Below are 60948 nucleotides of genomic sequence, written 5' to 3'. Positions count from 1 at the left end.
CTGGTGGGACGCTGGGGTGGGGCGCACTTCAGCCATCAACCCTAGGACGTGCGACCAGCGGTTTGTAGGCCCTGGGACTCCATCCCATCCTCGGTTCCCCCACCTCCGCTCTCTGGCTGGCTCTCAGCCATCACTTACTTGCAGTTGGAGATCTTCCCAGATTCTCATGACTCTCGGCTTCACCTCCCTATAATCCACGGGCAGCCGAAGCGTCTGCAACTCCACCTGCGCGTCACTGCCCAGACCCAGCTTGGAGAGCTCCTGGAGAAAGAAGCAGGCAGACTCACCTTGCTGGATGGAGGCGTCCCTGCAAAGCTAACACTTGGGGTTGACCATCCCACCCCCGGCGGGCCTTCTGAGGGCTCGAACCCTGCCTTTGAGGAGCTCACACGGTGGCGAGTGGCCTGCAGGACACCCACAGTCCCTGCCCCTCGAGGCCCAGGGAAGCTGCTCCAGGGGCACGTCTGACCCGGCCTGTGGATTAGAACATAGGTCACGGACAGGGGACTTCTGAGGGACAGACGGGGTGAGCCAGGCAAAGAAGCCGGGACAGTCATGCCTGCCAGGAGCCGTCGCTGCAGAGGCATCAGGTGGTGGTGGGGAGGGGCGGGCACGGGAGCCTGAGGCCTCGGGGCCAGGACTGGGTGTGTAAGCTTCCCGGACTCTGGTCTCAGCATTGACAGCCGGGAGCATCCCCGGGTGTGTCGACATGCAACCCGCCACCACCACATGTGGCAGGGAGCACCAGCACGTCGGGAGAGGGTGGGGACAGCAGCTAGAAAAGTCTGCAAAAGTCAGACTGAGTGCTTAGCGAGAGGTTGGGTTTCCTCCTCAAGGCAGAGGGACCAGTCGAAGGGTGCGCACGAGGTGCTACGGAGGCAGAGCTGTGTCCTCTGGCGGAGGAGGCGGCGGAGGCGGGCTGGGGCAGAGTCCTGGTGTTGATTTGGGACCTGCCGAGTTTCAAGTACCCAAGGGAGCTGGTCCCTTGGTTCTACGTGTCTGGGGCTCGGAGAGGCTTCTGGGAGATGCCGGCGGGCAGGGCGGCCAAAGCCATGGGTTTAGGGGAGATCCAGAAAGGGAACACCCAAGGTCAGGGAGCATCCTCCTTCGAGGGCAAGAGGAAGGGCAGGCAGGTTGGAAGGAGAAAAAGCAGGAGAGTGAGATCTCAGGGTGTGCGTTTCACTGTTGGGAAGCATTAAATCAGGAATGTCCCGAAAATTCCCCCCTCCCCCAGGAGGCCAAGTCCTTCCCCTGGGCCAGGAGCTGTGTGCGTCACAGGTTGGGGTCAGCACGTCCGTCCTTCCTGACTCCCTTTCCTGGTGTTTCAGGATGTCCAGGAGCATGTGTCCTTGGATGGATAGGGTAGCCGGGGCTGTCGGGCCTGCCTAAGGTTTTCAGGCGGCAGACGGCAGGGCCCTGCCCTGGGCTCCGGAGCACCTGCGTGGGCCTGGCCTGGCCAGATGCGGGTCTGCTGGCACTGCTGTCATCGATGGGGGTGCTCTCTGCCGACCGGGGTGTCTCTGGTCTGTCCTCAGCCAGCTCAGCCTTCCAGCGGGCCTCTGCTCCACCCTCCAGGCTCCGCTCCACAGCCCAGCTCCCTCGACCAGCTCACGCTCTGCTCTCTGCCAAAGGTAAGGCCAATCCCTCGTCCCCACCGGGGTCCTGGAGGGCGTGCTCTGTTGCTCGACCCTGTGGGTGGGAGGCGAGAAGGAGGTAGGCATGCCCGGCAGCGGACTGGGGGCAATGGCGGAAGCAGGCTGAGCGTCCTGGTGGGCATCCCATGGGCCAGACTGACCCAGGGGCTTCCAGGTCTGTGGCGCCACCTTGGCCCCTGTGCTCAGGGGAGTGAGTGGGGCTGGCCACCGAGGCAGCCCAGGCCCCAGCCCGCCTGCGCTGTCTCAGTTCAGGGGGCGAGGGCCGGAGGTGCTGCTCTGGGGTCCCCTCGTGCTTTGCCGTGGGGATGAGGAGCCCATGTCCCAGACCAGGGCTGCTTCTCGGAGCCCAGCTGCCGGCCCGTGCAGTGCCCGTTTCTCCTGCCCTGCGGAGTTCTCACGGGGCCTGGCTCCGAGCAAAGGCTGTGGAAGAAGCCCAAACCAAGCTCGGTTGCCTGGGAGTCTGCTTGCAGGACTGTGCCCTGAGGTGCTACTGCAGCTCCGTTGTCCATGGAAACAGCCCTGGGTTAGGCTCAGCAAGCCTGCAAAGAAAGCCACGCCTGGGGGCTGCAGGCGGCACCCGAGCCCAGCAGGCCCACCTTGTCCCCACACCCAGCCAGCCCAACAGCAATTGCCCGGTGCCTCGCACTCACGTGAAAGTGCAGCTCTGGAGTCGCCAGCTGCAGACTGCTGCTGCTTGTCCTCGTTCTGCTCCCGAGCCCCCGCAGCTGCCGAGCACGGCGGACCCTCCACAGCCTGTTCACGGCTCGCAGCAAGCGGCTGCTCTTCTGGGAAGAGACCACGTGTCGCCTCAAGTCACTTGAGGTCACTTTTTGTCACCAGATAAGTAAAGAAAAACTTTTAGCCAAGAAAAATCCTTGGATATCAGAACTGCAGATAAGGGATTGTGGGCCAGTATAAACTTGAACTTGCCCATGTACTGCCTTGGTATTATTGTCGAGTATCTTCCTGGTGTGTTTCCTGTTCCTGATTAGACTGTCACCCTCTTCCTCTTCCTCTTCCCTTCCACTGTCGTCCCGACAAGGGAAAGCCTGCAGCTGGGTAGGTCTGCCCCGGTACCAGCGACAGGGACAGTCAGCTCTCCCTGGGAGGCGCTGCCCACGGCTGCCCATGCGGTGGGGCTGGAAGTCCCAAGGCCAGCTGGTTGCCCTGGGGCCCTTGCAGCAGGGGGAGGAGCTAACAGGCGTCCCTCACGGAGGACACAGACCAGTCAGGGCAGTAATCGCACCTCCACGGGCAGTGGGCCTCGCCCAGGCCCTGGCCAGGCTGCTCAGGTGGCCCCGGGAAGTCTGTGGCCATCCCGAGGCCGCCAGGACGTGTGGTCACCTGGACGGTGGAGTGTGGGGGTGCTACGGACTGGAACATGTCCCCCAGCATAATTCAAATGTAGAAGTCCTCCCCCTCAGTGTGACAGTGTTTGGAGGTGAGGGCTTTGGGAGTGATTAGGTTTCGACAAGCTTGTGGAGGGGGGACCCCACGAAAGGATTAGTGCCCTTAATATAAGAAGGGAGGGAGGGCAGACCCTTCTCTCTCGGACCTGTGAGGACACAGCCACAAGGTGGCCATCTGGCTGCAGCCAGGTCCCAGCGGTAGTGACAGGGAGAGGCCGGGGTTTGAGGCCCGGCTCTGCTGCCTTTCCCGGAGTGCCTTTGGGCAGGCCGTTTGACCTTGGCTCACCTCAGCCTGCTCACCTGTAAAACCGGGGTAACTCAAGAGTCCGAGGGTTTTCCCCAAATATGAAATGCGATGATTCACAAAATGTGCCCAGGACACTGCCTGGCACAGAATTGGGGCTTTGTCTGGGGGACCGAAGCTTATAATTAGCCCAAGTTAATTTGAGAAAGTCAAGTACGGGATTTATGGAGAGTGACATTTATTAGATTTGGATGAGTCGGGGCCTGTCAGAAGAAGCGAGCAGAACATTCTGCACAAGCAGACAGCAGGCCGCTGGCTGCCACCCCCCTTTCTGCTGAGAAAGGCTGGGGGTTGTAGCAGAGAGAGTGTAGCTTCTGTGCAGACCTGGGGAGCGCCAGGGGCCTGCGCCTTTGGGACAGGCATGCCTTCCCAGCTGGAACTGCAGAGCGTTCTGGGCTCGGTGTAGGCGTGCTCACCAAAGCGGCATCCAGGGCACTGCTGTAGCCAGAGGGGTGACTGAGTGGCAAGCTGAGTGCCCAGCAGGGTCCATAGCCCCTCAGGGGTGCCTGCAGCCCACTGGTGCTGGGTCCTGGGGAAGCAGGGGCAGGGAGAAGGCAGGTCTTTCTGCCTGTCTCCCCCACGTCTTCTGCTTCCAGGTCACCCCAAATGTGGTCGCCAGGACCACATGGCAGCTTAGCAAAGGGAATTGGAGGAAGGAAAAGAAGACACCAGTTGCTTATGGGATTTTTTTTAAATCCCCCAGGCCGGTGGCACCAACTGGCGTTGCAAAAACAGTTGCTGTTTTTCTAAAATCTTCTTCTTTCCCTTATTGAGTGAGCATTCGGGGCCAGCACTGGGAAACAGGAGTGCGTGTCTTCCTTCAGGCCTTCCAGAGAAAGTCCTGAAGCTCCTGCAGCGTGGCCCTCTGCTCAGGGCTTGGCGGGTCCCGGAGGGTCCCTTCGGTGGAGTGGACAGTGACGAGCAATAGAAAGTGGTGACAGGAGGCCCCACTGGAAGGGCCGCACTGGGCCTGGGCTGTGAGAGGCGAAGCGTGACCGTGTGTGTGTGGGTTTGCAGCTCGGCAGGGCTGCACCCGGGGGTGGTGACCTGCGCTCGGAGGGGTGGTGGGAGCCTGCCGAGGGATGGGGAGAGCGAGGCTCGGGGATGTGTGTGAAGATCTCCCTCCTCCCCTCCCTCCCTGCCCCTGTCTTCCTCCTTTCCCTGCTTCCTTTCTGCATCCCCTGTTCCCTTGCTTGTCCATCAGCCATCAGCTGTGGATGCAGGGCCTCCCGCCTGCTATGAGCGCTGGGCTCTGGCCGAGGGTCTCCAGGGAGTGACGACAGACGAGGGTGTGATCACGGGCTACTCCGGGTCTGCTGGATGGAAGGGACCTGGGAGCCACCAGGTGGTGGCTGCGCCCAACCCGGTCCTGAAAATCAGTGACCCCACGATTCCAAGTCTTCCCTCTGGGGCAGTGGCCTCCAAATATTTTGGATTGATTGAGTGTCCCTATTAACAAAAGGCTTTAGCACGCACATACACGTTCACTATGATGAGCCGACATCTTCACGTCTCGAGGCGCGATAGACATTTCGAGTCGATTGTGTCGTCAATATGTGGGTGTTAGTCTGTATTTTCCATGGGTTCCTCAAGTCCAGCCTTCTTTCGGCCAGCTTATCAGACTGTCATTGTTTTTATATGAAACCGTGGCTGGTACCACACTCATGGGAGGGGGGAGAGGTGGCGCTCAGCCGTCCACTCAGGTCTGCGTTAGTTACTCTTGTTGTGCTCTCTCCGTGGGTCTGCGACCCCACCCGTGACCACGCCTCGGTCATGATTCGGGGTCAGCATAATGAACACTGGGTAACTGCACCCCTAAAACCCTTCAACCGGCTGGACTACTCTGCGACAAATTAAACGTGGATCAGAGATGGAGGGCCTGTCGGTCCCCACGGTGTCCCTTGCCTCCAGGGGGATGCTTTCCTTCCTCCCTCAGGACACCGTGGCCACGGGCATGCAAAGCAAGGCCCACGTGGGTCCCGCTGCCAACACTGGTCCATGATGTTTCTTTCTCATCTGTAAGGACTGAATGCAGAACGTCACAGGCGTCCTATGGGCGCCATGATGAAGCCAGGAGGTAAAAGGTGGCGGTGAGGACATGGGGAAGTGGCAGCTCATACGTAGCCCAGCTCCACCACCTGAGACTCACGTCTGTAAACAGCGTAGGGAAGTTTCCCAGTCGGGCAGATGCAATACATTATTACTGACGTCATTTTCAGTCCCTGAAAGGCCACCAGTCAGGAGACTTAATGGGGCGGGGGTAACAGCACCTCTGCACTCCTTTCAGTGAGCTTCGCCTTGATTTCGGAGAGCCGGCTTCACAGGCTGTATAGTAACAACGTGATGCTATTCCTGGCTGCTGGGAGCGGAATCGGCGTGGCCCTTCTGAAGGGTGGCACTAGTAGCTCATGGTGGCTCATTTCCAGGATGGCCCCAGCTACAGACTGAAGGATTGAGTCCCCCTGAATCCACGTGTCGAAGCCCTGTCCCCGGTGTGACAGCGTTTAGAGGCGGGGCCTTCGGGAGGTACTTGGGTTTACACGAGGCTCTGAGGGTGGGGCCCCCGTGACGGTTTGGTGCCCTGAAAGGGCAGGACAAGACCAGAGCACTCTCGTGCTGGAGCCTGTTCCCCTCTCTCTTTGTCTCTGCGTCTGCGTGTACCAGCAAAAGGCCATGTGAGGTCAGACGCAGGAAAACCTACGGCGGGGGCACCCTGGCCTCAGAATTCCAGCCTGCAGCTGTGAGAAAGCCGTCGGCAGTTTAGGCCCGCAGTCTGTGGGGCTCTGTTGTGCAGCCCACCTGAATGAAGGCAGCCTTCCGTGATGTGTGCGTGTGCATGCGTGAGGGCGTGCGTGCCTTCTGGTATCCACGCCCTGCTGTAATCGACTCCCACGCAAGGAGCCCCAGCTGGCTTGTGACTCCTGGTAACCCACAGAGTTCAGCCAGCCCAGGCCGCCCTGCTGGGGAGCCCTCAGGGAACCTCACCTGGGAGGGACGGGCGGCCTGCTGTCCCAGCTCGCCCGGGGCAGGCCCCCCTGAGCCCCGCCCAGCCTCCAGCATACTCCAGCCACTTGATAAACCCAAGCGAGACCAGCAGCAGGACTGCCCAGCTGAGCCCTGCTGACCCACAGAGCCAGGAGAGAGAATAAAATAGGGACTGACACCACTAAGTCCTGGAGGGGCTGGGTTTGCGACAGGATGTGCTTGACACAGCCTGGCACCTGGGTTCTTTCAGGGGTGAATCCCCACCATGTTATCCGTGTTTCTCTGTGGCCTTTGGAGGTCCGGTGTCATTGTTCCTTGGTAATTGGACACAAGAACAGTTCATGTTGTCGAACTGGTAAAAGTAAGGTGGAATTGTTTCTTTTTCTTTTTCTTTTTTTTTAAATATATGGACCACCCTTCCCCACTGCCTGCAAAGCACACTCTGAGGAAAGGCTAAACCCACAGCAAGGCACCTAGCTCGGGCTGCCGTCTCTGTCTGTCAGGCTCAGCGAATAACCACTCACCATGAGGTTCACGGGGGCCTGCTTTTTCCGGTGCCCGAAAGCCTGCCAGACCCAGAGGTCCAGGGCGTCGGGATCTAGAAGGCATCTTCTCAGGTGACAGCACGAGAGTCGGAGCAGCGGCGGCGGGTGGCAGCTCCCGGAGAGACGCCGTCAGCCTAGGATGCTCGTGGTCCGCACTGGCATTCCCTCTGCAAATCGGACCAGACAGAGTGCGCATGCGCCCCAGGGGCGGGCTGAGGCCAGACTGAGGGGTCTCTCTGCCTCTCCGGTGGCTGGGCCGAGCGCGGGGAGCCGGTCGGAAGAGGGCGTGGTCTCTTCCCGGAAAACACTGTGTCTACGGGGAACACTGGATTAGGTGGCGTCTCCGAAGGCCATTTTATTTGACAGAGTCCACGCAGCAGCCTCCGAGGCCAGTCAGAGGAGGAAGACGAAGATGTGGTCAACGCCGGTCTCAGCCTCCTTACCGTGCACGGGCAGCCATGCCCGCGCTGCGTCTCCCGCAAAGGTCGTCAGGGCCCCGCGAGGCCAGGTAAAAGGGCGACAAGAGGTCCATCCTCAGTGACTTCGGTGGGAGCAGCGTGGGGGTGGGGTCAGGGCTGGAAGTCAGGCGGTGGTAAGTGAATTCAATAAGAAAGACGAATCCTTTAGTTTTATTTTCCAGTCTGGCTAGAGGTTTGTCAATTTTATTGATTTGCCCAAAGAACCAGCTCCTGGGGTTTTTTTTGCTTTTCCTTATTATGTTTCTGTTCTCTCTGTTTTCTGGTTGGCTCGTCTTCCTTGTTTCCTTCTGCTTAGTTAGGTTCCGTTTGCTTCTCTTTTTCTAGTTTCTGAAGGTGGCCGCTGAGGTCAGGGCGGCAGACCCGCCTTCTCCTCCCGCGTTGCTGCTGGGCGCGCCGGGTGCCCTCCCTGCTGCGTCGGCAGAGCGCCCCCGGCCCTTGCGCGCGGTGCTTCCGCCGCCTCCACTCATTTCAGATACTGCCCCGTGTCGCCTTTGGTTTCTTCTTTGATCCGTGGCCTCTGTCGATCTGTATTGTTTAGTTCCCAAGTATCTGGAGGTTACCCAGGCATCCTTCTGGTGCTGATTCCTGATCGTAAGGCCATGGCGGCCAGAGCACACCCTTGTATGGCGGGGACCCTTTTGACTTTACCCACAGTTGGTATAACCCCGGGCAGGGTCTCTCTCTCGGGAAACGCTCTGCAGGCACTTCCGGGAGGCCGTGTCCTGCCGACGTCGGGCGGGGTGTTCCAGCGGGTTGTTCCCGCGGTGTCAGCCAGGTCAAGTTGGTGGACAGGTGGTCCGTCTCCTGCATTCTCGCTGGTTTGCTGTGTGTGTGTCCCACCCAGCACTGAGAGGGGCGTGTGGGCGTCTCTGCCTGGGCGTGCGGGTTTGGCCCTCCCCCTTGCAGCCTCAGTCTGGCCTTCACGCATTTAGGGAGCACCTTTATTAGGGTCATCAGTGTTTAGGGCGTTACATCTTCTTAATTTGTAGGTCTTGCTTAATTGGCTGCTTAATCTGTGGTTGCTAAAGGACTTTTTGTCTCTAAATCGTGAGCTCTTAGAACCTAGTTGCCAAGGCGGGCAAAGGACAGGAATTGTCTTACAAGTGGGCAAAAGAGACGGCGACCCCAGCAGGAGGTTACTTGTGGACCACTACCCCAAATGTATCTCGTGTTCCCTGACCGACTCCCCGTCTCCGGGGGGACCCTGTGCCTGACATGTCCCCGCCATAGACCCTTCAGCCTCATTAGTCTCTGTCTGCGTATCTTTGAAAACGCCTGCGAGAGGAAACCTTCGTCAGCCACCTCCTGCCCGGGGAGGAGGTGCAGCGTGTCGGCACTCGGGCCCCGGGGGTGCGACCCACAGCCGGGAGAGTCAGGAGCACCCCAGAGAGGCTGGTGAGGGGTGCGGCATAATTATCCGTGATTAGAGCTGTCAGCCCGCAGGCCCCCGAGGGCCCCACGGATTCTGAAATCCCAGGTGTGGCATCCCTAATGCAGCGCTGACATTCTGTGAAGACGGGAGACGTGCTTCCCTTGCCTGCTCCCTCGTCTCCCCCAAAGCTCTGTTCACCCTCTGCAGGAAAAGGAGATGAGGCTTGTCTTCCGAACCTTGGTCCAGACTTTGCATTCCACCGCCCTGAGCAACCTGCGTGATTTCCGGGGTCACGTTTGTCTGGGTGCTTCTCTCTGCTGTTAGACTGTGTGTTACGTTTTCATTTTACAGCTGCACAGGTACAGCCCTGGTGCCCTTCAGGTTCCTGGCTGGACACTGCAAAGCCAGGTAAACAGGCTGGAGGGTTGCCCCCTGCCGATGGCGTGTGCAATCCAGGAAGGACAGGGTGGGTGTCCTCGAGTCGCAGCCCTGAGACTGCACCCCTGTTGTCACCGTGTGAGCCGTCAGACCGAAGGAACGGGGTGCGCGAGGTCTCGGAAAAGGATATCTGGCCGCGGAACCCTGTGTCCCCAAAGCCCGTTAGAGTAGTGTCCAGGGAAGCGGTTGGCGCTGAGTGGGTCACCCTAGCACGGGAGGTCCTTGCAGACCTCAGGGAGGTGTTGGGGGTCTCATTTCCTCCTCACGCTGCTTATCATGATCTCAGGCCTTCCTGGTTAATCAAGGAAATAAAACAAACCGTGCTGTGGGCTAGGTGGTAAACGTGCCTGTGATACGACGTATGTGTGTCTGTACTCACCTACATTGCGAAAGGTTTCATCCTGGGATTCGGTGGGAGGACAGAGGCCCTCCTAGGAAAGAAAAGCAAAGAAAAATCCAAGAAACGGCTCCCCGGCGTCGTCTGCGGGAGCCATCCTTCTCCTCAAAGCGCCGTTCAGCTCGGTGCTTCTCCGCCTCTTCGGACCTGCCCTGCTTTGTTCTTCACGATGGCAACTTGTAAAGCAAATGTAACAAAAGTGTGAGGCCATCTCCTCTTCGGAGTCGAGGGAAAGCACCCTGCAAATCAGGTTGGTCAGATCTGGCGGGAGCCTGACCGCTCGGCCTCCCGGGCTGGGTTTATTCCTGGGTAAGGTCTAGCCCGACTGACCCGTGGCGTGTTTCACCAAGTCCTCGTTTATCCGCCGCCTTTCCGGGCTCGGGCTGGTCTACAGGAGTGGGGGACATAATTGCTTTGGAAGCATAAGGCGTGGTCCTGGCTCCAGACTTAACGTGTCCAGCAACCAGAAGAGCTCCTGGGAGCCCTGGCCTGGCCTTTCTGGAACACTATGTACGGCTCGGCAGTGAACCTGGCGTCCTCTGAGCTGCTTCTGGCTGAAAAAAGCTCCGAAATCTATCTCAGGACTTGTGACTTCCCTTCCCGCCTCTGTGTGGACAGGCTAGAAAATTAGCAAGACGGTGGCGGCGTATGTGAGGTTCCAAGTGGTTTTGCTGCATTGTTACCTGGACTGGGACATGCTGAGAGGACAGTCAGCACCCCACCTGTGACTTAATCCCATGGAGGTGACATATTGCTATTCAGAGGAATGTGAGGCGGTTGCTTTAAGGGAAGAAGTGATTCAAGTTAGTGATGAGACCCAACCCCCCCAGCCCCCCTCATGGACTCTCCCGGGGGACTCTCCCGGGACGCGCTTTCTCCCGATTGGCTGCTTGCTTGCAAATAAAGGTGTTTGTTAAAATAACCAGTTATTTAGTGCTTTCCTTGTGCCAGGCACGAAGCTTCAAAAAGCTGCTCTTAGAGATTGACGCACTTGCTTGCTTTACATATGTATCCCCTCACTCCTCAGAACCGGCCTGTAGCATCGGTACCACCATCCCCCCAGTTTCATGAGTGAGGAGACTGAGGCCCCACAGCCCAGAAGGGTGGGGGCCGTGGGGACCCAGTTCTTAGGGCGGGCTCAGCCTTTCCCACGAGTGTCCCTTTAGCCTTGTTTTTTTACCACTTGGCCCAGAGGGCCACCTGGGGACAGGCGAGTAACAGCCCAGGGACCAGGGCCAGCCCTTTTTCCCTCCCTTGAGGGTCTGGCTACCACGGGGCCAGTATGCTGGGTTTCTCAGAGCTGCGGAAGGGAGTGGCTGGGCCCTGTGATCTGGCTCTGGGCCTGGTGTTGACCTTCACTGCTTCCCGGCTGGAACTCATGAGGTGCTGCCGGAAGGGCCCTAAACCGGAAACCAAAGAGATTCTGGTTTGCTCTGGCCAGGTCCGGAGTAGGGAGGCAGATGGGGTGTATCTACTCCTGGGCTGCTCCCTGCACCTTAGTGGGAACCTCTTGAGGCTCCTGGAGCCATTGTGGGCCCCTGGAATGCCACGTGTCCCCTTCCTTGGAGGTCTGAGACCTCGCTAATCTGGGAGCATTCTCAGAGTTCTCTTATGTGAGGCTCTGTGGTGGAGCCAAGGGCTGACCCCCCCCACCCCCCGAGCAGGGGGGCCTGGGAAAGGGTGCGAAAGTGTCCAGTTAAAACGTAGGCCTTGCAGAGAGCCCAGAGATGCCCCACACAGACGTGCCCAGGCGCTTGCCACAAGGGGTGTGGAAGCAAGCCAGTGGTAGGTGGACAGTTTCCCCAACGAACCGGCCTGGGACGGTTGGACACCCGTAGGCAGAAAAGTGAACCTCTCAACGTAAGTCTCGTACCGTGTACAAAAGTTAACTCAGAGTGGATGATAGACTGAAATGTAAAAAACTATAAAACTTTTAGGGGCAAAGAGGGAGAAAATCTAGTGCTGGGCATAGAGCTCTTCAATGTGACACCCAAACCACGATCCATAAAAGTAAAATCTGGTAGAGCCAGACCTGATCAAAATTAAAAACTTTGGCTCTGTGAAAGAACCTTCTGAGAGGGTGGAAAGACAAGCTTAAAAAACAAAACAAAACAACAAGAAAAAAAACCCCACAAAACCAAGAAAAGACAAGCTACAGATTGGGATAAAATAGTTGTAAATCACATCTCTGACAAAGGCATTGTATGTCGACTCTAGGAAGAGCTCTCAAAACTCAGTACTAAAAAAGCACCCCAATGAGAAAATGGACAAAATACATGAAGAGACATGTCGCTGAAGAGGATACACAGATGGCAAATAAACACACAAAAAGAAACTCAGCATCACCAGCCATCAGGGAAATGGAAATTCAAACCACAGGGAGATATTACTACACTTCCAGTACAGTGGCTAAAATAGAAATACAGATAATACCAAGTGTTGACAAGGATGAGGAGAAACTGGGACACACACATATTCCTGGGGTGTGGGGGATGTAAAATGGTCCTGCCACTCTGGGAAATAGTTTGACAGTTTCTTATAACACTGAAATGGACTTCCTACCCCTCACTTACACTCCCGGACCTTTATCCAGAGAAATGAAACTTATTTTCACGCAGAAGCTGACCACAAATGTGCACAGCAACTTTATTTGTAACAGCCCAAAGCAGGAAGCTACGCAAACGTCCTTCAGTAGGTGAACAGTGCAACAGACTCTGGTTCATCCAGATGGTGGACCGCCACTCAGCAGAGGAGAGAAAGGAAAACGGTGGAGACAGCACAAACGTTCATCGGCTGATGGATGGATGCACAACACGTGGTATCATCCGTACACTGGAATGTTATCGGTCAGTGAAAGGGCGTGAATGAAGTACAGACACAAGTCCCACCAGGAGCGAGCCTTGCAAACGTGAAGCCGAGTCACGGAAGGACCGCCCGGCGGGTGATCCCGCCCACAGGAGGTGTCCCGAATGGGCGATCCGCGAAGGCAGAAAGGAGATGAGTGCTCCGTGGAGCTGGAGGGAGGGGGAGGGAGAGACAGAGAGGGGTGGGGGACCCATTCATGTAAATGCCTCTGACTCTGCAATGATGTCAAAATGAAAATCTGAACGTGGTGTGCTTCAGTCCAGTTCATACGCACACACGTCTTGTTAAAAATTCAGAACCTGATTGTGTGGTTTGGGGTGACCCTGGAGATTCTGCATTCCTCAGAAGCTCCCCCCCGCCCCCGAGCCAGGTGGAACTGAGGCTGCTGGCCCCCCGGACCACACTTGGAGTAGGGAGGTGTGGAAGGACTAGGGTCAGAATACTTTAAAGAGGGTGGGGTGGTTGGGAGAACTCCTGGGGGGGGGCGGGTAGCGGGTGAGCCAGGACTTCATGGGGGTTCAGGGGCAGCCCCTGGGGGCGGGGCTCATTCCGGGAGGCGGCAGAGCCCAAGCTGCTGGACGCGGCTGGTGGACGGAAGGTCTTGTTCCTTGAACTGGGAACAGTCCTCTACACTGTGTACTATTTCATCACTTAATTGCAGCGAACACTTCGAATAAATCAAGTAGAACTTTGTAGAAATAAGCAGAATTCTGTAGAATTCTGCCTCGGGGAGGACAGCGGGCCCCCTCCTGGGACTCGTGGAGGGAAGGTTTCCTGCTGACCCCGGGAAGAGGTCACATCTTGTGACTCGTTTCCACCACAGCCGCACCGTGACGCGGCCCCTCTGGAGCCCGGGCCACGGCCCGGTGGACAGCAGGGAGGGTCAGCTCAGAGGGGCGGGGGGCCGGGCTTTGCCATTTCACTTCAGCCCCAGCAGCTGGGTGACCTTGAGCACGTTCCCTGGTTTCGGAGCCTGGGTTCACTCGTCCGTAGAGGGGGCACGATGACCGTCGTCCAGCAGGGTTGTCGTGAGGGTGCAGTGAATGAGAGCAGGGTCAAGCAGTGGCCTTTGGTGTCGAGCCCCTTACCTCCTTGGGTGGCTGGGCATGTGGACTGGGTGGGGCCGTGCGTGGGAAGTGTGGCCAGTTCTAGAGCATGGTAGGTGCTTAGCAAATGCCGAGTCCTCCTTCAATGTGGCCCCATTTGGGTTAGGACGGGCTCTGGCCAGGCCCTTGCTCTGCCCTGATTCCCTCTGATCGCCTGGTGCCACCATTTGTCAGAGCCATGCCACCCCGGGCACGAGCCCCTTGATCACAGGCACCGTGTCCTCACCCTTCTGTGATGAGTTCTGTCTGCACCCCAGGCCTCCGCGTGGCCCCCAGAGTGACTAGTCCAGAGGCACCTGTGTCAGTTGGGGTTCTCTGGGGTAACAGTAGGTGTCTGTCCTTTTTGGATAGACGCCTGTTTAGAAAGAGACTGGTGACAAAGAGGGGCTCCTGGGATTTGGAGGCCGAGGCATCCTGCCGGTTGCAGGCTGGAGACCCAGGAAAGGCAGGTGGGGCCGTCCCAGTCTGAGCTGGAAGGCCTCAGCACTGGGGGCCCCAGGGGGCCAGTCCTCGTCCAGGGGCAGGAGAGGACCGGTGTCCGGTTCATCAGTCGGACAGGGAGAGGGTTCAGCCTTCCCCGGCCTTGGTGCTCTGTGCAGGCCCGCGGTCAGTTAGATGGTGTCCCACATTGGGGAATGCCGTCCCGCCACTGAGCTCACCCACTCAGACGCGAGCCTCTTCCTGAAACACCCAGCCCCCCAACATACACTCCCAGAAAACATTGATTGAGCCACCCATCCTGGTGTCCCTCCCCACCCCCGCCACTACCCGCGCAGTGAGGTCGGCACGTGAAACTAGCCCCCACGAGGCCTAAGGGGCTGCGTGGCTGGACGGAGGGACCAGGCCCCTGGGGTCTCCAATGTCACCTCTTCTTCAGAGGGGCCCCTGCTCAGAGCCCCGGGGAGGGGGTGCTGCCTGGCCCCTGGGCCTGTGACAGGTGGGAGGCCCTCTCCCGCCCAGCGTCATCTGGAGCACACCTGCGGTTCTTTGAGGGCCAGCTCCCCGAGTCCTGTGCATGTTTCTCGACTTCCCCCGACTTCTGGGGTGGGGCGGATGTGTGATTCAGGGCCAGCCTCAGAAGCCCAGCGCCCTGGACCTCAGGCCCCGTAGGGCAGGAGCCGTTTGGAAAGGACCGGGCCTCCGAGTCCTCCCCCGGAGTGCTGAGCCCCTGATGCGCAGGGCATGCAGGGAATGGAGGCCCTTCGGCAGCTGTCCCTGCACCAGGCGGTGAGCAGTGTCCCCTGGCAGTGACTGAGTTCTGTAGAATACACGCGTCTGTCGCTGCCACTGGGAGCAAAGTTCTAGAACGCGTCGTGATTAAGGACGGACCCCTGAGGAAGCAGGTGCCTCCTGGGACGATGGCGGGAACACTAACAGGACGCAGCAGCGCACACACATGGATGACGCCCTGCTTCAGGGTCCCGCTTGGGTCATTGCGTGTCTGTTTGAAGTCAGGAAAGACGACCGGGCAGATGAGGGCCTGAGGCCCTTGTGCTGCAAGGTCAAGCCTTGTATTTGAACCTTGGCAGGCCCCGGAGGAGGACTTGCGAGAGGGCTGGAGAAACCTTCCCTTGGCCTGGAGACAGGCCCAGCGGAGGGGCGCGGGCTCCCCCAGTGCCCCCTGTGCCTGCTGCTGCCAGCCGGCCAGAACAACGCCTGGATCTTGGGCGGTCTGTCAGAGCCCTTGTTTTCCCGTCACCTGTCCCCATGCCAGTTGTCTCAGCCAGGGTCACACACGGAGCCAATCCAATTACACGGAAAGACCGCCCCTGGCAGCTCCCGGCATGGTTAATGAAGGCGGGCCACCCTCGGGAAGCCAGTGGGTATCGCCAAACCAGGGCTGGTTATGAGGCACTTCAGCGAGCCGCGTCACGTTCCCCAGCCAACGCAAGCTGGCCGGACGGGCCGGGGTCCCTGGGGCGCGTCAGGGTTCATATGTCACTGGTGATGAGCATCCGTTTGCAGGGGTGCAGTTGCCTTCGGAATTCAAGGGTAACTTGGGCCACTCAATCCCCATCCCCAGAATATACCACAGTGACAGCAAGGGAGAGGAAAGGTTTTCAAGAGAACGTTCTTTTTCTCAGGTTCCGAGGAGTCTGACTGTAGTCTGAAGATGTTGAGATAGGTCGGTTTTCACTTCACTGCACACGGAAGGACCTAGGTCTCTCCTACGGTGCCCTCGTCCAGCACAACGCCACAAATTTAAAGTACGCCCAGGGTGTCTAAGTAGACGTAAAGGGCTTCGTAAAGAGAGCAAGCCCCCCCCCGCCCCGGGCCCCAGCTGTGACAATGACTTGGGCTGGCTGGGCTGGACTTGGGGTGTGCTGGTGACAGGCCAGACTGGGTGGCTGCCATTCCTCCCCAGGTGGCCTTTTGGATTCCTCTTTTGGGTGGCTCTCAGGGGTGCCTCTGGGTTCTCTGAGTGGCCCGAAGCTCTCCCTCCAGTCTGGGGGTGGGGGTGTGCGCCTTTGGGGGTGGTCCCTGTACACGGACTGTCCCAGCCTTACGAGGTCCTGTCCTTCCTGGGACCCCAGCTCCTCCTTTCTTGCTGAGAAACTGCACCCCGGTTGCTGCCGCGTGGGCCCACTGAGCCCGGACTCAGCGACATCAGATGTCAGCCTCGGCCTCGCCCCTGATGGGCTGCAGGCCAGTGTCCGAGCTTGGGCCGCGTGGGGGCACTTACATACATGCCACTCAGCAGGTCTTTAGAGTGAAGGACTGGCCAGAAGCAGCGAGGCCTCTCCATCCCTGATCATCTTGACCAGGGCGCAGCTGGGGGAGTGAGCTCCCCCTTCTGGAACTCCTGGCACCGTCACTTGCCCCCGCCCTCCCCCCTTACCTGTTTTCCCCACGAGCAGACTGTTCGTGCCCAGAGCCAGGCAGCCTCGCTTTCCGGGGCCAGGCCAACAGCAGCAGCGAATGGCAGAGCAGGAAGCCAGCCTTAGTGGTCACCGCCACTCGGCTGGGCAGGGGCCCATCAAGGTCAGGCGGCTATGGTGCAGTCTGCACACGCCAGGGGCCCTCCCACGGGGGCACAGGCCCTGGGCTCCTAGGGGGACGGTGCCCAGCCTCATCTAGCCCCCGGGTTCCCGCAGCGCGCTGGGGCTCCTAAAGGCTGAAGACGTGGGTCAGGGGAGGGTGGTAAGCCCATGCGCCTGAAAAGGAGCCAGGACCAGGAGGCTGTGGGTGACAGGTCGGGGGTGGAGCGCCATCTGGGACTTTCTGGCCACTTGGGTCTGGGTGGGTTGGCTGCTCACTCGGATGGGAACATGGGTTCGGCGACTCTCTGGCCTGCTCTGCCCGGAGTGGAGGGGTTTCTGGGATTAGGGTGCGGAAATGTCCTGAGACCGTCCGGTTCCGGGCTCCCCGGGACGGCGGGCAACCCTGTGAGTTGCTTGGGTAGGTTTCCCCTCGTGAGTAACCAGTCTCCCTCCACACCTTCCCCAGAGTCCTTGTGTGTAGTCGTTGTGACTTGGTGAAATTTGGTTGCCCTCGAAACTGATTCTGCAAAATATGTTTGAAAGAAAGGAAGAAAGAAAAAGGAACCAAAACCAAGCTACAGGTGATGCCTTACGGTCGAAAGTGTTGGCTGCACCCCGCCCTCCCCCACTAGGCAGAAGGTCCTGGGGCCAGTCAGCCTGCCTGTGCCCCCGTGGGCCCCCTCTGTGGAGTGGGCGTGGTCCCAGCACCCCCTCTGTGGGTGGGGTTCTCTGGGGTTCCGGGCTCAGACCCCAGCCCCAGGCAGGCTTGTCAGGCTGTGAGCTCCTCACCCACACCCTGCCTGCGGAAAGGGCTTCCTCCGTACTTGGCCAAAGACAAGTGCCACTGACTGTCAGTGCCCCTGCTTCCTCTCAGCACCCCGCCTGCCTCAGGGGCGGTCCTCCTGCCTTTGGTCGTGTCAGACTCCAGGGAAAGGGCTCCCTCTGGGGCTTGCTCCTCTGCCAAAGAAGCAGCCACGGTAGGCACTATCTTGACCTTTCAGAATATACTTTAAAAAAAAGCACCCTTTTTTTAAAAGCTAAAAACACTTTTTGAAAAAGCTGATTAATATGACTTGCAAAATACACCTCTCTCCCTCCCCATCTGGGTGTGGTTGGGGAAGCCACAGAGCGGCTCCGGCACTTTCTCGCTTCCCCAGGTGCACAGAGCCTGTGTGTGAGAGGGTGCGGCCCCGTGGTTCCACCTCCTTAATTGGCCCCCTGGTGAAAAAGTCCCCCCCTCGACACTGGGATCCCTGCCAAGGGCTAGACCCCACCTGAGGCCTTCCTGGGACGCCGAACCACTGGCCGTTCCTTTTAATTGGTCCCTGGCGGAGGTTGCAGGCTTGCTCGCAGAGAACAGGTGGGAAGTGGCGTTCGTCCCCAGTGGCCCTCGCCAGTCCTCCGAGGAGCTGGGGCCACCTTGTTTTGCAGGAGGGTGCAGAGCACTCATTTGCACTTGACCTGATTTTGAGATCGACGTCGTCAATACCGAAATTCCAGTTGGAAAGCATTACCCAGTTTCTCCTGCCCCCTCTGGCATTGTTCGTGGAAGGTATCTCAGCCCCCTTCTAACGAAGGACGGCTCTCCAAGTTCATGCCGCGCACACAGCTCTCTGAGTTCTGTGCCCGCTGTCACAGCTGTAAGCGGGACCAGGCCACTGGGAATGCCCACGTTTGTAAAGTTGGTGGCCTCTCGGGTCAGACCGGATAACAGCACTAACTAGTGAGGTGTGGGTATGGTACGTCGCATTTCCTAACGGTGACTTGCCATGCCCCGGGAAAACAGACTCCTCGGGCGCTGAGACTTCCTGCTTTTACTGACGCTGCTTCCCAGTCGTGAAGCTGCAATTGTTACTTATTTTCTCCAAAGTTTGACTTGGCCCATTCTTACTTAATGCGGACTGGAGTGTGCCCTACTACTGTTTTCAGTTCCCCGTAATTCACTTATTTTCTTAAGTCCTAAAAGTTTCCTCTAATTTTGCAGTTAACAAAACAGAACATGAGAGAGACGATACGTCTTTCCTCAGCTACAGTAACGTGTGCACGACTGTATTCATCCCCACATGGGAAAAGAACACACACACTCTCACCCTCTGCAGTGGAAACAATTCGGAGAAGTGCGGATTCACAGGTCTGACATCTGCGCTTTGGTTTCTTTTTCTGTTGTGAAAGCGAATGGTCTCTAACAATCGCTGATGTCAGACGTGGCCTTTAGGCCGATGAACTACAGTAAGCCTGAGAATGAAAAAGGCAACTAAGCAGAGATGTTTTATTGAGCAACAAGCACAGTAATCTTCCTTACAAGAGCATCTCCCTCGAGGAAAATACTTGTCATCTCATTTGCCCCAGGGACTCAAAGGGCGAGGTGCAGCCCCCTGCCGTGACCCAGGAAGCAAGCAGCAGCACCCATGTGGTCCCACCAGGGACAGCCGGTGCCGGTGACGTCCCCGGACCTAACATGTTTCATGCTGTGAACCAAACACAAAACTTTGTAGGAATTGTTTGAAATTTCTCACGGGCAAGTTGCGACTTCTGCTGACGCAAGAAAAAGGAGTAAAGGGTCTGTGCATTGTCCCCGACGCAAACAGCCCTCTGGCCACCACACACGTGGTGTGTGGCGCAGGGGTGAGATTTAATGACACTGGACAGGATCCCCTGGGAGGCAGGGAACAGGCGGATCAGCGAGCAGCATGGGCGGTTGCAAACCAATAAATGAAGACGATAATGATCGCACCTCTGCGTGGAACGTTGCTGCTTGCAGGCCTGCCCCTCATCACCATGAAACACAGAACTCAGGCCGCGGTGCCTCTTGTCACAGCGGTGACAGATACTCCAGAGTGTCCCTCCACCAAGGCAGCCTGGCAGACTCACCTCCCTTCCCTCCCCGTGCCCTTTCAGCTTACCCCTCCCACGGTGGCGGCACACGATTCCCCAAGGGCAGGGCGGGAAAATACTCTAGGCTTTCTGGGCCACGTGTTCTCTTGCCACAACTCCACTCTACTGAGCGGTGTGAGAGTCGCCTTGCTGAATATGCATATGAAGGGCGGGGCTTCATTCCAGTCCTTAATTCTGGGTCTTTATGGGCACAGAATTTCGAATTTCGTGTGGCCACTCGTCCCAAAATCTTTTTCTTTTCAATGCTTCTGATTTTTTTCCCCAACTGTTTACAAATGTAAATACTATTCGTAGCTCGCAGGCTGCGCCGATACAGGCTGCGGGCTGCAGGTCGCCAAAGCCTGCACCGGAATACAGTTGTTCCCCTATGGGAAACAGGACCTGGCTCTGTGGCGTTGGGGCTCAGAAGGAGGCACCCCAACATGTGCCTCCGTGGTGCATCAGTTGTTGGGAGCGGAAGCCAGCTGAGGCCCTGCAGGCGCAAGATAAACTCTTGCGCCCTCTCTTATCTACCTGGAAGAGTTTAAATGAGGGGCCTTACCCGCAATCAGAGACTATCTTTTTAGGCTTATCTGAAAGGCAGGGCAAACTTCTGATTCCTGAACATCTGCTTTCCTCACTGTCCTGCAGTGATCCCCAGCTCAGAGTGCCAAACACACCTCATTTTTGCCTTGCTGTGCTTATGCCTCTCTGGCTCTCTCCTGTGGACGGGGTTCCCATGCATGTGTATGTCATGAAATTCGGTCATTTTCTCCTGCTAATCTGCCTCGTGTGTTTGATGTATTAGACCAATGTTGAGGAAAGTTTCTTCCTCCCCTTCAGTGCCAAAGCGACCTTTTGGTACCTAGGAACAAATGTTCAGCTGAATGAATAACAGATTATAATTAAAGTCAAAGCGAGGATTGCAGGATTCTGAATATTCCATCCAAAACCCCATTATTCTGCCTTTTTTCATTAGATTTGCCCAGTGTGAGATTAGAGCATTCTGAAAAAATGTGGTAGGCATTTTTGTTTTCCGAACTGTTGTGGGTGTGATTTTGACTAGTCTGGCGTGAGCTCACTGGGGGCAGAGATCAGTGGACAGATCCCCCCCCCCCCCGCCCCGTGGATGTGTCTGCAGTTGTCCTAGGTAAGATTCGGCGCCAGCCCCCAGGTGAGAGAGGACCCTGGCGCTGTGAGTCCATCTTTTTGGAGACTTAAGACACCCTAGAATCATGTTTTTAATCTTTCTCACAAAGCATAGCTCTCAGATGCTTTTAGCATGTACTTATTTAAAATGTAAAAATTTGAGATTTTCATAACATTCTAAAACAACCATTGAAAACTGTCCTACAACAATTGGTACATTAGAGACCAGGTGACAATGTTGGAATTCTCTTCCACATTCCCTGGGAAACTGGTATAGAAGATTCCAGATTTTAGAAAAAAAACTTTACCTGGGAATTGGGAATAAAAAGCTTGAAAATTGGTATTTAAAAATTTCGGGTGCTTTTCTAGGGTACATCATAAGGTAATATTTTTCCTTGGGGTTTATGGGAGAAAGGTTTGCCTACATTTTTCTCCCGTCTTATATTTTTTCAACGACTTTTTGCTGAGCCTTGTCCTTTTTTTTTTTTTTAAAGGGCCACATCTCCTTGCCGGAGAACTAACAACTGTTGCCATAGGAATTTGGTAACTTACTAAAACCCAGGAGCTTGCTAGCCCTGTTGTCTAAACACTGGATTTCTCTTTCTAATTTCACAACTCCCTGGGGGGTGGCTACGACAGTTGTGTGCTCAGCCTTGAGGAAGTTCCTGCACAGATGCGTGGGGCCAGGTGAGGACGCAGCCCAGGGCGTGAGGCCTCCCGGGGAGAGAGGGAGACCGTATGGAAAGACGCTTCCCAGGATACACGTGTGGGTGATATTGTCCTTGCGTTCTTGAGGAGTCAGGAGCCATTTTAGTGTCAGAAGTGCGTGCTACGTGGCCCAGTGGGCTTGAGGGAAGTCTGGAAATCCAGTAATGTGTTTTCAGGCAGTTTGACAGTGCACTTAGAAAATCGGTGATAATCTACTTTAAATACGATTTGGCTCTCCTGCAGCTGGCTGCATGTGAGACTGGCGTAGACCAAAGCCAGTGGTTTTCTCATGTGTCAGTAACAACCAGCTAGACAATGCAACTGGGGAAGAGAAACAGCCCATTCACGATGGACAGCTAATATCAGAAATATAGGAATAAACTTAGCAAAAGAAATGTTAGATTTATTTATAAGAGGCTAAAAAACCCATACGAGGCTGGGATAAGCCTGGGTGTGCTCATTTGCTTCTGTGGGAAGAGTCAACACTGTAAAGGTGTTCATATGCAAATTAACATTCAAGACAGTATGCTATTTCCGTCAAACCTCAGTATCCTCACCCAGCAGGTTCCAATATTTGATAAGAAGGACCTGTCTCCCCCAACACCCAAGCACCTGATGAAGCCGTGGCAGTTAAAATAGTGTGACCTTGCTGTAGAAGTAGTGAAGCTGTGACACATAGGGGAACTTCATGGAGGACACAGGAAGTCATTCAGAGGAGCATGGCACTTACTGGTGTGGGAACGCCTGGCCAGCGTTAGGCCGATTTCTGACATCGCATACATAAAAAAATTATGCTTGGATTCAAATTCCAGTCTAAAGGTCAGAAAACATTGGGAGCAAGTGTAGAAGAGTTTATTTTCTCATTTGGAGGTGGTGTCAGCCCGCCCAACCAAGGCAGAAACCCCAGAAATCAGGAATGGGAAGAGGAAGGGTTGAAGGAGAAGCAGGGGACTTTTCATTCCATAATTAAAAAAATTTTTTCTCCCTGGAGGAACACCTATTCAGGTACGATGGGAGTACTGTTAAAGCAACACAAAAACGTTTTCAAAAAGTAACAAGGCCTTGGAGAAGCAGGTTTTAAAGAGGAAGTTAAGAACCCTTCCTCTCTCTGGGCCAGGAGCTGAAGGAAGGCCCAGGATGGTGGGGCCTGACCGAGGGGGAGGAGCCAAAACAGACCAGTCCGTGCCTCAGGGCCTTTGCACTTGCTGCCGTCTTTGCTGACCCCCCTCCCCAGGTGCTTAGCATCCCCACTTTCTTCAGGGCGCATGGTGGAGCCTAGTAAGTACATACCGAACGAGGGTGCCGTGAACGGAGGAGTTAGGTGTCCTGAGTGCTGTGGCCCAGGTTGCCCTGTGTCTTCCTCACTGTAGAAAGTGACCCCTCAGACTCCCAGGAGGTAACCCTGGGATGGGAAACAGCTAGCGCTGGGCTGCAGTGAGTGCATGCCGCAGCTGCGTGCAGGGAAGCAGGTCCCGAGCCGCTTGTCAGTGTGGGGGGCTGCCCAAGCCTTCCTCAGGTGGGAGGCTCCCCTCGTACCCCGAAAACCCCCAGCGACTAGTTGCTGGAGTGGAGAGATGAGGCAGGCCAGTGGGGGCCAGGCCCAATCAGGGACAGAGGCCCAGAGGGCTCAGGGTGCCCGAGAGGGGACCAGTCCCCCAAACTTCAGAGCAGCCATCCAAAGAGGGGAGGCACCCCAGGACCGGCCACAGGCCTCGGGGTCCAAGGCCGCAGGCTCTAAAACCCCGCCCTGCTCCCCTCCTCCCCTGGGAGAAGCACCTTGAATGGGGCCAAGGCGTGCTGGAGAAACACGGGCCAGGAGCCGACTTTCACTATTTCAAGCGAGCGAAAGCTGGAAGATGGAACCCCTGAAAGAATTGGTTACCGGCAACAGCGGCAGCGTTACAGTCGTCGGGGGAAACGGCGGCGACTGCGGAGTGGGCGGTGAATGTTCCTGGACGCCCTTTGTCGCGGGCGCCTGGCGCTTCTCAGCTGCGCAAATTTTCGAAAAGGGATAATGCGAACCTCTTGTGTCCGTAGGATCAGAAGGAGGTGGGCGGGGGCGTGCTGAGGGTGTGCCCAGTAAAGGCTGTGGCGAGGGGTGGGGGCACCCACAGTTTCCTATTCCAAAGGATTGAGGGGAATTAAATACTCCTTGGAAGTGGCGAACGCGCTTTGCAAACTGTTTGGGAGCCCGGGGTCGCTAAGGATGAGGCCGGTGTAGTGTCAGCTCCCCCGTCGGGGACAAGAGTGAAGGGGACGGGTGGGAGGGGTCGGGGCAGCCCCGGGGGGTCGGAACCGGCAGCCTCAAGGAGGAGCGGGGCAGCCCCCGGGGACGCAGCCGGCGCGGCCTGCGGGCGGAGGTGGAGCCGCGCAGGTGGAGTCTGCCTGCGGGGCGGCGCGTTGCCACAGGGACCGGAGCAGAACGGAAGCTGGACCGGAGCATGGAGGCTGGGGCAGCCCGCGGAGCCTCAGGTAAGGGGAGCCGCGGGCAGCCCCGCGGAGCTCGCCCGCTGCCGTCGGCCCGGAGGCCCCTCCCCGCGTGTCGGGTTTCAATGGCTGGGCGGCCGGATCGCTCTGGGCTCCGGTGCTGCAAAACAAGACCGTAAACAGCACCGCGGCCAGGGAAACTTTCCCTGAGTTGGCGCCAGAGCTCCGAGATCCGAACACCTGTCGCCTCCAGGGAAAGGTGGGCGGGGGACGCGTGCGGAGCTGGTGGGGCTCTGGCGCTCCCCACTGGGACGAGCGGACCCCGACTCTCCAGCTGCCCCTGGGGCCACCCGGTGTCATGTCAGGGCAGGCTGACCGGGCTTTGGCGACCTCCATGCCTTGGTAGTCTTGTCTGTGACACGGGTCGGCGCAGCTGGGGGTCCCACAGGCGCCCCTCCCGCCCCCTTGGGGGCGGCCAGCTTTGCCCCAGGAAGCGGGGGCCGCGGGGAGTGGACTCTGGGTTTCTGGGCACCACCTGGAGCAGGCTGCCTCCTGGCTGCAGTGGGGCCATGCGCCGCTCTTTCTGGGGGAGATAAAGCATGTGAAACAGCTTGCAGAGGTTTTTCTGAAAGTCCCGCCCAGGAGGGAGTGTTTGCATCGCCATCCTGAAGTGGGGCCGACTGTGCAGCTGTCTGGTCCTTGGTTAGAAACAATGTGGTTTTAATTTAATGAGACCCAAGAGTTAGACACCTAACTCTTGCCCATCTCAGCTATTCTGGGGCCAAACTGGTTTCACGACACGAGTTCTGCGAGAAGTCCTAGAACTACTCAGGACCTTACGTGAGCACTTACTGTCCTTGCTTCTGCGACCTGCGTGTGAGAGCTGTGACGTGGAGCGGTTTTCCCTCGACGGCAAGCGAGTTAAGGCGGGAAGGCGACCACCAGCCACTCGGATGGATTGGTTACACTCCTCATGGGAGTTCTCACCTGTCTGGAGAGTGACAGAGGGTTTTTGCCTCTGCTTTCGGAGGTGACGGTGTTCTTTCCTTTCTGAATTTTTTACATGGTCCTTTCTGAACCGTTGGCCGGCCTGGCTGCGGGTGGCGAGTGCAGTTACCAGTTTGCGCGAGAACTGGGGCGAGAGGAAATCGACTTACTCTTTGATGGAGTTTTCTTTGTGCCCGACATGGAGATTTTGCCCACTTAAGGACTTGGAGGTGGGGGAGGGGGGCTTTGGGAGCACCCCCAATAGTCTTTCAAGGTGTGCCTTGGGGCCACCACACACGCTCTGTCATACGTTTCAATGCTCAGCCCGTCCGCACCTGGGTGGACAGCCCCTCAAGTCGGAGCTCCTCCCACCCACGGCATGGAGCTGTGTGGGGTCCCCCAGGCCCACCCCCTTCCGACAGGAAGAACAACCGTCAACTCCACCTTCTGAAAAGTGTGGTTGGCCTGAGCGCTTCAAGGGTCTTCCTGTCCCGATCTCGGCGTTTGCTGTGGCCTGCTCGGTCGCCGATGGCCCGGATGACACACAGCCGTCACCCCTGAATCGTTTCCACGTGCACCGGGCCCTCATGGACCAGGGTTTCGCGTCGCTGAGCGGTTGCCCGGGCTCTGACAGCCCATTTCCAGAAGCCCAGAAGCGGCTGGAGCCAGCCCTCTGGGCGGGAGAAACCCTTTTCCTTTCACAAGGAAGCCTTACGCTGAGAATCCTGCTTTCAGACAAGGCCGCGTCCAGTTCCCACGTTCCCTAGCACGAAATGTGGGGAGAGGGCCTGTGAGCCCTCTGTGGAGATGTGTTCTCTGTTTACATGAGGCCATTTGACCTTGGTGTGTCTGATTGGTCTGTCCAGTGGGGGGCTGCTACCCCAGGGGGCTTTGGGAGCACCCCTAATAATAATTGGAGGCGTGCCTCAGGACCACACAGGTCCTCTCCCCTCCCCAGCCCTGAGCCTCTGTGTGTGTGTGTGTGTGTGTGTGTGTGCACGCACGCGTGTGTGTGCGCAGTTCCCTTGGTGCTGAAGACCCTAGGCTCCGCCAGGCTGCCTGTCGCTGTCGTGTCAGCTTGGAGTATAGTGGGAAGGGCAACGACAGCTAGACACAGCCTGATCCTGTTACTCCCCTCATCCTTCACCTTGAACTTCCCTCACCTGTAAAACAAGGACGTACGCTGCCTCGTGAGGATAAATGCGACCCTGCGTTCGTCAGAGCTGCCTCCTGGCCCAGCTTGAAGTTCAGAGCAGACACAGAGAAGGCCATTTGTTTGTCCCCGACCCCTTCTGTGTACACATAGAATTTCAGTTTGTTTGTGAGAATTGTCTATTTTATAATCTCCGTCTGGGGAGCCGGTGCGGGGTTCCAATTTAGGGGAGCCAGGGGCTGGGCAGGTTGCGCCGGGGACAAAGCGGAGCTTGTAGACGGGAAAGCTCCAAGCAGGGAGGAGAAGCCAGGACGACTTGGAGCTTGGGGCAGGGGCACGGGGACGGAGGTGGCATCGCTGAAGGAGCGGACTCTGGACTCCGGAGGGGCGGAGGCCCTGCACTCGGGTGGGGATCCTTGCAGCTGGGGGGGTGGGGGAGAGCCGTGCAGCTTGTCCCCTGGGCGATGGCAGGCCAGGAACTGAGGGCCCAGAGAGGGGTTCCGACACCCCGGTTTGAGGGGGCGTGAAGGATGGGAAACCAGAAAGAAGCGAAGCCGTAGGCAGGCCCGCAGGGGCAGACCTGGGCCGGCCCAGGAGGAGGGGCGGGGGTCGGCGTGTCACGCCCCGCAGCTGGGTGGGCGCCGCTGCTCCTTCCCGACAGTACGAGGAGGAGGAGGAGGAGGAGAGGGAGGAGGCCGAGCGTGGAGCCGTGGTGTCAGTGAGGCAGGCAGCGTTTCCCTTGCGCTTCTGAGAGACTGGAAGCCCTTTCGGGGACCTCGCCCTGAGGCGCGCTGGCTGCGTGCCAGGTGTCATGCCGAGGCCTGGGCCGGCGCCCCCTGCGCCGACCCCGTCATGGATAGTAAGTGGGGGTACTGGGGTACTGCTGTTACCCCGTTTTACTGGGGAAGAGGCCGCGGCTCAGAGAAGAAGTAACGTCCCTGAGGTCTCCTCGCTGGTGGGTGGCAGCACTGGGATTCAAACGCGGGGGGGCAGTCTGATTCCCCACAGGGAGGGACCTGGCACGGGGGGTTCGAAGTGCGGCCCTCCCCTCCAGCCCCCCAAAACTGGAGGCTCAGCGGGGAAGTGATGCATGAGCCAGTTCCTCAGAGAAGACAGTGCGTTGACATGAAACTTCAAAGATGTCAAATACTCATCAGCCATGTGGGGTCTCCTCCACTCCAATCTGTGCGGGTGCGCCCCCGCAGAGGAACGCGGGCTTGGCAGGGGTGGGGGCCTCCGTTCCCGGGGGGGGGGACAGGGCCTCCCTGGGGCAACAGGCGGGGCGGGGCTGGCCTCGGGGCTCTTGGCGCGGTCGCTGAGTGCTCTGTGGCCTTCGGAGAGACTCCGCTCCCTCGTCAGGGGGGAAGGGGAAGGACGAGGCCGGCTGCAGAGTCCACGTGACCATGAACTTCTTGCTGGTTATTTCTAACCCCAGACTGCAGCCCCTCATGGGGGTCCCTGGCTACAGGACAGATCACTGGGGGGATCCTTCTGCAGGTTGGGTGCATCAGGATGTGGGGTGATGCGAGTTGCCTGCCACCCCTGGGGTGCCCCTGGTCCACGTTTCCCCCAGACTGTCTTTCCAGGGACCCCACTTTTCCGGGAGGGCTGGGTCCTGAGTGGGCCCTCCTGGTGGCCCCGGGGGGTTTGCGTGCCCCTGTTCTGCAGACGGTGATTCCTTGCCCTGCAATGGCACCCCATGCCACGGATGGGCTCCGGTCTCTCTGACCTGTAGACCCCAGGGGCTGCGTCACGCCTGCGTCAGGCGGGGATCTCTGCCGCCCGAGGCCGGCCAGGCATGGCTGGCTCCCGACCTCCTGCGGGCGGGACCGAGTGAATGACCGGGCGGCCGGGGCTCCGGCCGGGGGTGGGAGGGCAGTGGGCACGGAGGCGTTGTCTTTCTGACCTTTGAAACCCTAGTCTGGTGACCGGCAGCAGCTGGCTCCCTGTTGGTCTGATGACGTTCCTGTTTGTAGCTCGGCCCGGGGACGTTCCAAACAGAGGGTTCTAGAAAACTAGTTGTGTTTTCGGCTGTGTGGTGCGGCTTAGAAACCAATTTCAGGGAGACATCCCGTCCCATTGGCTGGCAGGTGCCCCTCCTGCCCTGTGTCACGAGACGTTAAGGTCAGGGTTCCTGGTGGCGGGGCGGCAGCTGCAGTTCGGTGACTGTCAGCAGCTGGTGAGGGCCTGGGGTCTTAGGATGACGCTTATTCTGCAGTGGTTTGCAGAGGCCCTGCTTTCGTGCGCCCCTCCTCTGCCGCGGGGTTTCGGTTCCAAGGCAGGCTTGGTGGGGTGGGACACACAGCAGGTGTGACTCCAGAGGCAGTACATTTCTATACTGAAATGCAGGCGCATCTTTCTGCCCCCTTCGCTGGCCCCCCGGAGCCTTCTCACACTCCCGGGCTGGCAGCGCCCTGGGTGCCCGCTCCGCCTCCAGCCTGCAGCCCGGCCAGGCCCAGACTCCCTCTGATGCCTCTGCTCCTTCAGAGCCCAGCAGCTCAGCCAGGGCCCAGGGCTGGGCTCGGGGAGGGAGGGCCCTGGGGCTTCTGTCCCTGCGTGTGCTGGGGGCTCCCGGGGCCCCACGCCTCCTAGACCGAGGGGTTTCCCTGCCTTGCAGAAATGAAGATAAATGTGTATTTCTTGGAAACCGAGTCTCTAACCACTACTTGCAAATTCCACTAACGCAGAGAGAAAGCCATGTTCGTTTCCTTGCATTTCATTGAAATAAGCCCTAATCAGAGTCCTTGAATGTCTCATTGAGTGGTAAGTGCTTGAGCAGCACCCCCCCCCCCCGCCAACGTGCCGTGGAGACCCCACCTTTGCAGAAGCCTTCCCCTCACACTGGCCCGGGGTTCCAGGCGCTGCCCCTCAGTGCGCTGTGGGTGGGCAGGAGGGCCGGACGCCCCGGGAATTGTCCACCTTGACCTTCATGTCTCCCAGTAAGTGGCTTCCATAAGGCACACATGCCTCCCACACTGGGGCTGTCGGAACATGGTAGAAAGAAATAAGTTATGTAGAAGGAAAGGTTGCCTATTTATTTTTTCACAACACATGAATATTGAATAAGCATTATTAAAACCTTAAAAAATACATGGGGCGAAAACACCACTAAAACAAAATCTGTCCTGCCAAAAACCTCGTCTAGTCATTTGTTGACGAGTATGTTTTTAATCATAACCATTAAACACTGAAACAAAATGAAGTTAAATGAATAACAATTAAAGATGCATTTAATTCAACACACAACATCTTGTTTTCATTTCTTTGCCGTCTTTTCAATTGAGATTCCCCCCATTCTTGCCCGAATTGAATATTTCTCTCTCTCTGTCCTGTTTTGAAATTTAATATCTGCGTCTCTGTTCTTTTAGGGGCTCACTTAGAAGTCGTCATATGCGTATTCACTCCGATTACTTCGGACAATCATCAGTTCTACACTTTTTCTGGAGTCCTATCAGAGCCTGAACTGCTCTCACTCTGAATGACCCCTCCACCGTTCCGTGTCACCCAGCCCCTCAGTCTGTTACGACACTGCTGTCCCCTCACATGGGCTGTCTCTGCTTTGGCGGTCAGCACTGGCTTGCCCTTTGCCCATGGGTCCTAGCTTCCTTGCAGCCTTTCCTACTGCTCTTTTTCTCGAGGTCATTTTCTTTCGTCCCGATCCACACCCGTTAGAAATAGAGTGAGGATATGCTGCTGGCAGTCAGCTCACGCAGGTTCTGTTCTCCTAAACATTTTCCTATTTCACTCCCCTTCTTGGAAGTCACTTCCGCAAGGTGTCGAGTGAAAGCGTTGTCCTTTGTGCCTGAAACCCGTCCCGGCATCGCCTGCAGCGTCCGAGGTTGCTGGCGGGGAGGCAGCTGGCGGTGTGCATGGCCGGAGGGTCCGGTGTCCCTTCCGGCTGCTTTGACGGTCACCTGTCTCTGTTTGTTGCTTTGCAGTCTGACCACAGCGAGTTCAGGTGAGATTTTTTTCTTTTTCTTTTTCTTGCTTTGGGGTTGATTGGGATTCCAGAATCTGAGGGTAGATAGATGTCTTTCATGAATTCTGAAAAAGAAAATCAGTTTGTATGTCTTCAAATCCTGGCTCTTTGTTATTATCTTTTTCTCCTGCTGGCACTTCAGTTACATTGTCACTGGCCCTCGTCACTCTGCTCTCCGGGCCTCCTAACCCGCCCACATGTTTCCTGCCTGTTTGGTTTCTCTGTGCTGCATGCCGGGTAATTTCCTCACGTAGATGTCTCAGTTCACTGGCTGTTTAAGATGCTCATTTCTAGAAGATCTGCTTTCTTTCCCCCAGAACCTTGGTGGGCAGCTGAAAAAATCTTGGCCCTTTAAATTCCCTGTTTTTAAATGTCTTGAACATATGTAATATCTGTGTCTTCCGTGTCGGGTAAGTCCAACGTGTGCGGTGTTCGTGCATCTCATTCCGTGGTGCGTGCCGACCATCTCATGGCAGGTATTTTTTTTAGATTTTATTTATTTATTTTTTAGAGAGGGAAGGGAGGGAGATAGAGAGAGAGAGAAACATCAATGTGCGGTTGCTGGGGATCATGGCCTGGAACACAAGCATGTACCCTGACTGTGAATCAAACCTGCGACACTTTGGTTCACAGCCCGTGCTCAATCCACTGAGCTATGCCAGCCAGGGCTTCATGGCAGTTTTTTTATGTACGCTCAGAGACAGTCTAGAAGTGGGCATGGAGACTGGGGACTAGTCTGCTTTCACCCCCCTCCGTACTTGGGCGGCCAGGTAGAAGCCCATGTCTTCCTCCTCTTCCTCTGGGCTGTTACTGTTCACAGTGCAGCAGATGGACGGACGGGCAGGGAGGGGACTTCCAGGTCCACGTGTAGGAAGTTCAAGAATAAGCCCAGAGGTAGGGTAGTGCTGAGAGCCCAGACTCCGTGACTAGTGGGCGGGAGCACAGAGGTGAGGAGCGATTTTCCCTTCTCTGTAGTGTGCTGTGTGGGTGGGGCCCCACTTTGTGGGGGCAGGGCTCCACCCGCAGGCACCCCCTCCCCTCTTCCCTCCTACTCCCTGCTCCCCTTCCCGCCACCACCACAGATTAGAATAAGTCTACCAAGACATGATCTGCTTGGGGAGGAAAGGTGGCCGATTTCTCAAAGGAGAAGGGCCAAGAGCCTTTTCTTCAGTGGGCTTTTACTGGGTTTAATTTGCACAGGAATACAGGTAAAGCTCATTAATCATTGTCAGGCAGTAAGGATCAAACAATAGATAGCATACAAAGAACTCTGAGGGCCTACATTGAGTCAGGGTCAGAGAGGTGAAGAGCCGTAAAACTTTGAGGAACAGACTCACTTCTTGCTTGGACCCTTATTTCATTGAGAGCATTCTAAACAAAGCAAGTTCCACAGGATTTTACACATTCTTAGGTCTGATCACCCAGGGAGCCCCCGATTTCCAGCACAGGGTTGCACCCACCTCTGGCATTGTTTCAGGCTTAAGTCAGGCAGGGGAAGGAAGGCAGCCAAGAGATTAGGAGACTTCTCGAAGACAGAATGAGGACTCAGGCTATGTCAAAGCTGAGGGGCGAGGGTCCATGACCCCATTTTGCTATAGCCCCCCAAGTCCTTCCCTGGGGCTCCCCATGATTGTGCCTGTCTTAGGTCGTCCCTCCCTTGAGGAATCTTACCCATCATTGGCTAACCAATCAAGCATTGGCCAGGGAGGGTGAAGTAAAAGAGGCAGAGTCAGCACCCCTGCTAGGGAGATAAACTTTGTCTCCTTAGTGGCTTCTGGTCCAAAGGTCGCTCACTCAGCCTTAGCCATGGGGGGGTGGTGACAGCTCCTGAAACCAGGCAGGGCAGTTCCCAACACTGCTCCATCCTGGACAGTCGGTCCCCCACAGCTTTCCCACCCGCGCTGGGCCTCCCTACGTGCCAGTGTTGCCGATGCCAGGGCTTGGTGTTTTACGAGCTCTTGGTCAGTGAAGCTCAGGACACAGGGTCAGGCTTTCCCAGTTCCTGAGCACGCGCCAGAGCCCTCTTCTGTCCTAGTGAAGGGCTGACTAATAGGGCCCCGTAATGCTGGCCACATGGGACGGAGTGGCTCAAGGTCAGGGGCGAGAAGTCCTGGCCTTCCTACCTTTTGTCAGTAAGCGCCGGTCTTCTGTCACCGTTTATCACGGAAACAGATGTCTGAGAATGTGTTTTCTCCAAAGAGGGCCCCCCAGTCGTCCCCAAGGGTGGCACCTCTTTGCACCCGCAAGGAACAGCGTGTTTTGGTCCCACCTCCTACCCTTTTGCATGATTCGGGGGGAAAGATGGTTTCATCTTTGCGTCCCTCGCCTATGGGAAGACCCGCCGGAGACCTTCGTATCGGAAGCAGTTAGGGTTACATACGCTTCTGTGTGGGTGGCACCGAGAGTCATCTGCCTGTTTCTCCACCTCAGATCTGGGCCAAGGGGTTTGGTCCCCGCCAAGGCAGCGGCAAGCTGCAAATTGGCCAATACAAAGTATGTGGCAACGGAGCAAAAGGCCGCCTGTCAGTCAGCGGCACAAACCCTCCCACCACCCCCTGCAGCCCCCGGGCTGCCTGGCCCCTGACGGCTGTGCTCCTCTGCTCGAAACATTCTAACACATTCTGCGTTCCGCTTTCCAACTTTTTTTTTCTTTTTTTCAATTCTTCGCTGAGAACGTTTTGGCAATCAGATGCTCTTCAAAAATCAACGAAAATAGCCCAGCGTGTCTTTGCTTCACCTTCTGTTCTCTGCCTCTCCGCGTGGTGGGCCGCTCTGCTGACACCTGCCCCCCCCCCCCGCCATCTGGGCCCCGGCGGGTTTGCTGTCGGTGTGGCCGTGGGGGTCCTCCTGCCCCGGCAGGATTGCAGAGCCCTCCCCTCTAAGGTGTGTGTGTTGTCCTCTGCCAGTCGGGGTCTGGGAGCAAGGGGTCCCCAGCTAAGTAAGTTTGGGACATAGACGTGGAGCTAAGCAAATCCCACTGCTGCAGCATTTGTGAACGTCCTGACTGCCCACAGCCTCTGAGCGCGCCCCCTGCCCCCAACAGCAGCAAGCTCCGAGCCCCCCAAGGCCCCTCCCCTGCACGGCTTGTGGGGCTCAGCTTCCTCAGGGCACCCTCACGGGAACGCTGGCCTAAGGTGGGGGAAGTACCAGGGAAAGGCACATAGACCTTGGGTTCGGTGGTCCTGAGTGCGAGCCAGGCCCTGCCTCCCCAGCTGTGGGTATCCGGGTATTTCCCACTACGCGCACCAGCCCTGGTCCAAGAAGTAAGTGCAGCCCTGCTTTCAGTTAAAGGTGGTGCTCAGCTTTCTGGCCTCCCGTGCTGAAGGCTCTGGGAGTCTCCTCCCCACAGGCCCCACCCTGCGTCCTGGCCTGCGGGGCTTCGGGGCTCAGCTCCCCTCCAAGACTTCTCGAGCCCTGCTGTCACCACCGTGGTCTCCTCTCCCCGTGGAGACGCCAGCCTCCCTGCTCCCCACGGGGCCCCGAGTCAGGCACCACACCCCCTGCCGCAGGTTTCTTCTCCATCGAGGATCCTTCTTACAAGAAGTTCCTCTTAGAGGAAAATTAATTTCCGAAGGGAAAAACACACCGCTTCTGTAAAAATAAAAGCAAAAAAGAAAACATTTTGCACGAGCAATAGCTACTCTTTACGATTTTAAAAAGAAAAGCTGAACGCCGTTTTATAATTTTGCACCCTTGAATTTTTTCACATGCCTTCATCAGCAAGAATTGTCCTTTTTGCAGCTTTAGAATGACAGTCCCCGTTACTGAAAAGATCATGTGATTCCAGCCAGCTTTTCCAGGGACACAATGTCACGCAGTTACCAGCAGCAGGTAGAGCCCTCCGGTCAAGTTCTAAGAGTGGGCAGAGTGAAATTTCAAATGCCTTTATTATGTTTTGTCTGTGAGAAAAACCACATATTGCTGCCATGAGAGGATTCCCTAATCTTTGCAGTGAAGTGCTCTTAGGAGAGAATACTCTGCAAGCGGTACTTCCTCAATGGTTCAGTGCAGGGCTCTGACCCCTGTGAGGGTCTCATTGACTGGTGTTGCTGTTTACATAGGGAGGACCGCTGGATGCCGGGAAAGCATCCAGGCCCTGCCCGCCTCCCCAGCAGTGGCTCCCTCAGCAGTGGCTGGCCGGTCCTCGGCGGGGGTATCCAGGTCTGGCTTGGGGGAGTGGCATGCCTTTCAAGCAACTCTGGGAGCTCAAGCTTTGGTACAAAGATCTGGAACGATGGAAGTATTTTTTTTCCTGGAAGAATGCTTTTGTTTCTTGGGTGACTACAGCCGACATACGCTTACAATGAATCCTTGAAGTTGGGGTTCGTTTGGGGCTTTCCATTTCTTTACAGCCTGCAGTGAATTATCATGTCAACCGTGGGCCTTTTTTTTTCATAAAAGCATTTTACACTGGACTGAAAAGATTACATGCTTTCAGCTTGGGAGAAGTATTTCCTGTTCAGGCCAAGCCCTCAGAGCTGGTTAGCACTCCACATCTGGAAGCCCCCGCCCGGGTCTGCCCTCCATCAGCACCACAGCTAGAGGGGGCAGCCCTGCCTCGGCCTCCAGCATGTGCTGTGCGTACGGCACCCTGACTTCTTCACTTCCTCAGGCCCCTCCGCACTGCCCAGGCGGGCCCCTGTGGCCTGGGGGGGTGGGTGAGGGGCTTCCTTCTTCCTTGGCATGCGGGGAGGGTCGTGTGTGTATGTGTGTGTTCCTTAGGGTTGGGGAGGGGTCTTCCTTCTCTCGGTGTTGGGGGGCCCTTCTCCCCCAAGGGCAGGGGCCCCCTCTCCGGCTGGCATCAGATGCCCCCTCTCTCCCTGACCTTTCCCGCTGCTGTTCGCTCTGGCCCGGTTTGCAGAGCGCTGACCCAGGCATGTTCTGTGTCAGAGGGAAGCCGCGGAGCTTCTCTGGTCAGGGAACTTCCCCGGAAGGAAGAGCACTAATAAAAGGCTGAGAGTCTGGGCCTCCCCTTGGCCCTCAAGCTGCGTGGGGTGCAGCAGGTCCTGTGTGGGGGTTCAGGGGGCTGTGCCTCGCTTCCAGACTTCAAAGGGGACCTGAACGTGGGTGCTGTGGGGGCATGGAGATATTCAGGAGTCCTTTGCCTGGAGGGAGAGTCCATTGGTCCTTGGGGTGCTGCTGCCCAGGGGCAGGCCCATGCCACCCCACCGTCAGGATCAGTTCTGCTGGACTTCCTGGGTAAAGAGCCCCTCGGGACCCCTCTCTGGTGCGGGGTCAGGCAGTGGAGCCTGCAGCGGCTCGGGTGCCCTCAGGATACCGCCCACTAGGTTCTCTGAGGGCACTTCACAGCCCCGCAGCAGAACCAGGGGGACATGACCGTGGTGTGCAAGCAGCAAACACACCCTCTGCCTTTCTCCTGGCCACACGCACCCGGACCGTTGCCACCGCCTGGCCCCGCACCCTCCTCTCCAGGCCTGGTGTCCTCACCTGGACGTGGGCGCGACTGCCGACTGGGCGGGCGCCGGGGCGCAGGGAGGCCAGCTGCACTGTCCCTGTGATGGGGTGGTCGGGAGGCAGGGCACGTGCAGAGACCACGGGAGCCCCTGAGGCCCTGAACTGGGAGCCTCGGGACGGCTGGTAGGAGAGAGGCCATGCGGGCAGGCCCGCAGGCTCAGTCCACCCGCTCGGGAAGCCGTGGGGTTTGGCTTGTGCCTGATCATGGCTGACTAGTGCTGGGGCGTCTTGACTCATTGCAGTGATGGGGAGCCGGGGATTCCTTGAATGTGTGTGTGGAGAGGGGACAGGGCGGAAAGGAGGGCCTGGGCGGAGGAAGGGGGGAGACGGCCGCTCCAGCAGCCTCCTCCACCCACAGGAGACCCCGAGTTGAATCCCACACAGGGTCCACGAAGGGGAGGGGGCGACAGAGGCCCCTCCCACTGGGGAGTGTGCCCGCCAGAGGCCAGCTGGCCTCTCGGGATTTAAAACCAACTGCCACTGCCCAGCCGAACTGGATGCTGTCAGCTTACGTGATTATGTCAGGATACGACTTGCCTCCAAAAGCGTGGCGACGAGGGAGAGACGCTGCAAGTTTACGTGCGTCGTGTTACAAGTCGCACTCACTTGGACACGTAAACTCTGACAAAAAGCAGCCCCATTGGAGGAGAAGTGGCAGGTCTGAGCCGCCTGCACGTGCACGCGAGCTGGTCCATCCCATCCCCAGCTTGACCTTGTCGGAGTCACCACGGCTCTGACCAGCTCCTGTCCAGGGGCGTGGCCACTGCGGCTGGCCCTGAGGGAAGCCCCCTGCTGGTCTGGGTGTGGAAAGGAGGTTCCTGCAGCCAACTGGAGGGTCCGAGTGCAGCCTCCCACCTCCTTGGGGCTGGTGCCCGTCCTGCCACCAGGAAAGTCTTTTGTTTTCCTTTGCTGCCTGCTGCTGCTCTGCTTCTCTCTTCCTCATTAGAAAAAAAATAGGTGAACATAATTTTTACAGCAAGCGTCCTTTTGGATGCTTTAAAAAAATCGAGAAATAAGTGACTTTCCCTTTAACAAGAGAGTCACACTGATAGCACATCTTGCCCTCTCTGTCCCCCCGCAGGCGGTTACCCGGTGGACATTCTGGAAGATGACCCCGACGGGTGCCGGGAAGCCGCCCTGGCGTACTACACCGCGCTCAGCGCAGGGATGCGGCCCGCGGCAGAGGTCTTCTCCCTCCCCACAGGGGAGCAGGTATGTCTGCTCCTCCTCGTTGCTGGAGAGCTGGGAGAAATCTGACTTGTTCGGAAGTAAGATGTTAATGAAAGATTATTCCAGCTTCAAGGGAGGAACCTTCTGCAGTGAATACTGTACCGATTCCACCTGGAGGAGCAGAAGGAATCCTGGACCGGGACTCTGGCGTCTGGCAGGGGAGCCCGGGTCTGCCGGGCAGTGAGCCACGCAGCCTGTGGTGAAGCCCCCGTCTGTCACTTCCGGGCTGTGTGGTCTTGAGCCAGTGTCTTAACCTCTCTGGTTTTGGTGTTCTGATCTCTACAGCTGGGGCAGTGACAAAGCTGTCTTCATGCTGCGGTTATGAGAATCAATTGAGATACTGTATATAATGCCTGGCTGGGCCTCAGTTTCCCCGTTTGTAAAACAAGGGCATTGGTCGGCCTCTGACTTCTAAGGTTTGACCCAGTTCTAGAATTTCGTGATTGGAATGATTTACACTAGTTGGGATGAGTGGCAGCCATCACGCCGTTTAGCACCGAAACAAGACTGCATTTGTGAGTCTGGGGCTGCACCTGAGTCAGGCACCTTTCTCCCAGATTGGAGGCTGGTTTGTTGAAAGAGACAAGGTTTTTCTTCTGTTGTGCACGTGAGAGTTTATTCAGCCCAGAAGTTGTTGCTCTCTGGGCAGCGAAGGTGGCTGGGGAGGAGAGGGTTTCGTGTCCCTGTGCCGGAGCTGTTCCAGAGTGAATTAACACAGTGATCTGCGCAGTTTGCGTAGTGTGGCTTCCTTGAGATTTGCGATCAACTGGGAGTCCGGCTCCCACGAGTGTTTGGGTTCCTCTGCAGAGGAGGCCACTGTCCACGCACGCTCTTAGCGCCCCCTAGTGGCGGCTGAAGCAGAAAGGAAAGCAAGCCTGTGGTCCTGGCCTGGGCTTACCCTTAGGGGTATTGGCAGGGGGTGCTGCTGCTTGGAGGGAGTGTGGGAAATGCTAGGTGACCTGAGACTTGTGGTGAAAAATGCCCTGCAGGACTTAGGGGTGAGGTTTCGACCACTTTTTTTTAAAGATCTTATTTATTTTTAGAGAGGGAAGGGAGGGAGAAAGAGAGAGAGAAACATCAATGTGCGGTTGCTGGGGGCTGTGTCCTGCAACCCAGACATGTGCCCTGACTGGGAATCGAACCTATGACGCTTTGGTTCGCAGCCCGCGCTCAATCCACTGAGCTACGCCAGCCAGGGACCACCTTTTATTTCACACTTCTTTTTGGGTTACATTACTTTTTAAAAACCTAAAATAGCGTATGCCCAGTGTGTGAATAATTTTGGTGTTATTAGCAAAAATGTAACAAAATATGACAGTTACCAAAATTAAGTCTTTTTCATGTGCTAGAAATGCTGGAATGACCGTATATCTCTTCCCCTCTTCTCAAGAATGTTTGATGAAGATAATTACTTGGTTTCCTAGCAGGCCTGGGGCGGCCTCCGTTAGTTAGGAAGTGGTGGTGATTTCCTGCCCCTCGCCAGGCTGAAAGGGTCCACACTGGGATGCTGTTGGCCCTCCTTTTGGCTTTCAGCAGAGTTAACTTTTCTTGGTGAATCCAGAGAGATTTTCCCAAACCCAAAGAACGGCGGTCTCACGGCGCACCACGCTGGTCTCCCTGAACGTCTCTTCTTTTCCTCATCGACTCTGCCTTCAGTCTCGCAGCGGTCCTGTCCCGTTTAAAAGGCAGTCCCACTCCCCGACTTTTCTGGTCGCGTAGGCGTTACGCTCATTGTAAACAATTCGGGAACGGTGGCCGAGGCCAGAAAAAAGGAATTCACCCACAGCCGACCGCTGTCCACACGCTGACGTGTCTCCCTCCGGCTCCTGTTTCTGCGTGAGCTTTCTGAGCACCAGGCCGTCTGCAGCACGGCTGTCTCCTGTCCGCACGGTGCTGTGTCCACGTGGTTCGTGACGGCCTCGTGAGCGCCATCTGCTGGGTGTGCCGGCCTCACGTCACTGCGGCTGCAGGAGGGCCGGCTGGGGACGCTTCCCTGGGGGGGCCTTGAAGACGGCAGGGGGTGGGGGGAGTGGGGGACACGGGGATGCTTGCAGGCCTCGGCACGTGTGAAGAGACAGCTCCCTGCAACCGCGGGGCCTGCCGTTAACTTTCACCAGCACCCCGCCTTCCTCACTCGGCCCACACATCCTTTTCTCGTTCTCCTGTACCCTCCCTGGTCTTCAAGTCAGCCTCTGCCCTGGAATGTGCCGACCCTTTGCCCCAGGAGCCGGGAGAAGCTGTGGGTTTGATGGTCAGAGAGAGGGCTTGGGATGTGGGCGCTGGAGAGAAGCTCCCTGGCACAGTCCCAGCGTTGGGTGGTTAGAGACCCCCGAGCACGCTGCTCGTTGCCCCCGTCACTCGGAAGCACGCACTGAGGCTCTCTGTGCCGGGGCAGTGGGCGGCCCGAGTGGCGTCGCTGTGCTGGACACGCAGGCCTGTCTGTCCATGGAGTGGCCTCGGGATGACCGTGGAGGCTGGTGCGGCAGGCGTGGCCCTCTGCTGTCCTAGACGGAGGCCCACGAGGAAGGGAGAGCCAGAGTGGGCGTGGGACCACCACCTGAGTGGAGGGCAGGCGGGCCAGAGAAGGAGCAGGCGGGCCGGGCGGGTGAGAGACGGCAGAGCGCCTTCGCCAGGGCGCTCGGCTCAGGGCCGGTGAGTTTTCCATTTCACGTCGCCTGCATCCCGTCACGCCCCCCGCGGTGTGACAGCGGCCCTCCAGCAACGGCGTGACTTCCCATGCCCTTCCTGCCCGGAGAGAACAACATGGCGATCTCGTTATCTCTTCCAGGTCACCCTCGAGGCGCCCTCCGTTTGCTTTTGCTCGGTGCATCGCGACGAGCCTCAGCACCAAATCTTGGCCTTGGTCAGTCCCCGGGACACCAAGACAGGTGGGTAGATGAGGATGGGCTTAAAGCACGTGCTTCAGATCTAGTGTTGACGGCGAATGGGAGCAAACACCTGGGAGACGAGGGCTGTGCGCCGAGGCGGGACTTAGAAGGACATCGAGCAGAAGTGACCGAGCTTCAGCTTCCGGAGCCCCCGCAGTGCGCTGTTTCTGTTCTGGGTCACAGGCAGGGGACAGCCCCTGGCCCGCAGGGACGGGTTCAGGCCTGCGTGTGAGGACAGCGTTAGCCGTTGTCGCTAGCCATGTGTACGGGCTGCCTGCACAGGGGGTCCTTTGGTTGGAGTGTCACCACAGCCCCGGGAAGCACAGGGACCACTTTTACCCGCCACTCCCCCATGCTGGGACAGAGGAGGGTCAAGTGACTGGCCCAGGGCCACGCAGCGGTGTGGGGTAGACGGTTTGTGGCAGGTGACGGCTGGGTGGGGCTTGTTTCTGGCGGTGACTCACCTATCCTTCCTCTGCGTGGTGATGAGACCACCTGTGACTGCTTTCAGCTCCGCGGGTCTGCGGAGGTGGGGAGAGAGAAGGGTTCTGGCCCACCTGTCCACCTGGAGCCCGGTGTACCCGGGGGCCCAGGCACCCGTCTCTGACCTCGAGGGAGTCCCAGTTTAAATTCGATCCCATTTAGAAAAGTTCACCTTTGTTACACCTTTCCCTATTTTACACATTCCCCACAATGATCAGCTATGACCTTTTTAATAAGAAATTAAAAAAAAAACCCACAACCCAAACCAACCCATAATTAGCTAGCCCTCCTTAAATGATGTATCTGGTGACAGGGTGGGGTTTAGGTCTTCCACTGCGATTTGCACATGGGGCCCCCTTCAGCTCTCCACCCCCCATCCCCACCTGGTGCCCCGCCGGACTGTGCCATACCCCTGTCCCCCGGCGGGTCAGTGTGGGCTTGCACTCCGCAAGTGCCCTGCTCGACCTCGGCCTCGACCTCGCAGCCCCGGGCGGCCTTCCCGTTGGGCGGGCTATTCCCTCGTCGTCCATGCCCAGCCTGGGAAGCGCGTAGCTAGCCGTCTGGTCTGGGAGTGGCGGGCGTGCTGGCCCCGAGGCCAGGGGTGGCCGGTCAAGGTGCTGGATGTCCACTTCTGGGCCTCGGTCTCCAGGAGCGGAGGGTCTGTGGTAGCCCCAGGCCTCCAGCGTGGGCTTGATGTTGGGACCCCACCCCCAGGGTGGGCACACGGGAACTCCCCAGGGAACGCCTGGTCGGAAGCCCCAGAGGTGTCCCCCGCCAGCTCTGGGAAAACGTCCACACGTCAGCAGCCCCCCGCCCCCCCCCCGCCCTCTCTCGGCATTGCGTCGCATTCTGGTGAGAGGTCTCCCGCGGGTTTGCATAATGTAAGCATATGGCCGACTCTCGTGAATCTGTTTCCTATTAAGTCGGTGCTTCATTTCTCGGTTGTTTTCAAGAATGTGGTGCAGTCCAGAATGCATAAGCTCCAGGAAGCCTCACTCTGGCCCTTTCCTTATGGAACAGCATTTTAAATAAAGTGTCCAAATGGTTTCCAGACTGCTGGGGGCCGTGTCGTGTAGCTGCGCTTCGGCGAGATTTCCAGAAAGCCCCTCAGGTGTTACTCATACCTCGTGCCCTCGAACCTGGCGTTTGGAAGTGGACACGCTGTATAAATGTCTCTCTGGTGGCCTGAAGCACGTGGCTTCAAAGCTGCGTGGATCCCCCTTGTGGCTTTGCATGTGGTCTCAGGGTGGAGGGGATCCCTGTGGCTGGTTTCTTTGTAGGTTTCCTGGGGCAGGTATGCTTGTGAGGGGTGTGTGTGTGAGTGTGTGTGTGTGTGTGTGGTTAGAAGGCAGTGAGAAGGATCACGGCTGTTTGATAAGCCCCACGTACGAGTTCATTATTGATAAGCTGGTGGAATCCATCACAGGAACTTCTGACAATCCTGTGAGCCAAGGGGAAACATCTCGGGGTTGAGGCTTGCCCGGTGGAGGGCAGACCGCCGTGAGGGGGCAGGGAGTGAAGCTTTTCACCCGTCCGGTGCCACAGTGTGGGCACGAGTTCCAGAAAGGCCCCGCAGGGTCGGTTCCAACCACAGGACGTGGCTGGAGAGGTGAACCGGCGGCAACAGTAGAGACCAGGGGTTGCGGGCGGAGGGCTGTGTAGTGGGACCACAGGGGATGCTTAGGGCAGGGAAGACCCTCCGAGTGGCCCTGTCCCGGTGGGTATGCGCCGTCTTTCATTAGTGCAGACCCTGCCCCTGGCATGTGACCCCGAGAGTGAGCACAAACGTCAGCTGTGGACTCGGGGGGGGGGGTCCGGAGGGGCCCGAGTGGCTCCGTCTGTTGTAAGGAGTTACGGCTCCGGTGGGGGGCGCTCTTGGGCGGCTCACGGAGGCCCTCGGGTGATGTTGGGTTTACTGAAGTGGGGGACCCACACCTGGGCCCCAAAAGACAGGGAACCCCCACCCTGGAACCCACCCTGGAACCTGTCAGTTTCGGTGTGTCGCCTGCAGGCTCCGCAGCGTCAGGACGCATCCCGTCCTGGGGCCGGCAGTGGCCATCCTCAAGGACGTCTGCAGTGTCCCCTCCCTGGGAGGGTGGCTGCCCTGGGCCCTGGTCGGTGCCGTCCCCACCCTTCAGCTCCAGAAACAGCTCCCGCTCTCCCCACGTGGGGTCTGTCCTTTGAGCAGCGGCAGCCGCTGCTGCTGAGACCGGGCCTCTGGGGGCCGCGGGCGGTGTGCAAACCGTCTCTCCCTCTCGGCTTCCTCCTCAGTCGTGGCCGTCCACCTGCAGGGGTCCTGGTGGGCCACCGAAGACGTGCTGAGGACCTCGGACCCTGCCAGAGAGGGGCTGGTGAAGGTGAGGCGGTCTCATTTGCAGCGGACGTCGCAGAGGGGGGTTTCGGGGTCGCTGCACCGTCCCCGGGTTAACGATTTAAAGCAGGCCCCCCTCTCGCCCCCGGGATTCGTGTCCCGGACTGCGTCACCAAACCCCGTGAACTGGGGGCCTATGCGGCAGAACTGGGCCGTCCCGCAGTCCTGCCGGCCGGCAGTCTGAGCTCACAGGGTCGGCCCGGTTGGCTCCTTCTGAGGGAGGGAGGGAGCGTCCAGCAAGTCCACGGTGGCCGGGAGCCGGCCAGCGCGGTGATGTCTCAGAGTGGCCGCCTGGTGGACTGGTTAGGGGGCTGTCCCTGCCTTTTTTCTGCAGAGGGGCCGGGCGGTGCTTAGGGGCTGCTGTTCTGACTGCTTGGGAAGAGTCTGCTTTGCCACGGAAGGAATTCTGATGAGGAAACCCCCACGTTTTCTGAAAACGCGGCCCAGGCGGCGAGCACAGAGACACTTGGGTTCTTCTGTCCTCCCACGGAGCGCGCCACGTGGCGGAGGTCTGTCCGGCCCCGGCCGCCGGGGGGCCAGCTCCCCGGTCCTTTCACGGAACGTAGGGGTTGACTTCTCTTCCTTCGATTCCATTTTGTTTCTTGGCCAGCTCTTCTTCACCACCTACCAAAAACAAAACAAAAACAAAAACAAACTTTGTTAATGTTCTTTCTGTGAATGTAATTAGCAGTCCTAATTGAGGGATTAGAACTGAGTCTTAGTTCTGTGTTTTCAGAAACGTCTCTGAGCGGCCTCAGCCCCTGTCACAGGCTGGTTTCCCCCCTGCCCCCCACCCCGCACCCCCACCCCCCATGATGAAACAGGCACATGGATGCGTTTTCTTCCTCCGCCTTCCTCCTGCCAGTTTCTGATGGAACACTTCCCCCTTGCCAGATGCAGTCTGCTTTCCTCTTCCCGCGTCCCTCTTAGCTTTTGCTGTTATTAGCTGATGGTTACACCCTCCGGCACCATGCCGATCACGTTTCGTGGCTGGCCCACGCTTTCTACGTCTGAGCTGGACTTGGCCGCCGCTGTCTGCGACACAGCGTCGGGTGGGGGGCCTCTCAGAGCCCGCTGGGGTGGTTTTCACAGATCCTCCTCTGCTCCCAGATTTGGCTCCAGATAAAGGTGAAATATTTTACATTCTGTGCCAGTGAACAACTTTGCTGGCACCGAACACTTGGTGCCATTTGCTAGGATGCTGCAAGCTGCCGCCTTTTTCTTATCAGAGCAGTGGAAAAGTACGCAAAGGTTTCAGACACCACGTGGCGGGGGGCGGGGAGGCTTAGCCCTTGGCCAGCTGGGGAAACTGAGGCTCAGCGAGGTGGTAAGCTGCTAAAGGTCTCCCAGCCAACGCAGGCTGAGAAGCCACAGCCAGAAGTGATGATGATGATGGTGATGGTGATGATACAAATTTAAGGCCACGTATTAAATATTATTAAACATAAAACCCAGCATGGATATTTGCACCTGGAAGAAGCGGACGCCCATTGTGGCCCTGGAGCTGGGGGCGACCTGGAGTGCACACCTGTCCCCTACGTGTGGGTCGGCGCCAGGGGCAAAAAAAGTCTTCAAAAATCTGATTTTTCTCTCTCATCTTGTTTTTTTTTTTTCCTTCAAAGGTTCAGTCGTTTGCGGAAAGGATTGTGCTTTTCATCCTCAACGTTGTTGTTTTGGGAAGACTGGAGAGAAGACTGGACGACGACGACAACATGTTTTTTTTACCTTTCTCCTGGAAGGAGGAGGCTAAAGTTCTGTGGAGGGACGGCGCGGCCGTTGGGTTTTACACAACCAAGGCGAAAGGTGAGGGGCAGCAGCGGGCGCCCTCCGGGGGGCCTTCCTGCCCCGGAGAGGACCTCGGAGCACGGCGGTCGTCGCTGCTGCAGCAGTCGTGCAAATAGACCCGGGGTTCGGGTTTCCTGTGCACCCCGCTTCCCGCTGCCCCTGCAGACAGCCTGCACCCTCGTCCGCGTGACGCTCAGGCCGCGCCGTGTTCTCCGTAGAAACCTTGCCGCGGCGAACGGTGCACAGCGACTTGGCCAGCACCGCGCTTCTCATTTCTGTTCTTGAATGTTACCTGCTGGGCGCCGGGTCGGATGCAATTGCTGACAGCCGAGCCGAGGCAGGCTGGGTGCCAGAGTTCAGGGACCTCATCTCATGGGGGACGGGACGGGGGCGGGCCGTGCCAGCCCGGGGCGGGCCGCAGGTTGGGGTGACGGACAGCGTTTCTGGGCGGGGACAAGCAGTGACTGTGGTTATGCGAGGACAGGTCTGCCTAAGGGGTTGGTCTCTTCAGAGTTTCTTTGCAGTCAGGTGCTTGTTTTCATAGTTTTGAAATTTTTAGGTTTGTTCTCAGTTACTGTCGGCGCACAGCACCAGTGCGGGGTGTACAACGCAGCGGCCCGGCGTCCCGACGCCGCGTGCGCGCAGCCGTCCCCGCCGTCTGCGTCCGCCTGTCCTGCGCGCTCCGCCTGGTCACGCGTCTTCTCTGCGGAAGTGTCTTGTCAGATGTTTTCCCCATTTTTTTATTGGGGCGCTTGTTTTCTTATTTAGCTTTGAGCATTCTTTACACGTTATAGATAGCATGTCTTCATCACCGTGTATTTTGAAAACATTTTCTTTTTGGTCCAACGCGGCGTGCGGAAGAGCAGAAGATTTACACGGGGACCGAGGTGGGTTTGTCCGCGTACCCGCTCTGTGTGGTCTCCTTGCCTCTGCTGCGCTCGGTCTGGGGACCCTCCCCCTGCAAACCCACTGGGCTTCCGCTCTCTGCCGGGTGGAGGAGCTGGGCACTTCGGGGGTGCACCCCTCAGCGTGTGTATGGGGTGTCCCTGAGCTGAGGTTCCTGAGGTTGTTTTCTGTGGTTACCTGGGGGTGCGTGTTTGGAGGGGGGTGAAGCGCCCTTCTCCTCACAGGGTCCCCTCAGACGGGGGCACAGGGCACCTGCGTGACCACTGGGGGCGCTCCCCTGACCTCTTGAGGGGGCCTGCCTGGCTCCTCCTCCGGAAATGTGCTGTATTTCCTTTCCCACACTGAACTGTCTCTTTCAAGTAGCATTTTAGTACAATTTATTGTATCCTTTAAGGTCACTTTATCGAAATGTAATTTTACATCCCACAAAACTGTATGATTCAGTGACTTTTATCCAGTTTAGAGAGTTGTGTGTGATCCTCACCCGGATCCCGGTTTGGGGCGTTTCCTGCACCCCAAGGGGCTGCCCGTTTGCCGTCAGCTTCTGCTCCCACCCGGCCCCAGGCCTGCACGGAGCTGTCCACTGTCCCCGTCCGCTCGCCCTTCCCGGGCCTTTCGAGTCAGTGCGGTGACATAGTGCGCGGCGCTTTTCCGCATCTGACTTCTTTCACGCAGTGTGGGGTGTCTGAGGCTCGTATGGGCCAGCTTTTCACCCCTCCCTGCTGCTGGGCGGTGAGCCAAAGGGGGAGCGCCACGCCGTGTCTGGGCGTCCCCAGCACGGTTTCCGGGCGGCGCCATGGTCTGGTGGCGGGTCGTTGTCGTGAACCGGGGTGGGGGGGTGGGGGGGGAGCCCGCGGTGTGGAGCGCTCTGCTGCGATGTCATCGGCGGTTCCGCGTGTGGAGCCAGCACGACTCCTGCTGGCGCCAGTGGCCTGGCGGGCTGGTGCAGGCCCGGTCGGCAGTCTCTCTCTGTCTTGCCTTCCCCGCAGGCAGCCTGTGCGGCGACGGCACAGGTGCGTGCTACCTGCTGCCTGTCTTTGACACCGTGTTTGTCCGGAGGGGACACCGTCGCCGAGGCCTGGGCATGGCCATGCTGTGGGACTTCTGCGAGACCTTCCGCGAGGACGGCGCGCTGGGCGTCAGCTGGCCGATCTCTCCTGCCATGCTCCAAGGTAAGCCCGCCTGCGTCGGGCAGGAGCACCTGGGAGGCAGTGATGGGTACACCTGTGCACCCAGGCGACTCTGGGCGGGGGGCAGGCCCTCGGAACACTCCTCTTCCTTCGGAGAAACCTCCCGGCGCTTCGGCACAAACGGGACTCGGTGCTTTGATTGCCAGGGCCGACCCTTCCCCGGCCCGAGAAATTACTGAATGTAGATGTGATAGACACCAAAGCTCCACAATGTCTCAGGGAGACGCAGCACCCAGACAGCTGCTGCTGGGCCCCCGTGCGCCTTTGCCCTTGCACCTGAAACCTGCAGCTCAGCACCTTCCCCGCAGAGCCAGAAGCTGCAGGGTGCCCGGGGACTGAGGGGAGGCAGTGCCGCGTATGTGGGTGAGCAGGCTGGCAGCTGAGGGCCTGCCGGCTCTCATCGCGTGCAGGCCTGCCTTCCGGCTGGGCGAGAGGGCCACCCACCCAGGGCTCCACGCTTGAGGGACTTCTGGCGGGCAGCTGCACCTCTCTGCATGGGACAGGGGTCTGGGAGCTCCGAGCGGGGTTCCCACCTGGGTGCAGGCCACTTCTGCTGAACCAGCCCCAAGCACTGGGCCTCCGGCATTCCTGCCAGTGGTGCCCAGGGCCTGAGTGGCTCCACCCCGGGGTCAGTGCACCTGGGAGCTGATCGTGCCACCAGTTTGAGTGTCCTTTGACCCCGGGGCAGCTGCTGGGCGATGTGGGTAGAGTGTGGGCCCTGTGGGTGGGTATGCACAGGCACACTTGTGACACTTGCAGTGTCAGGGGTGCCGGGCTGCGAGAAGCAGGGGCTGGCGGCTGGGGACTGGTGCTCTGGGTGTTGCGCAGTGTGGTGCAAAACTGCAAGTCGTCCGGGAGTTCTAAAGTAGAAGCCGGCTCTCCCTGCGCTTGAGGCTGCATTTGTCTGGACATGAGACCGGAACCTCTGGTCCAGCACTCCGCCAGCTCGGCCGGCTCCTTTCGAACACCGAGTGCTGAGTCCTGTAGGCCCCCCCCTCTGTGCTATGCCCTGGGTTGGACGTGCCCACAGAGGGCTGGATGGGGTCGCGTGGGCACCTGCGGGGCCGGGAGCACTTCCGCTCGGCCGCACGTGGGGCAGTGCCTCCCGGAGGTTCTCACGCGGTGGCCGAGGGCACGCCTGCAGAGGATGAGCTGGGAGGGCCCCCGGCAGGGGGAGGGGCGGGGCCCGAGGTGGGACGGGCGATGCTGCAGGGTGAACTGGGGGCCCCTGTGGACTTACGGTGAGGCCCTGACCCCGGTGTGCTCCTGCATGGAGACAGCACCTTCAGAGGGCAGTTAGGGTGCAATGAGGCAGTAGGTACGTGCAGGCCCCACCCAGTGGGTGCTGAGAAGATGGCCTTGTAAGGACACAGATGGGTTCAGGGGGAGGCCACTCGAGGGCATGTGCGCAGGTGGCCGTCCGCAGACCGAGGGGAGAGGCACACCCGCCGACACCTTGACCTTGGACTTCCACGCTCCAGAACTGGGAGCAAGTGTGTGTCTCTTGTTTCGGCCGCCTGCCCGTGGGGTCGAGTTACGGCCGCCGGAGCAAGCGGAGGGACTGGGGTGGAGGAAAGGCGGGCGCGGGGTGGGGAGGAAAGGACGGGGAGGGTGGTGTGGTATAGCGGGGATCGGAGCGGAGGCCCCGGTGGGCCGGCCTGTGCACGGGGTGGGGGGGTACGGCCGGCCGGGCTCATGTGGGGCTCCTCTGCTCAGTCTGCAGGAAGTTCCTGTCTGCCCACCCGGAGGAGCGGGGGCGCCTGTGGGAGGTGGAGCCCCCGGGGGCCTGGGGCCAGCGGGACAGCATCTGGCTGAAGGTTCAGCTGCGACAGTCACGACTTCCAGACCGTGAGTTGGCTTCTGAAAGTGCCCTTTGGTCTCGCTGTTTCTGTGGGTCCCTGCGGACCGAGTTGGGCCATGCAGGTGTGTTAGATTTGCTGTGGCTGTGGGAGCAGCCGACACCTGGCTGGTGGTGTCCTACCCCCCTCCACCTGCCCTTCCTGAGCACGCCTCTGTCTGACCCCCCTGCGGGCGCCCTGCTGACAGGTAGAAGGGGATTGGCACAGGGAGGGGGCAGGTACCAACACTGTTTGGAGAGACATGCAGGGTTTGCGGGGAGGATCTGGCCTCCTGCGCCCCTGTCCTCTGGGAGAATAGTGGCCGCATCCCACGAGCAGCCCTCTGCAAATGAGCAGCTGGCCCTGTTCACGGGCAGCATAGGATACAGGGACCTCCTTGTCCCCGAGGGCAGCCCTGTGACAGACACGTGCTGTCCTCAGCATGGTGTTTCCCGGCGGGGTTTGGATGGGGGGCATTGGCGTGGCGGGTCCCACGGCAGGTGGGGGAGGGAAGGCCCTCCGGTAGCCAGGGGCTGGCGCAGGGAGGCAGAGTGGTTGTCTCTGGGTGTCCAGGTCACTCCCGGACAGCGCTCTTTCCGTCTTCCCTGCTGCAGTGGGATGCGGCCAGCTCCGCCCTAAAGGGGAGGGCCCGGCGTGGGGCGAGGCGGGAGGGGCGGACCCTGCGGCTGTGGGCGCGCACTTGCTGAGGCTCCGGAGACTCCAGCAGTTCAAGTCCACTGGCCAGGGGCGGGCACCAGCCTTCCTCGCCTGCTGGCTTCTGAGCCCTTGTCCACGTGTGGTGCTGTCCCCACCTGATTTACCTTTGTCAGCGACAGGGAAGAGGGCCTTGGAGTGGAATGATCATAACAGTGACCATTTTGGTTTTTACCATGGTGCCTTTCAGCTAGAAGGCTCCACGCTCTTCAGATGCCTGCAGCTGTCAGTGGGACGGCCAGGCACCTGGGAAGGAGGCCGTGGCAGGGCTGGGCCCGCGATCCTACTGAGGCCTCTACGTGACCTGCCCTGTGGCACAGGGAGTGAGACACGCAGGGAGGCGGGCCGTCCGGGGGCGGGGGGGGCGGCCCTGGGCCGAGCTGACCAGCCCTGGGGGTTGTGCGGGGTTTCACAGAGAGCCTGCAGCCCTGTGTGCACCTGGCGTCTCGGGGGCCGCAGCTCCTTGACCGGGGACGGGAAGCCCTGATGGCCTGCCTGTCAGGGTGTGGGGGTGACGTGGAAACCGCACGGGCCGAAGGGGAGCATGTTCCCGCATAATCGGGGAGCTGGCTTTTTCTTGAGAATTGCAGGGCATGGGGAGGGGTAGGGAGGGGCGGGGCGGGGCGGGGGGGCGGCGGTTCTGCGGAGCTGGGAGTTGGTGCGTCTGATCAGAGGAGACCCAGCTGAAGTCAGGCACCAGGGCTGACACTCAGCGCACCCCGACACTCACCAGCTCCCTCCAAATCAGCCAGTGAGGGGACTTGGACGGAGAATGTTCCAGAAGCATGCATGAGTCCCTTGAAGGAAGAAGGGCCATCATAATAATCAGGGTACGATTAGGTTATGAAAGCTCTGTAATTAAAAAAAAATTCTGCCCTTTCACTCCCTGTGTACATCGGGGCCAGTTTCCAGTCCCCCCCACCTCTGCCTCCCCGGGGCGGGCGGCCGGGTGTAACCCCCTCCAGGCAGCCCCAGACGAGCAGCTCCGTGTCCTGCACCGGTTCCGTCGGCTGCAGACGCACTCCCTGGTTAGCGGCCTCCAGCCTGCTTCTCTCTGCTCAGAAATCCGTGGGATCGGCCCCTTAGACGTCCCCATGGGCCCCCCAACAGTGCAGCTTCTGGGGTCTCCTCTCCCCGGGAAGTCTCGCGGGGCCTCTCAGTTTGGTTTCAGTTTCTGGTCAGTCAGTTATTCTTCTACAGTTGTTTTCTGGAGCTGCTCTGCTTTCCCGGCCCGGTCACTGGTCCTTTTGCTTCAGAGTGTCGTTTGGAGGTTTCCTGCGGTTCCACGTGCCATGGGAATAAGCAGGGAAGCCAGGGGGGCCGACGGCTTCTGATGACCGAAGTGCAGCGTGGACGGTCCACATTCCACAGGGAAGTTGGTGTTCCTTTCAAACGCTGTAAAACCCAGTTTTGAAGCAGCATCGTCTGTGGATTAAGTCTTTTCAAGTTCACGAGATCCTGCCTCTGACAGCATCTGTGGTTTATAATGGCCCTGGAAGTATTTACTGGGCTTGTGGGTCATGATTTTCTCGCTCCGCTCGGCCGAGTAGGAAGCCTTTGAAATCTGGCTGGTGGGGCCGGGGCTGCGTCTGCGGGGCCCGTGGTGAGCTCCATGCGCCTCAGGGCTCTGTGGAGGCCCGGCGCTGGGCCGTCCGGGTTCTGCCCGGGCAGGGGTGTTGCTGGGGCCCGAACCAGTGACGCATGGCTTTGCGAGTTGTTTTTCACCCTTCAGCTTGTAGCTGTGCTCTCTTTCCAGGTGGATTTTTGATAGATCCGATTGTCATCTGTAGGGAAAGTGTTTGTCTTCTGTGTGCGCTGAATGTTGAAAGCCAGAAGGAGTCTCTGTAAAGAGGGGTGAAATATCTGAGCTGGGTGGGGGTGGGGCCGTGTCCTCTAATTTAGCTCCAGCTTGTCCTGGTGTTGGGTGGTACCTCGCGCAGCAACATCAGCGGCGTTGGGGGTGGGGGCTATGCTGGCAAGGGCCCAGAGCAGACCCTCCAAACTGGGTGGCGTTTTGTGTCTGAGGCTGGTCTCTGAGAGTTTCCGTGTCTCCCCCTAGTGGCCATTGTCGTCTACTGCGTCCTGCAAGGTGGTTCGCCCTTGACCTGTGTGGTCTCAGGTCCTGGCACCTGTGAGTTCAAATTCGTGCATTCATTTAAAAACTTACTGAGCTTTCATTGGTTGGGACTAAAATACAAGTAAGCACTTACTAGCTGCTAGTATACTGTAGTCCGTAACACATAAAAACAACCTCATACCTCAGGAAAGATAGAACAATGAGAATGGATTATCTACTTCATTCTATTATGCATTCTCTCCTTCATCCATCCATTCACTCACTCACTCACTCACTCACTCACTCACTCACTCACTCATTTATTCAAACATTTGCTCCTTCATTCGATGAGTCACCACTAATTCCGCGCCAGGCGCTGTCGGAGGGGCAGGGAGGCAGCAATGTATGGGGCTGGCAGCTCTGAGCCCCTTCCTGAGGCTGCACTTCCGTGCGGAGCCGCACGGGGGCGCTCCCGCTGTCTCACGTGAAAACGCCAAGGGAGAACGCAAGCGCGCTGGTATTTTTAAGTACTTACAGACAGTTGTTGCCACCCTAATTTTGCTGACTTGCGAAGTCTGGAAGTAAACTTTAAAATGTACTTATGTAGGTAACAACTAAGTAATGGATTTGTTCTTTTATTGAAAAATGTGTTTCATTTGTGTTTTCAACTCAGACAGGAGACTGCGCACTTTTTTGGGGATCGGACCCTCCCCCCTAACCTCCACATGGTGATTTGGGGCGGGCAGGTGCAGCAGACAGGACAGCGGTCCCATTCTGAGTTGGGGCTGATTTGGTAGCTGGGGAGGGAGGCTGCATGAATGTGTGTGTGATTGTGGGCGAGCTTGTGAGTGAAAATTCCAGTGAGCAGAGTGCAGGACTCAGCATGGAGCCGGAAAGCTGACCCCTTTTAATGCCCCAATAATGGGAAGGGAAGATAAACATTCCAGCTCAGAAATGCTTGAGTGGAACCACCGCTTCATGTCCCATGTCCTCCAGAGGGCGCTGTAGAGGTGCCAGGGTGACGGTCCCCAGGATGGCACTGGGTCCCAGTGATCAGGCGACCGCTGCTTCCAGAAGGGTCCCCAGCATGGTATTCATCTGTCGATTGTCCGCTGCCTCGGGAGCTGCCCCTGTTTGCTCACCCTGGTCTCTTGCTCAGGGAGGGCAGCTCTCCCAGGGAACCCCGCGGAGGACGGGAGCAGTCCCGGGCAGACGTCTCAGGATGATGGACCCAGGCAGTCCAGGAGCGGGGAAGGCAGCCAGGTACAGTGGTGGACCTGTCCCCTCGGCCTGCTTCCTGCGTTCTCAGTAATCGTGCTGTGCTGGCCTGGCGGGCTTCCCGCACACCGCGGCTCTGGGCTTCCCCTCGGCAGCGGCCCTTGGCTTAGGCCCAGCATCTCTGCGCTGTGCTGCACTGTGCTTCGAGGAAGGGCCTGTGTAAGTGGGCTTCTCAAGGTCCTGTCTCTCAGCCAGACAAGCTCCAGCAAAGCCAGGAGCGTGGGGGTCAGCTGTCGCCCTGCCCTGTGGAGGCACCACTGAAAAATCCGAATTGCGGGTTGTGCCATGGACCAGCAGAGCAAAAGTACAGACGAGCTTGTCTCTCCTTCCCGAACTCTGCCCCTCCAGTCTGGATGGTAGATGATGGCATGTGGCAGCAGCTGCCGTGTGCCCCAGAGTGAGGGATGGGAGACCAGGCCACGGGCAAGGATGGTCCTTTGTGGCTCTCAGTGGCCTGCGGCTCTTCAGGGTTTTATATGATTCTGAAGTAGCCCCCACAAGGTCATGGTGATAACACGCACTCTGGTGTGGAAGGGCCTTTGCTCTTGAACCCCTTGAAGAGTTGATGATTTTCAGATCCAAAACTTGCAGTTGCACCTGGTGGGCAATACTGCTCATTTTGGAAAGTGGGCCATTCTGTGACAGAAGATCGGACAGCAAAGGCTAGAAGCACTCGATGGTTTTAGCAGAGCTGCCTGGCACCTGATGCTCCTTCCAGCCATCCCTAGCAGGGGAGGGCTTGCATGTTCCCAGCAGAAAGACAGGCTTACCTGCGACCCCCCCGGGCCGCAGAGTGGAGAGCATCGTGCTTTGCCTCTCTGCTGATCCCTAACCTTGCTTTTAGACCTCGGAGGCCGTTAGAAGACCTGAGAAGCACCTGTCCCAGTGTGTTGTAACGCCCAGGGGCTTGTGTCTAGAAGTGTGCGCACGCAAGCGTACAAGGCCCGACTTTTACAGCAGCGCTTCCTCGCTTTGTTCGCTTCCTTGCTTTGTTGGCTTCCTTGCTTTGTTCTCGCTCGCAGGTCCCAGGCGGGACCTCCTTTCAGTTCCCATCCGCGGAGATGCGCTCAGAGCTGCTTACGCACCAGACACGGCGCCCCCTGCTGGCTGGCTCCTCGCAGCGAGGCGGGCCAGAAGTTCAGCAGCGTTCTCTGGAATGCTCTGTAGCTTCTCTTGTGATTTCAGGAGAGGATTGGTGGCGAGGAGCCGGAGGAGGCAAAGGAAGATCAGGACTGCGCGGTGGGAGAAGCCGCAGCGGAGTTGCCCGGGAGACGCTGCCGGGCGGAGCTGGACGGGAAGAGGGCCTAGAGGGCGGAGGTGGCGGGGCCGGCAGGGGGCGTGGCAGAAGCGTGTGCTGATCCCGCTCCTGACTCCCGGAGGCCCACCCTGTGGTGCAGGGCACGTGGGTTTTGTGTGGCCTTGTGCTCCCATCTATCCTTGCTGTGTCTTCCTCTGTGACCTTTGAGGTGCGAGTATATATTTCCCAGGCTCAGACTCCAGAAGCCCACTGGTCAGGCCTGATCTGGTGTCCCTTACTCAGGATGAACTTGGACACCTGCATAGGAACTGCACGGATGAGCCGTTCTTCAGCCCAGGAAGCTCCAGGGAGGGCCGCGCCTGGGCGGTCTGCACAGCAGAGAGCCCTCAGGGTGCGCCCCAGCCCCGAGGGAGCCACGACACAGCAGACTCGGGGGACTCCAGGGAGACACGCCCCTTCCGTGGAGAAGCTCCCTGAGGGTGGGGCCGGGCTGCCTGGTGCGCACACCATTGGCCTCTCGCCGCGGATGTCTGGCCTTAGAGGGTGCTCCAGGCGGGCCACAGGGTCTCAGCCGTCACCCGTGCAGAGGGGGAGCCACTGGGGGAGTTTGGGCTGATGGCCCTGGTAGCGTCTTGGTGCCCTGCGTGTGACTGAGCCGGATGTGACACGGCCTGCCCCTTCTCAGACGCGTCCCGCAGCCCTGCCGCGGCCACGTGCTCGTTCGCCGCTGGGGACTCAGAGCGAAGCCAAGGACCGCGCTCCCCCAGCCCTGCTACTCATTCCCTCGTCCCTGTGTCCGTCCGTCCATCCATCTGTCTTCCATCCATCTGTCCATCCATCCACTCACCCATCTGTTCACCCGTTCATTCAGCTGCTGTCCATTTGTCCATCCATCATCCATCCAGCCAGCCACCCACTCACCCATCCCCCCGTCTGTGCAGTCATCTGTCTGTCTGCCCATCCGTCCATCCATCCCAATGTGGATCAGACGCGCCGTGTGTGATTCGGCCGTGCGCTGCGACCACTGTGCTGCCCCACACATGACACAGCTGCTCCGCGCTCCCCTGAACGGGAACCACAGGGAGCGTCTCGGGGGTTGGTGATGTGTCTGCCCAATAAAGGATTCTCCTGCAGAAAACACACCCTGGTGTCGGCGTGGTTCCTGGAGGTGCGTGTGGGTGGCCGCACAGAGCCAGCAGGGGGTGCACGGGGACTTCCCGCCAGGCAGGAGCTGCCTACGGCCCCACGCAGGCGTGCTCCCCGGCAGGGGCCCTTGGCAGTGTGCAGGCGGCTGCAGCGTGCATTGACCCTTGTGCGTGCCCTCATTGTTGCCGCCTCGGGGGTCCACGCCAGCTGTGCTAGGCGGGCACAGAGCAGGTGGCTCCTTGGGTACCCAGGGTGGTCATCACAGTTGGGTGAGGGGTGCTGCTCGACGTGCCGGGACAGCCTGCAGCGCCGTGCGAAGCTGAGGGACAGTGCCCAAGATGGGCAGGGGCCCTTGGTCCTTGAGTTGGAGGTGTCTGCAGTCCTGGCCCTTCTCGGCCCTGTTTGCTGTGGCTCCGGAGCGGTCTTGTGGCATCCCCCAGGGGAGCCCTCGCACTGCGCCTCATGGGCTCCCTGCGGCTGGGTTCCTCCGTGGAGAGGGCTCAGGGCCCAGGGCTGTGGCTGCCTCCAACGCTGGGGCCAGGGTTTGGCAGAGGACGCCAGGCCAGGGCGGGGGCTTTCCATCCTGTGCTTCCCAGCTCTGGCTGGCTAGAAATCTCCTGGTTTAGAGGAGGAATCACCGTGCGCCTGGAGTCCAGGTCTGAGTAGGGCCCAGAGACGCCCGGGTGGAGACTCAGACCCAGGTGGCAACACTGAGAGCTTGATTTGCCTCTTACTCTATGTCTTGAGCCCCCTTTCTGGCTGGTGGCAAGAGAGGGCAATCTTAGATTAGATTTAGGGAGAGTGTTTAGATTAGATTTAGGGAGTGGGCTGCATTCCGAGGTAAACCCCCGAGGCGGCCACACGATGGCAGCCTTGCACAGACCAAAGCCCACTGGACCCGGGACTGCAGCACCACGTGGTGTCCCCAGCAGTGAACGGTCGCCTGTCTTCCTGCAGCCACCAGGGAGGCCGGCCGGGCGGGGGTTTCTGCTTGTAGCTGGAAACCGCGCTTCACGAGTGACAGACACAGCGGTGCCGACGCCCTTGTGCTGACTGGCTTCCCCACGGACCTCGGCTGCCACCCCAGCCGCGGAGTTTCACTGATGTGACAAGGCAGGCGACACAGTTGAGACTCACTCTTCAGAGGGGCTCAAATGTCTGTCTCTCTTTTCAAGGAAAACATTTTAGCTTTTAAGTCCAGAAGTTCAGACAGATTCCAGTTTCCCTAATTTCTTCATCAAACCCAAAGGCTTGCCTGTAAAAAATATACGGACGTGGGTCTACCGATTCCATAAAATGCACCTGCCTCCTTTCGCTGCCATTGCAGTGGGAGGCCTTGAGACACGTCAGCCCCGGTGCCCCCCAGGTGAGCGCTCTGGCCGCCCCAGGTGGGTGGAGGGAGGGGAACACGGGGGAGGGGGGGTCGCCACGCTCACCCACGTCCAGTGAGCTGCTGACCAGGGTGGCTGTCCTTGCTTCCGCCCTCCCTGCCTGCGCTCTGTCCTTCCCCTCGGCGTCAGGGCGCAGAGAAACCGGAGTTTGTTCCGGCTGGTTCTCTCTCGCTTTTAAAAACAGCCGCATTGAGGTTTAACCGATGTGCGATAACCTGCACGCATTTACTGTGTACAGGTGACGGACAGAGCTGGTTCGGGCGGTCGCACACACCCACGTGAGGTTAACCCATGTGATCGCACATCCGTGTGATCACACCCATGTGATCGCACGTCACCACGAAGTGAGGGTAACAGGCACGCCCGTCGTCTCCAAAAGTGTCCCGTGCTGCTTTGGATTCGTGCAAGGACGCCTAGCACCTGTCCTCTTTTTAAAATGTAAGTGTCGTAAAATAGCGCAGTGCGTCAGCTGCAGGCACTGCGTGGTCGTCAGACCTCCAGCACGCGCTCACCGTGCCCGGCTGCCGGTGAGACAGCCCCCACCCTCCCTCCCCCCCGCCCCGCCCCGCCCCGCCCCGCCCCTGGCAGCCCGGCCCTGCCCCTGCTTTTGTGAGTCCGACTGTGTTGGGTTCCTCAGCGTCGCGGATGCATACGCCATCCATCCTTCTGGCTCTGGGCCGGTTCACTCAGTGTTGCGCGGTTTGGCTCCATCCACGCCGTCGCCCAGAGCCGCCTCACAGGCCTGGGTGTCTGCGGGAGCTCCCCGTGCGCAGGACCGCCGCCGGCCGGGAGAGCGGGCCTGCTTGGTAGTCGCTCTGGTTCTGGTGCCGGTGCAGAAACTCCCCGCGCGTGCCAGTAAATCTCCAGTGTGAACCGCCCCGACACAAGTCTTTGTGCCAGTGCCGTGGAAAACCCACCAGCACGCCTGGTGCGGGGGCGACCTGAATCTAACCCCTCGGTGAGTGTGGGTGGTCGACGTCCGGAGCTCATCGAATGGCCCGGTGCTGCGCTGGGACCCAGCATCTTCGCTGTGCACAGGCCTGGGCCAGCGTCCAACTTTGTCTCCCGTGTGTGCTGGCAGGGAGCGTGCTCGGCCCTGACTCCCGCTGCCCCACGCCCCCAGCTCCTCCCTGGCTTTTCCTTGGGGGCCAACGTGGGTCAGGACTCCGAGCGGGGCCTCAGCGTCGCCTAGAGGACATGATGGAAATACAGATTCTTGGCGTCCCCCCGACCATACCCCCACCAGGCCCAGGGACCAGAAAATCTGGGGTGGCCTGGGACCCTCGTTTTCTCAGGCCCTCCAGGTGACACTGATGCCACTCAGGTCTGAGACCCTGTGCCCTGGTGGGGTCTCTTCCCAAAAGGAGAGTCTTTTTCTCTTGCTGGAGGGGGCCTTTCCAGGGCAGCTTTGCTGACGGGCAGGGAGCAGGCAGGCACCCCAGAGGCCGCTCTAGCCCGGCAGGCAGATGGCCCTGAGCCCCTCGGGGCCTGGGCCTGGCTGCAGGTGCCCTGGAGACCCAGGGTCCCGTCCCTGCGTCCCCTTTAGGCCCTCATCAGTACTCAAAATGCGTAGGTTCAAACTCTGCACGTGTTTTGACCTTTTATTTTTTCAATGATGTGGCAGCGGTGGCCCCTCGTGGTAGCTGAGGAGCTCAGGGGGCTGTGCCACTGTGCAGTGACCAAGGTCATGTGAGGACCTCGTTTTCCCAGAATGCACAGTCCTGGGTCCCAGCTCGCACCTCTGCAGCTGCCCCATGCGGCCACTAGATGGCGATGTTGCACTTTCCTGCGGGCTCCCGCCTCCCTCCTCCCTGGGTCCCACCAGAGAATACCGAGTGAAATCTCAAGATGCCATCGTGAGCCGGGGCCTGGTTCACTGCGATGGCCAGGAGACACGGTGCAGCCAGGAGGCCGAGACCAGAGGGGACACCGCCTGCAGAGTTCAGCAGGAAAGCCCTTTGGGATTTTTACGATCTCCCTCCCAATGCACTGTGGCCCCCTCACCCCCGCAAAAACCCCTACCCCCTGGGGTGGCAGACACCCCATCACAGGCCCTCACATCAGCCGGGTGGGGGACACTCACAGAAGTGGCAGCAATCGTTGCCTTCTCGGACGTGACCACGTCCCTGTTACTTTGTCTGAGTATCCGTTTCAGCCACGGCAGCTAAGGAGAAAGAAACACCACGGACTGGCCGGGGACCTGCGGGAGGAGACCCCCCTCTGCCCCCAGAAGAACAGCCTGAGCGGTGTGAGGAGGTCAGCCCCGGGAATGAACAGGCCCGTGGGCCCGTGCGGCAGGCCCAGCCGGGGCTGGGGTCTGGGCTGACTCGGGGCAGAGCCCGGGACAGCCGGAGCAGGGCCTGGGGACCTGCCAGACGCCCACTGCCGGAGTCGCTCCAGGGGGTGGAGGGGCCACGTCCAGCCGCCCCTGCCCTCCAGGTGGCCTCCTGGGAGGACAAGGCTGCAGTGGTCACAAACACACCCGCAGCGGTGACAGTAACACACTTGCAGTGCCCTGTGACTGGCACCCCACCCCACGGTGGGAGGGGGGGCGGTTGTGTCCCAGTTTACAGGGGAGGAGCCTGAGGCACAGGGAGGCTGAGCCAGGCAGGAAGGGCAGAGGCGGAGCTCACCAACGGGCTTCCAATTCCAGGGCCTCCTGGCCTGGCAGGGGCAGCCCCAGGGCCCGCTGGGGACAAAGAGGAGCCATGGGCCCTGTCCCTGGAAGAGGCTGGCGGCCCCACCTCCTCCCCCAGAGCAGCTCCGCACGACCCAGCTCCGGAAAGAGCCGTGGCTCCTCGCAGGAGGTTTCACTGGAGGGCCGCCCGCAGCGAGGCCACAGCTGTGGGGCCGGTCGGCTGCCCAGGAAGAGAAACTGGGGCGTGGGGGCGGGGCAGGGGGCACGACCCGGTGAGAATCCCCGGCCCGACAGGGCCAGTGGCCAGCTGGGTCCACAGGGACCTGAGGACACAAGATGACCTTGGGGGGACGTGAAGTGGAAGTGTGGGGAACGGCAGCACGGACGGGCCCCTGGAGCAGCCCCCCGTGGGGTCCCCTCCCAGGGAGTGGCACCCCCTCGCCTGTCTGCTCCAGCCCCGCCTCCCCTGGGGGCCGCCCGGCCCCTCCCTGGCCTCTTGCCCCAGAGGAACCAGGTCCCCAGGGGGGACGTGTCTTAACATCATGGGGGTTTGTCACGGGTGCTCATCACAGGCAGCACCCAGGAAAGGAAGGTGAGGTTTGGGTGCTAAGAGTGAAATGACCTTTCCCGGGGTTCCGATTTGGCCTTCCCCCTCCTGGGAGGGACGGCAGTGCAGGGAGTGAGCCCCCCCCTCCCCACCCCGGGCAACAGACCAGCAGCCCCACCTTCTCCTCTCGGCGCCTCGGCTTCCGCCCATGTCTCGGGGGCCCCTGGGTGGGGTGTCGGAGAAGGGATGCACGTGGGTTGGTTAGTGGCTTTTACATCTGTTTTCACACGCCGGCTGAACAGTGTGACGTTGGGACTGGGAAGCCCTCGTTCTCGCCCCTCAGGCTGGGCGGTGCGTGGCCTCGAGCTGGTGGTGTTCGTGGCCGGCGTGCGCTCCGGGGGCCCGGCCGCACGGTGAGGCACAACACAGCAGGTGGGTTCGTCGGGGCCTGAGCCCGGGGTCCGGCTCAGCCCCTGCCCAGAGTGTGGCTGCACCTGGCACCTGGCAGAGGCCGAGACGCCTCTATTTAAATAGATGAAGGCATTAAAGAGTTATCTGTTGTGGGACGTCACCCCTGAATGCCTTGGCTACAAACCCTTGCACCTCGAACTTCCCGACAGGCGGCAGCTCGGGAGCACCTGAGCTGGTGGTTCTGGCCCGGGGTCTCCTGTGGGGTGGCAGCCGGAGCCACCGTCACCTGGCGGGCTGGCTGGGCTGCGGACCCCTTCCGGGAGGGTGAGGTCCATGGCTGTCGGTGGGAGACCTGTTTCCCGCCCCGAGGGTCTGTCCGAGGGCTGCTGGGGCGTCCCCCTGACCTGGCAGTGCTCCCCCGACCCCGTGCCCCGAGCAGGCGGTCCGAGGGGAAGCAGCAGGGCCTCCCTCTCAGAGCTGGTCTGGGGTGTCCAGGGCCAGTGCTCTCCCCGCGGTGTTTGCCAGAGCCGGCCCGGGGTTCAGTCTAGGGGAGGGGGTTAGGGTCCAGCCTCGGGAGGGAGTGGCTGTGAGGGGCTGGGACGCGTTTGAACAAAGTCACCACGGCCCTCACGTGAGGGCTGCTCCATGGGCTGTCAAGGAAGTCCTTGTTCAAGGGGCCGCTGTGTGGGGTCATCCCCGAGTAGGCAGGCCAGTGGCCAGCGTGCCACTTGGTCCTGCTGGACCTTTGCTCAGGAGTCTGCAGGGACTGACCTTGCCCTAGGGCTCAGCACAGAGCACCGCCCCCCGCCGCCCCCAGCCTTCCAGGCCCCTGACCCCACCTCCCCTCAGGAACACTCCACTCAGGGCCACCTGGATGACATGCTCTTTCCGGACGCATCTGGCTTCCCCATCCTTCTGCCCCCACCGCCTCCCGCCTCCCCATCACCCCTGTGCTCCATCACCAAGCCCTGTGGACTCGACTTTCTCCATTTGTTTCAGAAACTGGCCCCCCGCCCCGACCCCAGGAAAGATGCTGGGCCTCTCACCGTGGTTCCTGCAGGGGCCTCGCCTCCCCTCTCCGTCCATTTCTGTGTCTTCCCACACCAGTGTCCAGGGGAGCAGGTGCAGCCCGACCACGTCCACTCCTGGACGAAGTCCCGCTCCCTCTCTCATGCCCGAGACCCTCTGGGACGGGCCACCTGCTTCTCCGCACTGTTCCCACTCCTGCGCCTTGTTCTAGGAAAAAGCGTCCCCTCGCTGTGCCCCGCACACAGGGCAGCCGCCCACCTGGGCACCTTGCACTCGCCCCTGTGGGGCAGGTGGGATGAGGGGCCGGGAGGAAGGAGGCATCACAGGGGCCCCTGTGCATGTGTCGCCGGAGAGTCCAGAGGCATCTTGGGGAGCGCGGAACTTTCCGCCCAGCGAGGACCAGCCGTCTGCAGGCGGCTCTGTGTGGGCCTCTGAGGATGGGCTCCCTGTGGGCTCTGAAGCCAGCTTGCTAATTAAAGTCCCTAATGATCTGGACCAGGA

At 58.9% G+C, this 60948-nt stretch overlaps 1 protein-coding gene across 7 annotated transcripts; it reads left to right on the top strand.

Moving 5' to 3' along the window:
- The first annotated feature begins 1313 nt into the window (after positions 1-1313).
- LOC123809735 (protein FAM169B-like) lies at positions 1314-54427 on the top strand. Of its 7 annotated transcripts, XM_045825005.1 has the most exons (10): positions 23697-23739; positions 29595-29792; positions 36370-36500; positions 39307-39406; positions 42161-42246; positions 43883-44063; positions 45941-46123; positions 47858-47989; positions 51909-52012; positions 53213-54427. In XM_045825005.1, exons 1-10 carry the CDS (start codon positions 23709-23711, stop codon positions 53333-53335), a joined length of 1269 nt encoding a protein of 422 aa, XP_045680961.1. In that variant the 5' UTR covers positions 23697-23708; the 3' UTR covers positions 53336-54427. The 7 variants fall into 7 exon arrangements, with proteins under 7 accessions (XP_045680962.1, XP_045680963.1, XP_045680965.1 ...); XM_045825006.1 differs by lacking the exons at positions 23697-23739; positions 29595-29792 and adding an exon at positions 1314-1631; XM_045825009.1 differs by lacking the exon at positions 29595-29792 and having other exon boundaries at positions 23611-23739.
- The last annotated feature ends 6521 nt before the right edge of the window (positions 54428-60948 follow it).

Source organism: Phyllostomus hastatus, unplaced genomic scaffold, assembly GCF_019186645.2.
Source record: "Phyllostomus hastatus isolate PE091 unplaced genomic scaffold, TTU_PhHast_1.1 phas_scaffold_555, whole genome shotgun sequence".
NCBI lineage: Eukaryota > Metazoa > Chordata > Mammalia > Chiroptera > Phyllostomidae > Phyllostomus > Phyllostomus hastatus.
This window is presented reverse-complemented; position numbering and strand designations above follow the sequence as displayed.

Coding starts and splice junctions, on each gene's coding strand:
- LOC123809735 (XM_045825005.1), top strand. CDS start 23,709: ATGGAGGCTGGGGCAGCCCGCGGAGCCTCAG. Junction 29,793..36,369: donor TCTGACCACAGCGAGTTCAG/GTGAGATTTTTT, acceptor GTCCCCCCGCAG/GCGGTTACCCGGTGGACATT. Junction 46,124..47,857: donor CTCTCCTGCCATGCTCCAAG/GTAAGCCCGCCT, acceptor TCCTCTGCTCAG/TCTGCAGGAAGTTCCTGTCT.